Below are 72,089 nucleotides of genomic sequence, written 5' to 3'. Positions count from 1 at the left end.
CATAAACATATGTACTGTAAACCAAAAGTATATTCTTTAGAATACAGTAAATAACACAATTGTGTGTGGGGGGGGGGGGTGGGGGGGTCCCGGGGGGGGGGTCCCAGGAATCCATTGTTCAAAACAGATCATCTGACCTTTGACCTATTTAGGCCTATACTACAGTAAGGCAGTGATTGGTTAGTGATCAGTTAAGCAATTAGTGTTTTCACATATGAGGAGTGTGTGTGTGTGACCTGGTGAATAAGTTTAGCATTTTGATTGGTTGTGTTTGGAAAAGGAAAGCAAGTCACTTCCTGATAGATATTTGTGTTTTAGGTAGAGAATTGTGTGTAGTGTTTTGCAAAAAGAGTTTTATGCAATTGAAAACTGAGTCAAAGGCTGAGAAATAGCTTATGGTTTTGAAGATTTGGCATGTAGTTTTGCACTTTGAGTGAGAGGTTTCAAAAATCGTGTGACATGAAAAGATTTTGTGTGTAAGCAGTTGGTAAAAACTGTAATGCAGGTTTGCACATTTTTCTGTTTTATGATGCTCTGTAATCTGTTTTAACAATCTAAGCGCATGGTCTAAAGCGCACAGCACAAGCGCACTCAGGGCGTGTCCAAATTCACTTTTGCTAGTTTAACGAGGGGAAAAAGGGTCGGCGCTCCCGGCTCATGGTCTAAAAGCGTTGTCTCTATTCTCTTAATGAGTAATGGGTGTGTTTTGGGCTTAACGTGCAATAGACCAATCAGATCTCCCATTCCCTTTAAATGCCAGTATCGCTCGCGCCATGGCGGATTGCTATTTATGACGGAATTGGCAAGCGGAAAAACTGAACACGTCTCCAGAGAGCATCTGGTCTGCTCGTGCACGAGGTTAAAGCGTGCAAACAAACCATCTACGGGACAAGCCGGATTCCACCATATTTTTATGCAAACAATAATAAACTTTTGTATTATAACCCTTTTATTTTTAATATTTGGCATGTTTGTGTGCTGCTTGTGCACAGTGTTGGCGCTGTATTGGGCCATGTAAATGATAGGGCCCAAGGTCATTTGTTATTATAGTTTATTAGTTCACGAGTTCACACTTACATACAATTAGAGGGGGTAAAGTTTAATGCGTATTTGGCGTGCTGTCCAGGGGGAGGGCTCCGAGCTCGGCCCGAACCCAGAGTACTCCCCCCGTATGTACGTGTTTAGGACTAGAAGCGTGGAGAAGGGGTGGTGGGGGGATGCTGCAAAACTGTCAATGGATTGAGGTGAGACTGCTGAGTGTATATATACCTCTTACCATTGATTGCTGAGTTCTTTCCACTTGTGTTAAACTTTGTTAATAAAATCTCATTTAATGTCATTCTTTTATTGCAGACATAAAATCATGGACGTTGTACATGCTGTGAGGATGATAATACTGGTTTGGACCTTCACCTCTGCCTGAGAAGTCAATAATTGCAAGAAAATTATTTTTGGAAATTTTTCATTTCTATAATGTCTGGGAATGTTCGTAAGGAGGGTCAGTTTGATGTGCTGTAGTGTGTGTCCTAAAAAGCATCTGGAGTCATGGATAAACAGCATGTAAGATTTAATCAAAGCCACTTTGTTCTTATTTCTTCTGGCGTTTTATTTTTGAGCACAATGTTGTTCTGAGTCCTCCATGGACAGTAATTTTATTTCCACTTTCAAGGCCCTGTGATATTTTGAAGCTTGCATAGGCAGAAATCAAGTCAGGGTTAGGACCTGTCTACGGTGGCTGAGAGAGCTCAACACAATGCAACTGAAAAAAATACATGCAAATAGAAAAACACCTGCAAAGTCATGGAAAAACAGCCTGTAGTATTTAATCAAAGCCACTTTGTTCTTAAGTTCTCATTTCTTCAGGTGTTTCATTTAGGAGCACAAATTTTTAATTTGTTCAGATGCTGTATTAAATAGATAAAGTGTTATATTTCAGAGTTGTGTGGGCCTGCTTTCGTTATAAGCTGTGCTGATGTGACTGGAACTGCGCATGAAGAGTTAACTCTCGCTTGCAGCTTCTTATGAAACTCTGCATTAAAAAAGATGATCAATGCTGCATTAAACTGAACACGTTTAAGGATGCTGAGGATGAAAATGCCACAACAGTCTATAAAAACGAGTTCCACGTGTGTTTACAAGCCTGACAGTAACATTTATATTCTTTTTCCAAGGATGTTGGGGAATAAAACAACAAAAATCACTGTCACATTAACAGGTACAGTTTTATTTATTATGCATCAAAGGATTTCAATAAATATTAAACACAGTTTTGGATGAAAATAATATACATTGTGTGCCTACTTTATGAATGACCTCATGAAGTTTTAAAATCTGTTTACAGAGAACTTCAATATAAAGTGAATATATGAATCTGATCATGGTTTTCAACTATGTCATAACAGAGTTTGAATTCACTTATAAAGATAACAGACTTTTTTTGTTGTTGTTGTTGTTGTCAAAAAGACTGAATCTGAAATCACTGTCATTGTTGGTGGCGTAATCTGCTTCACCATCATAATGTTAATCATTTAAAAGAAATACAATTGCACACACCCTCGTGGATTATAAATGGGTAATAAAACAGCTGATTCAGACAAGGATAATGATGACAACAGTAAATAGTCAGAAAGAGCCTCTCAACAACATGACGATTGTGGCAATTGTGTTTCACATCCAGTGAATCTCATGCAGGATCAGGAGCATTTTGTCTCAGCAGTGAAAAATAAACCCAATGTGAAAGCTTGTACAGAGAAAACTTATGCAACCATATACAGGGGCTATACTAATACTATAGTTCTAAGCTTTATGTTCTCGTTCATATTGATTTCTGATAAATAGCAATGTTAAGGGATAATGTACATCCAACCAGCTGTTATCTCAGAATAAACCCTGACAGGGTGATCAGGTCTTGCATCAGGGGTTTATTCTGAGATAACAACCGGCTGGGTGTACATTATCCTGTTTATTACCCGGCTACTTGCCACATTAGTAAATAATTAGACATGAAATATTGATCTGAGTAGGAATATTTTATTAGCTCTTTAAATGCAAAGCTTCCGCGGAGAAAGCAGTTGCAGTGCGGCAAGTTCAAACTAGACGGACATTTAAGAGATACGGGATACAGTCATATCACTTTTTACATGGCATCTCACCTCATAAATAATTATAGGGGTAAGATATTTGATTTGAGATGAAACTGTTTTAAAATTGTTCCCGTTTATCTTTTTTACTGTAATCCATTGCTGTAATACAAAACAATCGTCTCAAAATGGCAGCAGCTGCATTTGTATGAAAAAAGAGAAAGTGAGTCTGCGATACCGGATGACATAATTAAATAACTATAAACAGAATATTGATTTGAGTTTCAATATTTTATAAGCTAACCAAACGCAAAACTTCCACGATGTAAAACCATTCCTACTAGCAAGCGTAAATCGCCGACGTCAGTTACTCTGTGTTATCAGTTTTTTACCGGGGAATAACATGAATGGTGCGATTGACCAATCAGAATCAAGTTTTCCACAGAGCAGTGTAAAAATGAATGTTATGGTATAGTAAATAATAGTAAACTACTTTATAATCATTGTAAGGAGTGATTTTCCTGCTAAAACAAAACTCACCCTGCATAAAGCCATAAAATGCACCCAAACTTATCTCCTTGTCTCCTTGTTTGACTTCAACTCGTCCCCCCTCTCCCTCCTCAAGTCACTGAAAGTTCATTAAGAATGTCTATATATCACATATGATGTATCTTGTGACTCTATTGTTTTTCCTTTTCATGCTTGGTATCATTTTAAGTGTCTCAGTGCGATTGGTAAAATGGTCTTAATTTCATTGCAGTCATTGGTTTAATGAGAAAGATTGAGAACTTAGGAGAATCCTGTTCACCTCTCTGGGTGATGTCTCTTCAAGATATTTCCCGAAACCAGATGTTTCCCCCTGGGGTACGTGAATTGACCCAAAACAACTCTAAACAATATTTGTATAACTCTTTTGTTCTGGTCTGGGTATTTAAGGGTAGGTGACAGAGCAGTCTTTGGGAACCTTTACCAGGAACGACCCCCATACAAGTGTTGTTTCAGTGTTTTCCTGTGTGTCTCTGTCAGGAATGCATTGCTTACTTTAAGAGTCATCTTTGAGTAAATTATGTCATGTATTTATTATTTCTGAATTGGCTTTTAATCACTTGTGTAATTGGCATGATACATTTTACCTGACAAATAAATGTTACATCTTGATTCATTCTGCAACTTTCAGAAATCATTATTTCCAGTAGATTAAAGTGCAGTCTGGTGTTTCCGCAAATCTCTGTCTAGGATAGATCAAACCGAAGGCACTATGAATGGAGCATGGGGCACATCTAGGAAGACCTTCCGATTTCTGACTATCCCTGACTTAGCATGTTGTACACTGCAACTATTACAAGAAATTACACCTACGGGTCAGCAGTGAGCAGCCGCTTAGGGTAAAATAGTTGCACTGTACCCTTTGACTATTTCAGGACTGGCTATAGTTTGTGATCGTGAGCGCACAATCGCGATGTGACGTCTCAAAGCGACACTGGGTCCTTAATGAACAAATATTTGAAATTATGAGATGCTCCAAATAATCAAAGATCTAAATTAATTCATAATCAATATTTATGATTATTTTCTAATCAGAAACACAATCTAAATTTGATTAGCATTTGAAATTGGAGTCAGATTAAGCGTAGAGCTAAAGTAATATTGAAACTAAATTCCAATAAATTAAGTGAACTTCACTGGAGCGCTGAAAAGACATACACGCAGTATCCCTTCGCCCACCGTTGGACTCCGTCGTTGGGCCAATGGGTGGTCCTTACATCATCTTTTTTATTCTGTATCTTCAAACTATTATTATAGCATACACATAGGTTTTCATTCTGTTTTATAGTCTTTTGGTTTAGTTTTTCATTGATTCCCTGCATTTCTGTTCCTGTGCCTTTTGTTTCCTATGTTACCACACTGTAAAACTTTTCACTGTAAATTTACAGTAAAATACTGGCAGCTGGGTTGCCAGCCACATACTGTATTTTTACAGAACTAGTACTGTAAACAGCATTTACAGTATTGTACTGTAAAACGTTGTACTGTAAATTTACAGTAAAATACTGGCAGCTGGGTTTCCAGCCACATACTGTATTTTTACAGAACTAGTACTGTAGACAGCATTTACAGTATTGTACTGTAAAACATTGTACTGTAAATTTACAGTAAAATACTGGCAGCTGGGTTGCCAGCCACATACTGTATTTTTACAGCACTAGTACAGTAAACAGCATTTACAGTACTCCACTGTAATTACCAAATACACCACATACTTTTACAATATTAAACTTGTCTACAGCAATAAATTGTATAGTAGTCACACTAGGAAAAAGAAAACAACATTTTCTGGGTTTTAAAACATTTATTTTGGTTAAAAGCAAAGATCAGAAAATTGCCTTCTGTGAACATGTTGGCTGAATTTTTTTTAAACATAAAATGCAATTTTAACACTTCGGTAACACTTAGCACTTAATTAAAGGGATAGTTCACCCAAAAAATTAAATTAGCTCAAATTTACTCACCCTCAAGTCATCCTAGGTCTATATGACATTCTTCTTTCAGACGAATACAATCGGAGATATATTAAAAAATGTCCTGGCTCTTCCAAGCTTTATAATGGCAGTGAATTGCTGTTTCTGTTTTGAAGTCCATACAAGTGCAAACGAAATCCCATTCAAAGTCTTCAAGTTTTCGCAGAAGTGAGGACACCTGTAGGCTTACAGTGTTCTTTTTTTGCACAACTTGGCCAGTTTTGTTTGAAGTTACTTGTCCTTTCTTTGTTTTTGATCCACGTTCAGGATTGATGTCAGGAAATCGTCTAAAAGGCAGAAAAGAAAGGAAAAAAAACAATGAAATATTATGGACTGAGTTTATATATTTTGACAGAGAGAGACAGCACAAAAGATGTGTAAATAAAAAACAGATATCGGTTTTAACGACTAATCTGTTTGGATAAAATTGAACAACATAAAAAAAAATGCAATGTTGGATGTTGTGATCAATAACTGATATTTTTTCTGCCCTGGTTAAAATACATCAACTCAATGTGTCTGTTTACATGCGCACTGTCAACTAACTAAACTTTTGGAAGTGGGGTTGCCAGATTTAAAGTTTTATTCTACAACTTTTAATATCATCCCCTCATCAGGTCCCATCAGAGTATCAGTGGAAAGACAGCCATAGACTCTGTTTATATAGAGCACACATTGCCAGAATCCAGCCCAAACCTTTGTGACAGAAATAATTTAACTTTAATTGCAAGCCTTGCAATGTTTATTGCATACATGACTACATGATAATGTTAAACATGACATTTACCAGACTAAAATGCATGTTTGCACCCAAAAATGAAAATTCTGTCATTATTGCTCACCCTTAAGACTTTCGTTCGTCTTTGGAACACAAATTAAGATATTTTTGATGAAATCTGGGAGGTTTCTGTCCCTCCATTGACATCAATGTCATTGCAACTCTCAAAGCCCAGAAAGGTGGTAAAAACATTGGTAAATAGAACATATAACTACAGTGGTTCAACCTTAATATTATGAAGTGACGAGAATACTTTTTGTGCGCAAAATAACCCCAAAATAACCTCTTCTCTTACATGTCATTCTCCTACACTGTTTTGTGAGGATGAGTAGGCCGGAGTGTATTAAAGGGTAACTCTCGCCAAAATGCAACCTAGGGTCTTTTTGTTAATCTACCAGAGGCAAACTTTCATTTAAAAGCATAATTAGGATGGAAACGCCACTTAAGTTTGACCGTATTTTCGTTTTCGGTCTAATTGCCTTTTGAATGGGAGTGCTTGGACTATGATAGCATTAAAAATCGCTATTTTTTAAAACACTAAGGAGGCTCGACACAACATGAAACTGTGCTCTAAGTATCACCAGGGGCTCTACACATGAACTCCAGAGCATTGAGAACATTGTTTGTGTACACAGAGTTTACCAAAAATAAAGATTTTGAACAACTCACGGAAGCTGTGTCCGCCTGCATTTTGACAGTCAAAAATAGTCGATCTAATAACTTTATTCTAGAGCTGCTGTAAAGCCAAAACAATCTATGTTACTGTAATTTCCTATTATCACTGTTAAGCTGCTTTGAAACAATCTATATTGTTAAAAGCGCTATATAAATGAAGGTGACTTGACACTGTTTACACTACGTCAACAGCGTAGGAGAATGACGTGAAAGAGTAGAGATTGTTGAATAATGTCGTTATTTTTTTTTTTTTTTTTGTGCACAAAACAGGTTGCACCACTGTAGTTGCATGGATTATTTAAACAATGTTTTTACTACCTTTCTGGGCCTTGAAAATTGCAAAGACATTTCTGTCTATGGCTGGTTCAGAAACCTCTCAGATTTCATCAAAAATATCTTCATTTGTGTTCTGAAGATTAACAAAGGTCTTACAGGTTTGGAACAACATGAGGGTGAGTAATTAATGATAGAATTTACACTAATCCTTCAACTGAAAACAACTTGCACAGACATATCTTAAATATGTGACTGCCACTGTTTTGTCTCAAGATGCACACCAGTAATGTTTTTTTTTTTTATTAGACATTTTTATAAAAGCTGCTTAAATACCCTAATTTTATTAAGGCCTAGACCTGTCTTAAAGGGTTAGTTCACCCAAAAATGAAAATGATGTCATTAATGACTCACCCTCATGTCACTCCAAACCCGTAAGACCTCTGAACTCTTCTGAAGACATCTTAAGATATTTTAGATTTATTCCGAGAGCTTTCTGTCCCTCTATTGTAAGTCAATGGACGTGTCACTGTTCACGTCCATAAAGGTAATAAAGACATCATCAAAGTAGTCCATGTGACATCAGTGGGTTATTTAGAATGTTTTGAAGCATCGAATATACATTTTGGTCCAAAATGAACAAAAACTACGACTTTATTCAACATTGTATTCTCTTCCGGTCTGTTTTCCATCCGCATTCACGAGTCCATATAGAGAGCCTAAGTCCCACCCCTTCCGGTCGACCACCATGGGACCTTATTTCGGAAAAATATTGTATGGTAGTCAATGGCGAGAGACAACAAATATTTTGATCTCGTTTGAATTGTGCCCTGATTTACACATATGATGTTTGTCAATTTAAAAGATACATTTTAAAGTCAAGAAAGTCGCAGCTTGATGTAAAACTGCTGAGGTATAAGACTGTGAAAATACGTAATTACAAAGACTACAAACCCAGAAGGCGCACATGCGACGTCATACCTTTTTTCTCAATGAATGAAGCTAACTTTACTGAAGCTAACGTCTGTCATGTTTTCTATAGTCTTACATTATAATCGTAACGTTACGCCGTCATGCCTGAGTGTTTTGAGCCAGAATACACACATACGAGCAACGGATCTTGTGACGTACATAGTGCGAGACGAGAGATGTAGTTCATTGAGCGATTTTCACATAAAACTAAACGTTACTCTTCTGTTTTATGACAAACTGCGACTTTCTTGACTTTCATAATTACCTTTTAAATTGACAAACATCATATGTGTAGTTCAGGGCACAGTTCAGACGGAATAAAAAGATAAGTTATCTCTCGCCATTGACTTCCATACATATTTTTTCCGAAATAAGGTCCCATGAGCCGGAAGCGGAGGGGCGGGACTTAGGCTCTCTATAGGGCTTGGCAACCGACGTCACTGCGCAGTGCATTCTGGGACGTAAACAATAGGGCGGCGCCATTTTGTGAGGCCACATCGGGCGAGACGTTTATATACTGTCTATGCTTAAAACAACCACTTACTACACGAAAACAATGTTGAAAAGTCGATTAAAAGAACGAAATGTACTATACAGAGACAAACTTCTACCTGACGCAAGAAAACGGTACATGGAAAAGATGTCACTGATCGGAAATATGGATCCGTAGGTGCCTGCAAGAGAATATAACGTTACTCGAGACCTCGACGATTTAAGTTACCTCCTCTGACATTTCCAGATATTTTTGTATATTTAGTCTGTGGTGTGAATGCATATTTCGAGGCTCAGTTTTGTAATTATAAATCTATGGAAGCCCACGTTCAGTTCACAAATGGCTGGGTTCATGACTTGGAAGCCTACAAACCGCTGAGTTGTGAAAACCCTCGTTCGTACAAAGGTGCGTATCCCTGAATGATGAAAGCATAGATGCCAGTGACCTGTCTGCTGTCCTGCGACAAGCACATGAATGCTGTAAGTGTGTCTGACGAGCAGGCAGCAGCTGTAGAAGAGTACACCAGGCAACAACATCTGTCATCTGCGTGGTATGATTACAGAAGCGGAAGAATTACAGCGTCAAAATCCCAAAATGCATGCTGTATATAAAATTTGTTACATGAAATTCAATGTTTTAAAGTAGTTCAACACAAGATGCACAAGAAACTTGAATTTTTTTATTAAAAAAGTTTTTAATTATCAAATTGTCATCTATTTTCATTTGAAGTATTTAATGTACAAATAGTATACCATGTTCATGCTAAGGAAGGTACACACACACAAAACAAACATGTTCAATCTCAGGAAGGTACCACATTTCACACACCAAATAAAAACCAAAAATGTATTTTTACCATTCAACATGCACACTTTTGTTTCATCTGGCCGTACAACACTTGTATACGTGTTAACTAGAAAACAGCAAACATTGACTATCTTATCAAGAAGGGTAAATTCTTCATCTTTACAGGGAAGCAACAAACTAAATGGTATTGTGTTATGTAATAGTGTGTACTTATTGTGCAAGCTAGCTATTACCCTTTCAACATGTATCCTAAGGTGTGCTATAACGTGTCTTCCACATTTAACACTAAATCGCCAGGAAATTATTTGTTAAGAAGCATAACAGTAGTAATCATTGACAACAAAATTGCAAAACATGGAAGTCCTGTTTAATATTGAATCTTCTCTGTATTTTCTTTGAAAAACTCTTCATCCATATTCAACTTGTTTAACTCAGACTTAAACTACATATTTTCCTGCAAAAGACGGGTTAGTTCTGCACTGCTTTGCTCACAGAACTGAGCAAAGAAACAGTTTGTTCATTTTGGCCTCCTCCCTCAGATTCACTTAAATTATGTCTACGTTGTATGCGGCCATGCCGATCTGACACTGTGGCTGTTGACTTCAAAGTGACCGATGTGGAGGGTTGGAGCCCAGTCTGGATGAGACTCATCCATCTCATATGCTGGTTTACCTTTGGGGAGACAAAAGTATCCATATTAAAACAAATTATTGCAAGCAACAATGGGAATACTATACACTCATATACTATAATACTAGGGAACACTATACAATAACACGTACACACACACACACACATACAAGAGTTCAGATGCATAAGCCTCTAAGTGCCATATGAAATTTTCTTCTAAAATTATCATTTTTATCAAGCTCGTATATTTAAGTTCAGTAATTTCACGTAAATGACAATAGGTCATTTTCATTGCCATTTAAGTGAAATTACTGAACTTAAATATACAAGCTTGATAAAAAAATCATTTTAGAAGAAAATTTCAGATGGCACTTAGAGGCTTTTGCATCTGAACTCTTCATATATATATATATATATATATATATATATATATATATATATATATATATATATATATATATGTGTGTGTGTGTGTGTGTGTGTTTGTTATTGTATAGTATTCCCTAGTATTATAGTATGAGTGTATAGTACACGTGTGTGTGCATATATATATATATATATATATATATAGTATATAAATGTATAATGCACGTGTGTGTATATATATATATATACTTTACACTTCAGTTCCAGTTGAACTCATGTGGCAAACATACTTACAAGTGTTATAAAGAGAATTTCTCGTGCTTCAGTCACAGTGATAAAAAATAACTCTCTAGTTCAGGCTGGGTTACTCCTCGGAATATCTGAGTGGCTCAGCGGAGTGCTTTGTTTTGATCACATGATTCATTCAGCGCACTTTATTAGCTTAAATTAGCTTGCTCACTGCCGCAAAGTCGACAGAATAGTGCTAAGTTAGAAAATGCAGATGAACCTATGTCTACCACTCTCGGGAAAAAAACACATAATCATTTGCTAAGTGAAATTTATACACTTACCCGAATGAAAATGCCTGGAACACACTTTCAATGATCTTGGGATGTTTGCGAATGTATGTCCGTGCGTCTTATGGCGGATATCCAGGCCATCCATCTCCGCTTGGTCACATCGGACACATGACTCATTCATTCTGTTTTCAGGCCGGGAAACAATAAAAAAGTCCGCTGTCTAATTTTATGCCCCGTCGATCGTGTGACTGTGAACGAACATTACATCCAAAAACAACTAAAACTTCCTCGGCGCCTCGACGCGCGAGTGGCCTCACAAAATGGCGATTTTTCCCATCAGCCACCGCGGCGCTAGAGCCGTGACGTCACGTCGCCAAGCCCTATTGACGCACCAGATAACACGTCAGCAGCGTCAATGTGGACTCGTGAACGCGGATGGAAAACAGACCGGAAGAGAATACAATGTTGAATAAAGTCGTAGTTTTTGTTCATTTTGGACCAAAATGTATATATTCACTTACAATGGAGGGACAGAAATCCTCTCGGAATAAATTTAAAATATCTTAAGATGTCTTCAGAAGAGAAACGGAGGTCTTACGGGTTTGGAGTGACATGAGGGTGAGTCATTAATGACATAATTTTCATTTTTGGGTGAACTAATTAAGCTAAGCCCAGTATGGAAACCAGGGCCATATTGTTCATACCAGTAGTCAGTCAGCTTAATAAATACTGTCAAGACAAGTCACAATTCAGTCTAATATTTATATGAATGGCAAATATGCTAATGACTAACCTCTGAACAAACTCAAGGTGCTGCCTCTTCCTGTACTGCAAGCTGAAGTTATAGGAGGAGGCAAACAGCGCTGCCAGGCCAGCGATGAAGTTAGGCTGTGATCCTTTCCACACACACCTTGACCTTCCAAACGTAATGTCCAGCACTGGTTGCTTAGAGATTGACCTGTAATTGAAAAAAAATAAAAATAAAATGAATTAATAAATAATATTAATAATTAAAATAACTATTGTGGGTTCCACTGTGGTTCGATGTAGTTGTCTATCTATTCATAGTTCTATAAATTAAAATTTTCACCTAAAAATTAAAATTGATTAGGGTTAGAAGAACACTAAAACGCACTGCCATATTATTTTGCTTGTTTTAAGCATAAACTCACTAAATTTTTACTTATTCTTTCAGAAAACAAGACACTTTTTACTTGTCAATTAAATGCTTCTTCATGTAAGAATTTTAGATATCTGGACTGGAAACAAGAAAAAAACACTAATTAAGAAAAACATATTTTGCAGTGGAGTGAGTAAATGATGGCTTTTCATTTTAGGTTTAAACTTAAACCTTTAATGTTTACATACCAGGAAATAAGGCGTGGACTCTCTGGCAAATGTAGATTGCTGGACATCAGCGTTGCAAATTCCTGAAACAATTTTTAAAAAGGACAGCACAACCATGATCAACAGAACCAAAACATAAAACATATATTACAGATTAATGAGATTTGTTGAATATCATCTACTTATCTGCTTGAAGGATAACACCGTCTAACTTCTCTTTGAATTGTTAGGCAATTTGTAGGAACATATGGCATGGCAATCAGGAATACTACATTTGAAAACAGCATTAACATGGATTTTTTTATGCTAGCAAAATTGAAAATTCTGACAACGATTCAAAAGCACGATCACAGAACTGACAGCATTTGATAGCATTTTTTATTTTATTTTACCACATAGACTATAACTGTAACACTACTTAAAAGCACTTACATTAGCACTGGACCGTCATCAGATTACAAAGCCTGAAACGAAAAATATATATCAAAAGCAGGTCATGCAAATAACATGGTATATGTTGCCTATTATGTGAAATATCGAAGTTAACGTTAACTTACTTGGTAAACAGGTGGAACAGAGTGAATTGTTTGCGCGGCCGCGGTAGAAAACCGCGATCGCAAAATCAAACCAAATAAGCATTTGTGAAAACAATGTAGAAATGCGAACGCAAAAAAACAAAATATATTGGCTTACCGTATCACTCAGTTGAACAATTTTCCATCTTCTCAAACTCTAAATCCCACTAATCGTCACAGGCGCAGGTTATTCAGATGACAAATTCTTCCATCCGTCTTCATGTAACATTAATGTCGCCCATTTTCTGCTGCGTCACAGACAACTAATGTTTCAAACACGAACCGAAGCTCACAAAAGCTTAAAAATTGCTCACAGATTCGCAGACACTGTTTATCTTGTTAACAGGAATGATTATTCTGTTCAGTTGAATCCCGCTGACAAATCAAGTTTGCCTGTAGTAGCTACATGTCGGCTCGCGTCACATTTGAACTGAATTGAGCGCGAAAGAAATCAATCCCACAATGCAGTGCTTTTACAGTATGATACTGTATTACGAATTTATCGGGTTGAAAACAGAAATGTGCTGTATATTTACAGCTGTTCTGTAAAATATACAGCCTAATACTGTATTATGGAAATACAGTACAATTCTGTAGGAAATTCGCTGTAAATTTACAGTAAAGTTTTACAGTGCACTTCTCATTTGTTTACGGATTTGGTTTCCCTCGTTATTGATAATTTCACAGGTGTAGTTTCCTATTGTCCTTTGTTGGCTAGGTCTGGTTTAAGTCCTCAGTTTCAGTTCATTTTTCTGTATGGTCTATGGCTGTTGCTTAGTTGTTATGTCAGTTTGTCCCTGTAATTCGCATACGTTTCTGGTTTTGGCTGCAGTTTGGATCCGCCTCTCCATCTCCTCTTTCTTGCCTGTCCTTCATGTGACAGAAAACAGGACCTAGAGAAGATAATGGATCTGCCAGCAGACTTTGCATTCCCATACCAGGCAGTGAACTGATTTCCCTATTTTGTACTGGCTTAAATGAACGAGTGAAACAACTAGATCCCCTGTCCCCTTATGCTATCCTCGAGGGAAATTTTAAGCATTTGCCCAGCTAGTACTCTCAAGGAGTGGTTCCTGATTTACTGTGTGTGAGGCGGAGGTGGGCTTTGACCTGAGGGAAATGCAACTGGTGCGTCCGCTTCCATGTCTCCAGGTTCTGTGGGAGTAGTTTGTTTGATTAACTTTTTTACCCTTTTTTTTTCTGTTCCTGTGCCCATTGTTCCATATGTTTCCGATTCTCATTTGTGGTCACGTTTTCCCTCTTTATTGATTCCTTTCACCAGTGTCCCATCTAGTTTTCTTTCTTAACTCTGTATTTAAGCCCTCAGTAAGTGTTTTTTATTTAAGCCCAAGCTGTGCATTGTAAATAATATAATGATATATACTTAAAATTATTGTTTAAGTAGTAAAACAATACAAACACAAAAAAAAAAAAAGTTTAGAAACATTTTGAGTCCCCCCTCCCTTTCCTCACTTGCCTGCTTTCTTCCATTACGTCACTTACACACACAAGTCCGGTGGGAGAGAATAAAGTTCTTCAGTTGTGCAACTACAGTAAGTAGGCTGTCAAGACTTTTTCCATGAGTTCGTTATGTTAGCAATAAATGCTTTACCTAATTTTTTTTTACCGTAGCTTGTTGGATAGTAAATCACACTACAACTAACAAGGCGATAAAAACTTCAAAAATATTGCAATAAATAAATGGTTTTGAAGAAGAATATTATGGTACATTTTGTCAGCTTTTTCACTGAACCAGAGAGAAACGTTGAGAAGAAGGATAATGGCACGGTGTCCATGCTACACTAATAATAGTAGTAAGGCTTTCCTGTGTGTAAACATATCCTAACAAGTACAATTTTGGCTTTTATTATTTGTGTCCCTTCAAAAATTGATCTTGAGAAATGTTATGTTTATTGACGCCCATGTGTGTTGCATTTAACTTATCAGAATGACAAGTCTTTGTGTCATTACAAACAAGACATTCAAAATACTATTAATATAACAGTATTTCCCAGGGGCATAGCACAAGATCCCGGGCCCTATGCATAGGCAGTCCTGATGGGCCCCCATGTTCCTCAACCCCCCTGGAAATCACTCCGCCCAAGTAGCAGTGCTTCGCCTTCTGAGAATATAGTTCCCAGTATGTATACGGTTAGAAGATGGCTGTGTCTCATGTGACCTTGTAATTTGTACACGCTGTGACTATACACATCACAACATGTAAATAGGAAAATGTTGGCGTTATTTTGTCACTTATTGGGAGAAGTATGCTAGCTGGAGCCATTTACCTCCAGTCTTTGTGCTAAGCTAGGCTAGCGGTGGGACAGAGTTAGAGCACACACAGATATGAGAAGGGTATGTATGGGCTTATCTAACTCTGGGGGATACGGTGAATAAGCTAAAGTCCCAAAAAGTCAGCGTGTTCCTTTAAGGCTTGTCATCCTGATTTGAGAATTCGGCCAACTCTCAGAATTACTCCCTGGTGGAGGAGATTGATGAAGGCTGCGGCTAAATCCATCAATAGGGGTCCGGTAATCATTTACAGACTGGTTTAACTCAAGCCCACTATGAAGGAGAATGTAAACAAAGAACTCTTTAATAATTGCACAAAAAAGGACACCTATGAAATAACTTGGAGAATAAAAACACTATCTCAGCCAGACATGGAAGAGACAGGAACATTGAGGACTTTAATAGGAGGTAACTGATGGCAAATAGTTGAACAGAAACACTGGGTAGTGTAGGAAACTGGTCATAACTGGTCTAGACAGGCAGAGAACAGAACTAATTAACATCCTTGGACACTAACAGTGGAACTCAGGAAGGATCAGAACAGGAGAAAATGGCAAAAACAGCCTCTGAACGGGACAAATGCAGGTCTGCACATTTTTGCTGTTTTGTGATGCTCTGTAATAATTCATGTAAGACTTCAATTCTATTCAGTGCAGTTCTTTTTAATTGTAATTTAGTTGTTTAAGAGTTAATGTCATTCTTTTACCGCAGACGCAAAACCATGGATGTTGTAAATGCTGTGAAGATGATAATAATGATTTGGATCTTCAACTCTGCCTGAGAAGTCAATGATTGCAAGAAAATTATTCTTGGAAATGTTTCAGTTCTCTAGTGTCTGGGAATGTTTGTAAGGAAGGTCAGTTTGATGTGCTGCAGTGTGTGTCCTAAAAAAGCATCTGGAGTCATGGATAAACAGCATGTAAGATTTAATCAAAGCCACTTTGTTCTTATTTCTTCTGGCGTTTTATTTTTGAGCACAATGTTGTTCTGAGTCCTCCATGGACAGTAATTTTATTTCCACTTTCAAGGCCCTGTGATATTTTGAAGCTTGCATAGGCAGAAATTAAGTCGGGGTCAGGACCTGTCTATGGTGGCTGAGAGAGCTCAACACAATGCAACTGAAGAAAACATGCAAATAGAAAAACACCTGCAAATTAAGAAAACATCATCAGTTTCACAACACGTCACAACACAACACAAAACAGCCGGTTCGTCTCTTATTGGGGTCCCCTGGAAACATTTCTGTTGTGGTCTGTGCTGTTTGCAGTGCATTTCTGTATTTGGTTGTGTTGTGAGTATCTGGAGCCCACGTGTGTTGTGAAGCTGATGATGTGTTCTTAATTTGCGGGTGTTTTTTCTATTTGCATGTTTTCTTCAGTTGCAGCTCTCTCTGCCACCTTTGTACTCTGTGTAAACATCCTTATAAGTACAATTCTGTATTATTTGTGTCCCCTTCAAAAAAATTCTCTTACATTTTTTAAATGTTTCATGTCCCCAGAGGCGTCGCAATAGGACGGGGCCTCGGAGGGCTGATCATTTCAACAATCAGGAATGTTAATGTCTATCTGTGGTGAAAATCAAGTTTGGAATGTTGTGATATTTTTAATATGCTTTAACCCTCATATGGTACAGTGTTTCCTCCAGGCAACATAGTCTATTTGAATTGATTTTAAATAAAATTGGACACCCACTTATAGGTCAAACCTATCTCAGGGGAGAAGAACTAAATACTAATCAATGAAAGTGCAAAAAAGAGGTCACATGACCCACAGGGGTCCATTTTGTGTCTTGTTTCATCACGTGCACAGGTCACATGGCTCCATATTTTCCCCAATGAAAAGAAAATCACTAATTTGCGTCTGGTTAATCCCCCACAAAAAAATATAAGTCACCTTCACTGGTAAGTAAAGAAGTACTTTCAAGAACTTTACATTATATACCATCAAATGTTTTAGAAGACATAACAAAAAAACGTGTGTTGCCTCAAGACAACATTGTACCACAAAGGAATCGCATGAAGCCATACCAGGCATACTAGTTTGGAATACAAATATACAATATTTGTAAGGAAATGAGTTAGAATTAACTAAATATATTTGTATTTTTGCATAATTTTGTAATGCACTAATAAGAATAGTATTTCACAGTATATCTACACATTATGATCTGCACATTTTCTATAAAACACAACTGTCAGTTGATGAAGGTGAGGATGAGGTGTCACACTGTGATGAGGAAGATGAAGTCATAGTGACATAGTGAATCCTGCAGGGAGAGAGCGAAGATGGAGATGAGGATGAAGATGGATATGATAACTTTATGATATGATGGTTTGGTAATACTTGAGTTCCACTATGTTGTCTGAGAGCAACTGCTGGACATGAAATGTTACTTTTTATTGAATATGAAATTTGTAATACATTAAAAACTGGATAAATGTGTTCAAGTGTCTGGTTAAAGAAATTGATGTTTCCAATAAATATATTTATTTTTTCTTGGTGAAAATGTCAAATGTTTCCATTTGTCTGTTGTGGTACAATATTGCCTTGAGGCAACAAACTTTTACAAATTAAATAAAATAATGAAAATGTTTATTGATATTGTTATAGTGTCCAATTTTAAGCAGGACAAACACCACAAATATTTTTTTCCTCATTGATATCATATTGCGTAGAGGACAAACCATGTGCAAATTCATAAGTCGACACCATTCCTGAGTATTTTCTCCTTAAAACTGCAGTGAACCAAAGACAGTCTCAAAAACACGGTTTAAAATCGCTGGTGTTTCTGACGTCACAAACTACCTTGTAACCAATCACGTCAATGTGCCGATATGAAAAATCGGGTAGATTTGTATATTTCGATGTTATGATGAACTATATGTCTTTCTCCACTGACGTTCTGAGTTGTTCAAAGCATTACTGATGATTGTTAGATTGTTGTCTGACTCTGAGACGGCGAACAGGAACGTGGTTTGTGTAACATTAGTAACACATTATTAGCTGTTTGAGAACATAGTCAAGCAAAAGGCTAATCATATTAATTACCGTTATGTATCCTACATGGTAATATTATTATTATGCAGCGTTCACTTTAATAAGTTGGCCGAGTGAATCTCAGAGCTGGTGTGAGTGAGTGGAGGCGGGGCTAATTAGCATCTGCGTATACTAAATGAAGCATGGGTGTAGAGTTGCATTCAAGCTATTTTAAGGCATGACAAAAAAATATTTCACAGGAAAAAACATTTAAATGTCATTTTGGTGATCAAAGATGACTTTTAAGTGATACAATTGTTGACTACAGGGGGACGTTACGCCGGTTATGCCGCTTCATCACGGTACTGTATGCATGATTTGATTGGTTAAACATGAAGAGGAATTATCCGTCTAGCATGCCCACTTGCTCTAACATTAAATAAATGCACTATTAATAGGCACATGCCGAAGTGTTTGTGTGGAGTTTGGAAACTAGAGCGCTTACTGCATGACATGGAGATGCCAGGGTGATCAAACGCAAAACGTTTTTGGGTTCAAACCTTCATCAGTGCCATGTGAAATGTGAAGGGTTGAACCCGAAAACGTTTTGCACATCTTTCACTTTTTTTTTGCAGGTTTGCACTTTATTTGTGGCCTCTGGACAATAAAATTTTGTGAGCTTTTTGGCCAGTTTTCAGTGATTCTTTTTTTTTTTTTTTTTTTTTTTTCGGATCTACGCAATGCAAGTTTTTTTCATTTAACATAAAGAATTAACTCTCGTTTGCAGCTTCTCATGGAACTGCATTAAAAAAACTGATCAATGCTCCATTAAACTGAACACGTTTAAGGATGCAGAGGATGAAAATGATACAACAGTCTATAAAGACTTGGCTGGCCCTGTAAACGAGAAACCAACACCACATGTGTTTACAAGCCAAGTACAAACAAGACAGTAACATTTATATTCTTTTTCCAAGCAAGTTGTGGAATGAAACAACAAAATTCACTCTCACCATAACAGGTACAGTTTCATTTATTATGCATCAAAGGATTGTAATAAATATCAGACACAGTTTTGGATGAAAATATAAATTGTGTGCCTTCTTTATGTATGACCTTGTGAAGTTTTAAAATCTGTTTACAGAGAACAGCCTATATTCTATCATTTCACTTTAGTTTATTGTTCCAGATTACTTGCATAAACAAAGGAATCTGCTCTTAACCTTTTGACAGAATATGTGTAATATCATGATTAGTAAATGTTTTCAGGAGTCAAAGTCCATAGATCATAGACATATTCTATCTAATCATTAGCAGAACTTCAGTATAAAGTGAATATATGAATCTGATCATGGTTTCAACTATGTCATAACAGTTTGAATTCACTTATAAAGATTACAGACTTTTTTATTTTTTTATTTTGTTGTCAAAAATATAAAAGCAAAGCTGACTGAATCTGAAACCACTGTCATTGTTTCTGGCATAATCTGCTTCACCATCATAAAGTTAGTCATTTAAAATAAATGCAATTGCACAAACCCTTAAATGGGTTATAATAAAACAGCTGATTCAGACAAGGATAGTGATGACAACAGTAAATAGAAGAGAAAGAGCCTCTCAACAACATGACGATTGTGGCAATTGTGTTTCACATCCAGTGAATCTCATGCAGGATCAGGAGCATTTTGTCTCAGCAGTGAAAAATAAACCCAATGTGAAAGCTTGTACAGAGAAAACTTATGCAACCATATACAGGGGCTACTAATACTATAGTTCTAAGCTTTATGTTCTCGTTCATATTGATTTCTGATAAATAACAATGTTAAGGGATAATGTACATCCAGCCGGTTGTTATCTCAGAATAAACCCCTGATGCAAGACCTGATCACCCTGTCAGGGTTTATTCTGAGATAACAACCGGCTGGATGTACATTATCCTGTTTATTACCCAGCTACACATTAGTAAATAATTAGACATGAAATATTGATCTGAGTAGGAATATTTTATTAGCTCTTTAAACGCAAAGCTTCCGCGGAGAAAGCAGTTGCAGTGCGGCAAGTCGGACATTTAAGAGATACGGGATACAGTCATATCACTTTTTACATGGCATCTCACCTCATAAATAATTATAGGGGTAAGATATTTGATTTGAGATGAAACTGTTTTAAAATTGTTCCCGTTTATCTTTTTTACTGTAATACAAAACAATCGTCTCAAAATGGCAGCAGCTGCATTGGTATGAAACAAGAGAAAGTGAGTCTGCGATACCGGATGACATAATTAAATAACTATAAACAGAATATTGATTTGAGCAAAACCAAACGCAAAACTTCCACGATGGAAAACCATTCCTGAAAAGCAAGCGTAAATCGCCGACTTCAGTTACCCGGATGAGCCTGTGTTACCAGTTTTTACCGGGGAATAACATGGATGGTGCGATTGACTAATCAGAATCAAGTATTCCACAGAGCAGTGTAATAATGAATGTTATGGTATAGTAAATATAGTAATTTTCCTGTATCTTCAAACTATTATTATAACATACACAAAGGTTTTCATTCTGCTTTATAGTCTTTTGGTTTCGTTTTTCATTGTTTCCCTGCGTTTCTGTTCCTGTGCCTTTTGTTCCCTATATTACTGCTTCTCATTTGTTTACGGATTTGGTTTCCCTCGTTATTGATAATTTCACAGGTGTAGTTTCCTATTGTCCTTTGTTGGCTAGGTCTGGTTTAAGTCCTCAGTTTCAGTTCATTTTTCTGTATGGTCTATGCTGTTGCTTAGTTGTTATGTCAGTTTGTCCCTGTAATTCGCATACGTTTCTGGTTTTGGCTGCAGTTTGGATCCGCCTCTCCATCTCCTCTTTCTTGCCTGTCCTGCATGTGACAGAAAACAGGACCTAGAGAAGATAATGGATCTGCCAGCAGACTTTGCATACCCATACCAGGCAGTGAACTGATTTCCCTAATTTGTACTGGCTTAAATGAACGAGTGAAACAACTAGATCCCCTGTTCCCTTATGCAATCCTCGAGGGAAATTTTAAGCATTTGCCCAGCTAGTACTCTCAATGAGTGGTTCCTGATTTACTGTGTGTGAGGCGGAGGTGGGCTTTGACCTGAGGGAAATGCAACTGTTGCTCCAATTTCATCAGTCATCAGGGGGAGTAATGTTAGGTTTTCATTCGGTTTTATGGAATTGTCTATGCTGTCGCTTAGCTGTTGAGTTATTTCCCCCCTGTGATTTCTCCTACGTTTCCGATTTTGGACTATTTTTGTTTGTTTGATGAATCATTTGGGCCTGCACATAACAGGATGCTATTCTTTGAGTCTTTTTTTTTTTTAAATACAATGAAATGATTAAAGCCTTTTGATTCTCAGACTCTTTATCAAACGATTTTATTGTATTGTGCATCATCACAATAGATGCCCAGAGCTGCATATCTGCATATTTTGGAACATTAGAGATCTGGATACACGTTCATCCGGATTCCTACAACACTTCGAGTCTCGCACCGGCCGGGCATACGACCTCATAATCACAAACTCGTCAGTCTTGGTCAATAACAGATGCGATTGACTACTACTTTTTAGTAGTCAATCTACTACCATGCATGTTCATTTCTAAAAGTATATTATGTAGTCCCCATACACACTTAACTAGGTTAAAACTATATCTAACCAGGGGTCACGACCATTAACATTGAAAAATCATGCCATGGTTTCCCACGTACACTTTAGAGTAATATTACAATAATCAGATGTTGAGGCTTACCCTATTTAGATTGGTCTAACAACACACTGTTGCTCTTAACGGAGTCTAAATACTAAAAATAAAATAATAAAATACTTGAGTTAATAATTTCAGAGTAAGTCAGAATAAATCCAAATGTAACAATTTATTATGTATCATGTCAATTACATAATCAATTCAAAATCAATACAATAACATCAAATGCTCAGAGATAATGAGTGAAAGATGCATACCAGCATACTGAGACCAAGACATAAACCTCTTTCATATGGAAACATGAGCTCGCATTGGGAATTTGCATTACTGAAGTCTCCAGACCTGGGGTGCGTTTCCCAAAAGCATCGTTAGTCAACTATGGTCGCAAGTTCCATTGAACTCTATTGGTAATGACAGAACTTGCGACCATAGTTGGCTTTGGGAATCGCACGCCTGGGTAGGTTGCACCTTTTAAGGACAGAAGACAATTTGCATGAAAGACGGATCCACCCTCCACAGAAAGCAAAATCTCTAAACTCATAGGCCCCATCCACACTACTGCGTTTTCGTTTAGAAACGGAGACCTTTTGCTACGTTTGCACCTCCCGTCCAGACTAAAACGGCAAAAACTAAGACGTAAAACGGTGGAGTTTAGAAACGCTGCCGACCCGTTTTGCATTTTTGAATCTCCGGAGGGCGTTTTAATGAAGACGGGTCAAAACGGAGGACTTTAGAAGCGATGACGCAGAGGCTCACGCTCGGCTCTATGATTGGGTGTCATCAGTCATGGAGTATACACAGGTAATATTCAGTCCCGGTAAACTCCACCCGCTGGAACAGTTTCTTACAGTAAAGCCTGTTTTATACTTCTGCGTCGAACTGCCGCCGTAGCTACGTCGTAGGCTGTGTGTAGCGCGCGTACCCTACGGCGTACCCTGACGTGCACCTCTCCAAAAATGTAACAACGCGTCAATTCTACGCGGACACAAGCGCGGTGATTGGTCTGCCAGAACCCCTCCCTCGGGGTTTCACATGCTCCCTAGGTGCGCGTCAACGCGGACAACGACACAGAAGTATAAATTAAAACCAACACGTTGCCTACGGCGTATATGCTCCGGCGTAGGTCCGACGCAGAAGTATAATGAGGCCTTAAGAAACTGCCGCGTCTCAGGCGCTGAAAACGCGTGCATACTAGAAATAGAACCGACGCCAGGCAAAATAGAATAGGAAAATATGTTTTATGTCATTTTGACACAAATACATATTAATAAATGACATTTTGATGTTTGAAAGCATTTTTTTTACAATCTATGTCTGAAAGTTTCTAGGTTTACACCGGCACGCACATGCCCAGTGTTGGTGAATGGTCACGTGATCCGCGTTTTCAGTCGTTTTAATGTGGACTGAGATCAATTCTAATACACAGCTAAAACGCTGGTGTCGACGGAGATCGTATTCGTTTTAATTCTCCGTTTCTAAACTAAAACGCAGTAGTGTGGATGGGGCCTTAAAAGTCGAGATTTAAAAGTCAAAATTATGACTTGCTCATTGATCTGACAAGACACTACACGGTTGAATTGTGAACACATTCATGAGTATTTTAAACGTGGTTAATTCTTGTCTTATAAGTGGAAAGGCATACAAAGGGTTTTAAGCAAGAACAAGCTTGCTGCAGCAGGGGAGACCGGGGACAGTTGCAACATGTCATTTTTCATCGGAAACAAGCTAGAGTGATGACACTCATACTGAACATGCACAGTTCCCCCCACCACCAAAAAGACAGTAGACATATTCAACATCTGCTGCTGCATTTATTGAACAAAACTTGTTTAGGAGGTATGAAAGTAAATTTTTTCATGAGATATATTTTTGTCATACTTTCCAGACATTTTGTATGAATTAATCAAAACTTACTTAGTTTGAATTATTGTTTTGTTGACTTCTAAGTGACATGGTTAGCATGTGTCAAAGTCAGTGTGTCTAGCCGGCACATGATGTTCTGTCGTGGCTGAAAGGGTTGGGGACGGTTGCAACAAGTTATAAATTGCATGTTTAATAAAAGTTTGTTGCATTACAAATTGTTCAATTCTTCCTGTCTGACACTGAAATATGGAGAGATTGAATAGCATCTGTAACACCTGCACACTGAATCTATGAAGGCATATATGTTCTACACATGAACAAACAAAACTCAATAACTGTTGTTTGATAAATATGACTAAATAAATAAATAAATAATAGGCTACAATAATATTATTGAAATAAATAATACTAAAATATTATAGTAGGCCTAAAACAGTTAATATGCTCATTGAGACAAAAAGCTTAAGTTAATTAATGAGATTTAAGGTATTTTTAACATGTTGCAACCGTCCCTGGGTTGGGGTCAGTTGCAACATTCGGCTTCTTCCATTCAAATAAATACTGTGAACGATATGTCATATATAATCATCTTTAAATGGTGTGGGTAATTAGCAGACAGATGCAAGTTTAATATATACAAATTTGGTTGGTCTAGTCCAAATAGTCTCTGAGTAACTGAGAGAAATGCAAAAGTGTTGCAACTGTCCCCGGTCTCCCCCAAGTCATAATTTCGACTTAGTTATGTCATAATTTCGACTTTTAAATTCATAATTTAAATGTTTTAATCTCATAATTTCGGCATAGTAGGCTATGTCATAATTTCGATTTGGTATGTGAAAATTTGATTTTAATGCTCTTTTTTTTTTGTGGCGGAAATGGGCTTCTTATATCTAGGCTATGGAAAATATATATATATATCGAAAGGCGCCACGCATTAATTTGTCACAAACCTGGTTTAGTTGAACGGTCTGAGTCATCTGTATGACAAATAAAAATAATATTATTTCTTGCATTCTCATTTTCTGCGGTGTTTTAACAAAATATCTAATTTGCTGTTCACTGTGTTTCTGCTACTGTGGTTAAAATAACCGCGTCATCTGCAGCTCTTCATGTGGCTCTTTACATCTTTAGCAGAGAAGCAACGCGCTGTTGTGGAACCAGACCGCGGTCCACCATTGAAACATCACTGGCCTAGTGAATAAGAAAACATCCTCATCTGGCTCATGTTTATGAGGGCATGTTGGTCTCTGTTTGTTTCGGCTATCAACTATCACGTGACCGAGGAATTTGCTTTCAGAATTTCCTTAAGCAAGATGCAGTTAAACAAATCATTATCCATTTAAAGTCTGAAAGTGAGCAGTTATAGTTAAGTCCACTTCAAAAGACAAACAACAGTGAACAAATAATAAATCATGTTAAAGGTGCAGCAGAGGCACAGTCTGTGACCCCTGAACAGGCGTAAACGTGAGAAGGAAAAAATGACTAATTTGGAAAGTGAAATTGTTTCATTTAGCCTAGAGCATTTGTAAATATTACTGCATCCTGGATACTTGCATACTGTAACCACAAATTAACACTTTCTCGCATGTGTTCAAGTTCATGTTTGTAGTGCGCTAAGTAAAATGCACAGTGCTGCTCTATTTATGTGCGTTATTCATTCGAGATAATTTGATAGCTCTTAAATGCACATGGCCAGTAAACTGGAAACGATAAAATCTTGATACAGACGCCAGCCTGTCACATGTGTTCATTTAGATTACTTTTGTTTTATTGACAGTTTAACAAGTCATGAAGGTTTTGCCTCACTTTCCAAAAGAAGTCAAAGAATAAGAGTGATGTGTTTCTTCTTTAAATAAGGCACTTCTTCAGCTGTTTGTTAGTAGGATGCTTAATTTGTTTCTGAAATGTAATCCTAAAATAACCTAACACTGAAATGCATGTTCCTTGAAATCTCATCTTCATGTTTGAACATGTAAGAGGAAGTTGTTCACATTCTTAGTATTGTAAGAAAGCACCGATAGCCTATTCTTTCACTCAAGTTTCACTCAAGTTTTGTTTCTAACTTCATTATCCAGCCATGCGTGTTTGTCAACAGCTTCAGTCCAGTGCACTCAACCCAAGGAATGCATCATTTGTTCTGCGATATTTAGTGGTTCCTAAACTAATCAATAAAAGTTGCTATTTATTTGGTGTGTGTGTTCACTTCTGTCACTTCCTTTCGTGATTGCATGTAAAAACCACCCACTGAGTTGAGGATATTTAACTTCAGTTATTTCAAACCTATTCGTTGCCGCATCAAAAAAAAAAAAAAAAAAAAAAACCCTCATCTGGAGGTGTTGCTGTCTTTCTTATCGGCTATGATCTTTATTTGACATCTTGTCGTGTCTCTATGTGCAAAAAATAAACACAAGGACACCTGTGGACGCATTCAAGGTGACTTGCTGAATAATTCACGGTTGAGTTTCTCTTTCAAGGAAAATCGCCCATAGCTAAAAAAACGAAACTGTCACAGGTATAAGCTACAAGAGGCCGTGAATGCACTGAATATGGATGATGTTTGGCACAACACAAAGTGGAGTGCATAATCGACACAGCATGGCATTGAGTGCATTTTTGATTTTATAAAATGTATGAAATGACAATATTACATAGCCAATGACATACATTTTTATTGTTTCATTAACAGCAACTCAAACTTAATGAGTCCCAGTCCCCTAACATTGGTGCAACAGACTCTCCTCTTCACAGCAGACTTTTCCCTGTTTTTAAAATAAGTCTAGGTTTAATTCCAACTCCATCCAACTAAATAAGAACATAGACTTCTCAACCCCAGACTGTAATCCGAACCATCAAAGAATAATTGTATATATATATATATAAAAAAATAACCCTTGCATCACAAATAAGTGTTTTTTGATTGTTTTGTGATTGTCAAAACATTTGGTAACAATATGTTACTATGTTTACAATGGTTGGTACTGTTTTTATTATTGCTTGACACAAATTTCATGATTTCAATTAAATTCTTGTGATTTGATTCGGATCTTGATTCAATATCAATTAGTTTGGATAAATATTAGGTACAGTAGATAGGCTACATGTTCATTTTTCTCAATAAATAAATAAATAAATAAATAAATCACTGTAAACAGTCTACAGGGAGCCCTGTAAGCTGGTAGGCTATTATTACTAGCCTAAAGGTTAAAAAATAACAACTCAAATAATGCCTAATAAATAAAATATTATAGCCTAATATAATTTTATTAGGCTATAATAACAATGTTATAATATTTTAATGATATACAATAGGCCTATGTAATATAGTGCACATATTTAGCACTACTCTATACGATTTTATGAGGAATATACATTTCGGTAAGTCTACTGTATCTTTCAACATACCTATTGCTCATTCGTGTTTATTTAGCCTACTATTATAGTAGCCTAGTAACGAGTCAGAGATTGGTTCACGTGCCGCTTGATCTGTCACATCACATTTACAAGCGCCAAAACGATATTGTTTGAATTTCGTAATAAAATCTGAGAGTGGATAATTTGTTTCATAATGAAAGTAACCTGCGTTCACTTGTCTGTCGCTGTTAGTGTCCTCTTTGCTTTGGGGTTTTTCTCTGCGTGTGAGAGAGCGTGTGAAATGTGTCAATAATGTGAGCTGAATGCATGAGAGTTGGCAGCCCTGCTCGAAAGCTGTCAATCATCCAAAATTTCATAATGAGAAGGAAAAACATGAACAAGAACTTCTGCTTTTGTGGTCCACGGAAGAAAGTCATGCAGTTTGGAATGACAATGATGTTGGGAAAATTATGCAATTTATTTTCGCTTACTACTCTTCAAAGAAATTAATCCTTATCACTCAAAATATACACATCAAAATAAATGTCCTTGTTGAGCAATAACTGTGTTATTTCCATTCACTGCACCTTTTCTTGTTCTTTTTTACAAAGCAAATGTCTGGCACATGCAGTAACTTAAGGACATAAACCGAGAAGGATTGTATTGAGCAGACATGACTACACACACACACACGTCTGGTCTTTGTGGGGACTCTCCATAGACTTAATGGTTTTTATACTGTACAAACTGTATATTCTATCTCATTACACTAACCCTACCCCTAAACCTACCCATCACAGAAAACTTTCTGCATTTTTACATTTTCAAAAAAATATAATTTAGTATGTTTATTAACCAATTTCCCTCGTGGGGACCGCTGGCTGGTCCCCACAATGGAGGTGATCTCAGGTTTTACTATCCTTGTGGGGACATTTGGTTTTCACAATGTAATATAAACCAAACGCACACACACACACACACACACACACACACGATCAATGGCCTTGATGACGGCCTCTGCGAGAGAGAGACCTTCAGTCAAGGCTGAACTGATAACCTAAAATCACTTAGATGAATAGTGAAAGCACAAACTACGAGGAATAAAGAGCAGTTATAGTCCTACATGAGTTGGGGGAATCGGGATCAACAAAAGACAGAGGAAAGTGGCACATTTATAAAGGAGGAACGTTTAATCGGAGCATTTGTTCGTCACGGTGAACTTTAAGTGATGCACACTTTGAAGAGAAGTAAGATTTCCTTTTAAATGCGCTATTTTTTAATTGTCACGTTTTCATGCAGTATTTATTACTAATTAATCGACTGATGTTGTCGTATGCAACGTATTTGACGTACCTGAATTGACTGCGTGTTATTGGTTTATATGGCCAGCTCTGCTGTGATAGTCGGCATGTCCACATCTAAATATTTTCACCTTTCGCCTTTATTTTTGCACTCAACGTCTCAAAAGCCTACACTTTTATTTTACTCTTAATATACCGAATGCAAAATATTTAGTGCAGTCGGAAGCAGAGTCAAGTTATGGATCATGCAAATCTTCAATACAGATCTATTTCAGTTTTATTTCATGAAGTTTCAGAAATGAATACATAAACACAACTCCACGGATTGTGACCCAAGAGCACGCGCTGAGGGATCAAAGCTCCATAAGCCGCTTTTGGGTTCATAACAGAGTCATTGTTGGACTTCGACTGCTGTTTTTAGCCGCATTCCGTCTGATGAAGAGGATGACAATGATAAACCTCATGAAAGGGTCTGTAAAGAAGATCCACAGCCTGTCGCGCGCATATCGGTATCTGCCAGCAGAAGGCGGTGAGTTTATAATGTGACACTCTTGTTTCTAATGATGACGTCATGACTCTTGAGGGAATCTGTATTTTTGTATATTTAAAGTGTGTGGGTCATGACTGCTGCAATACTTCTAAGTTACCTGTCATCATTATCATATGCATGTTAATATATTGGATACAGTATTAAACTTGGCATGTTTTAGGATTAACGTTTGATAAAGAGAAAGTTTGCCAAGATTAACTGTTGGCTTGACAGCCATGTGTGAAGTTTAGAAAAGTGAAAAAATGTCTGTAGTTTGAATGTTATAGAGGGCTCACAGACAGGTGGTTGATAGATAGATAGATACATAGATAGATAGATAGATAGACAGACTCGTCTGATAAAAATCTGATTGCTCTATACATAGCCTACTTTGTTGCATAATGTCAGATTATTAAGGACAAGTGTTTCTGTCATCTGTCAGGTGTGCGTGGGTTTTCCTCTGCATCCGGTCCAAGAGTGTGTATTGTAGGAGGAGGTCCTGCTGGATTTTACACAGCACAACAGCTCTTGAAGGTTTGTGTTATTCATTCTCAGGGTCCACATAACGACTGTCTGACCAGGAAAGATATCATCTTACAGGAGCAGTTTTAGGTCGACTAACTTTACTGAAAACAGCTAATACATTTTCCCACAAGATGTCCTGTGGCTTTGTGTGACAGTGTGCTCCGTGTGCAGTGCGTATGCGGTGCAGGAGCAGTACCTTTCACATGTGCTGCGTTTGCAGTGCGCAACTGATCCACGGCTGTACCACAAACACACACTCACTATTTTTATTTCAAATCCAGAAGTTATCAGCAACTTTTATTTAAAAAAAATTTGTCAGCATTGTGATTCTCTTTGTGCACATATACACTATTTAATAGATAAACACAATTTAAACAATGTAATATTCAATGCTACTTCTATATAGATTTATTTAAGTTGCTCAAGCAAGTGGTAAAATATTTAACCATGTAGCCTACTTATAATAAAATCAGAAAAATTTAAATTAAAACTTAAAATTGACAAAAACAGCCGACTCTCATGGAGAACTACAATTTACCTCAACAAGGCGACATAATAAACAACACTCGTCTCATTCATGGAGGTGGAAAAACAAGTTATTTGTGACATGCAAGATTTATTGTATTACAATTTAAATGCAAAAGAAAAGGCACGAGAGTCGGCTGTTTTTGTCAATTTTAAGTTTTAATTTAAAATGTTTGCGATTTTATTATAAGTAGGCTACATGGTTAAATATTTTACCACTTGCTTGAGCAACTTAATATCTAAATCTATATAGAAGTAGCACTGAATAATACGTTGTTTAAATTGTGTTTAAACGTCTATTAAAGAGTGTAAATGTGCACAAAGAGAATCACAATGCTGACAAAACTTTTTTTAAATAAAAGTTGTTGATAACTTCTGGATTTGAAATAAAAATATTGAGTGTGGTACAGCCGTGGATCAGTTGCGCACTGCAAACGCAACATATCGTTAGCCTCATAGCATAATTGCCTAAGAAATAATTAATTAAAAAATGACTTAGGCAATTATGCTATGAGGCTAACGATATGTGAAAGCACTATAGCGCGTGTACCATACGCACTGCAACACGGAGTGAAACGGTAAACGGGCGTGAGCTTTAGTTATTGTTGGACGGCATCCAGCAGGGCTTGATATTTTACAACAGCTCTCTTGAGGTCTACCTTTACCCTACATCGGCAGATCTTATCTCTGTTTTCCACAGAATATAATAATGCTGCAACATTACAGGTTTTGACATAAACACAGAACACACTGTTCTGGCACTTGGATGAAGACTTACAATCCATCCACAGAAATATAAAAAAAGAGGAATTACAGTTGAATCACAAGTGCTTTGGAGAAAAGTGCCTTCAGAGGGTTTTAAATGCTGATGTTTAGTTCTGTGTTCTGTGTGATAGTCAAATTCATCACTTTCAGTGTCTTCCATTGTTTATCACAAACCACAATTGCAGTTGTTTGTCACTTTCAGGCTCGGCAAGATGCAGTTGTAGATATCTATGAGCGGCTGCCGGTGCCGTTTGGACTGGTGCGGTTTGGGGTCGCGCCTGATCACCCTGAGGTCAAGGTCAGGCCTTTCTTTAGTCACCATGAAGTCAATATGAAATAATGAACATATTGAATGATCATCAGTACAAGTATCACTTATTTTTCAACCCATCCCTTTCAATGCCTGTCATACAGAGATGATTTTATTAATTAATTCCCCAAAAACTAAATAAATATCCTGTTTTACTTAATAACATTTCAGATTATGGAAGTAAAAAAGGTTTGCAAATAGTGCTGAGCTGTATATTTAATACTTACAAATTCTACTTGATGATTTTGTTTGTGATATGATAATTAAAGCACCATTGTGATCCCCCCCCCCCCCCCCCCCCCCCCACACACACACCATTATCTTCATTGATTTTAGAAAACGACAAAAAAAAGGACAAATACACATTAAAAAGCACCATTTATCCAAACATACATGCATACTGTATGTAGAAATGTTGGTGCATTATTAATCATAACTTGTAAAGGGTTTTAAGCCAGATTACACAGAAATAGGCAGCTTAAATCATATTGTAAAAAAACAAAACAAGTTTTTCCATTAACAATACATCAATATTTTCTCACCACAGCTAGTTAAAGTGTACATTTATTTCAACTACAGTTTCAAAAGTCTATTATTGTTATTATTTTAGTGCACTTTATGATCGGGCATTCGATTTCTTGCCTAGTTTCATGATCCTTTTTGTCTTGTGACACGTGATTATGAAAGTGAATCTCTGATCTAAACCTTAAAGCAAAAATGATTCATCTCAATCAGTCAGTTTAAAACTCTGATTTAACTTTTTGGTTGCAATGTCATGGCAATTTTCACGTCTTATATTACATCTTGCATGAGGTTAATTATATTGCTTTTTATTACTATACATTGTTATCTGGTGCATGTTAATTACAAAAGCGTCACCTTCCTAAAATAATTGCCTAAGTTGCTTTTGTCAAAATAATTGACTTGGGCAATTATTTTAGGAAGGCGACTAAATGCTGTTTCATGTTGACTTAAGTTGATTCGATGTTATAATACTTTATCACCTTTATGTGTAATATATGTGACCCTGGATCACAAAACCAGTCACATGTCGCACGGGTATATTTGTGGCAATAGCCAACAATACATTGTATGGGTCAAAATTATTGCTTTTTCTTTTATGCCAAAAATCATTAGGATATTAAGTAAAGATCATGTTCCATGAAGATATTTTGTAAATTTCCTACCGTAAATATATAAAACATTTATTTTTGTGAGTGAATGCAGCACAATCGCCAACATAAATGGACAACTTTAAAGGAGATTTTCTCAATGTTTAAATTTTTTTGCACCCTCAGATTCCAGATCTTCAAATAGTTGTATCTCGGCCAAATAGTGTCATATCCTAACAAACCATACATCAATTGAAAGCTTATGTATTCAGCTTTCATATGATGCATACATCTCAATTTAAAAAAAAATGTCCCATGTGACTGGTTTTGTGGTCCAGGGTCACATATAGCCTCTCATTATTATGATAAGATCTGTTTGACTAACAGCAGGGCTTGAAAAAATATTTGAAAATGAAAATGAAAATACACAGATATGACTTTACCTTTAAAAAACAATTAGGTCAAATGAAAGCATGGACAGACTTCCTCTGTTTGTGTAGCATATGTGGGTAAACAGTAACTATCTGATGTGGGAAACAGAAGATGAAACATCAAAGTATTCATGTCATCTCTCTGATTGTTGCAAATATGTTATGAATGTTTGTTTATGTTATGAAGTTTATTGTGACAATGTTGCTATGGGTACTTAAGACTTTACCAAATGCCATCTGTCTGTGAACCTGCAGACACGCGAGTTCCATGATAAAAATCATGAGCGATTCAGACAGCAGACCTGTTCATATAATTATAACCCAAACAAGCTCTTCTGCTGCTGAACAAAGAATTTCCTCAAGCTGAAGAATGTTTGTGTATTAGCTTTATTTTTCATGATTAGCTTTATTTTTGTATTAGTCTTCTGCCTTCAGCTTATATTTGCTTTTGCAGCGAGCTAAACAAAGGCTTAGTAAGAGTCGTAAACAGTTGTCAGGGTCAAACTTTCTTTACTGAAGCCCAATTTGTGAAACTGTAACACAAATGAACAATGATATTTAATAAAATATCTCTTAAATGTTACATTCAGTTCACATAAATCAAAACATTATTTAAGATGCACATAAATCACTAAGAAGAACAATCAAGCATTACAATTATGTGCTTCAGGCTACATTTAACATGTCACATGCAAATCGTCCTCAAACATATGTATATATATCAGAATACATGTAATCATATGTTACCGCTTAGATTAGTCTTTTAAACTTACAGATTGTGCCGTTTCAAGAGCAAAACAAGAAGGATGGACGTGGATGCACCTCTATACTCTGTACCATGAGCTCTAAAATCCAAAATGGCTGATATATTATTAAAGGTGACGTACTACTTAAAGTGACCACAAGGTGTCAGTATTGACAAAGTAAACTATAACTAAGGCCAGGATACTCCCCGCCTGACATCAACAGATGTCACATCAGACTTGAGGAACAGTAACAAAGGCGTCAACATCCAGATCGTTAAGCCACCTTAATTTGTGTCCTTTGAAACCAGAAGAACAACCTCATTGACTGGTCTCACGAAAAATCTTTGTTCACCTTTCTTTATGATTTTTACTTCAATCTTTCTGACTTTGCCATCCTCACTTGGGTAAGTTTTAGTTATGATCCCAACTGGCCAGTCATTTCTTTTCTCCTGGGCATCTTTCAGAAGCACAACGTCTCCATTTTGTAGGTTTGGCTTAGCCGTGCGCCACTTGCGACGTCCTTGAAGTCCACTCAAATATTCATTCTTCCATCTTCCCCAGAAGACATTGGCTAAATACTGAACGCGACGCCACTGAGCTCTGCATAGATCGTGGTTTTCAAATTGGCCAGGTGGCACTGGTGGGGCTCCAACTTTCTGCGTGAGGAGCATTGCTGGTGTTAGTATCATAGGTAGTTCTGGATCAGTAGAGACTGTGGTTAAGGGACGAGCATTCACAATTGCACTCACTTCTGCCATGAACGTTATTAAAACTTCATGTGTAAGTCTTGCAGGGCTGTGCTGAAGGAGCATTGCATCAAGGATACGTCGGCTAACTCCAATCATGCGCTCCCAGGACCCAGCCATATGTGAAGCATGAGGAGGATTGAACTGCCAGCAGCATTGGTTATCAGATAGGTAAGCTTGGATGTTTGTGTTGTGGCAACCTTGCTTGTCAATTTGTAGCTCTTTGCAGGCTCTCACAAAGTTGGTTCCACAATCAGACCTCAAGATCTTAGCAGGGCCTCTGATTGCAAAGAAACGCCGCAGGGAGTTGATAAAGCTTGAGGCACTCATAGACTCGATCACTTCTAGGTGAATCGCCCGTGTAGTCATGCAAGTAAATATGACCGCCCATCTTTTAGCTTCTGCCGGACATCCTCGTGTTTTCCTGACCGCGACTGGCCATGGACCGAAAACATCCAGCCCTACAAATGTGAATGGCGGGTCTATGTGTAATCTATCAGCTGGTAAATCTGCCATTATCTGCTCCTCTTGTTTGCCTCTCAATTTGCGACAGGTAACACAGTTGTAGATGGAGCTGCTGACCGATCTCTTACCTCCAACAATCCAGTAACCACCTGCCCTGATGGCACCTTCCGTGAGATGTCGGCCTTGGTGACATACCTTCTCATGAAAGTGTCGAATCAAAAGCTGAGTAACATGATGTTTACCAGGTATGAGAGCTGGATACAGTTCTTCAGATGGTAGTTGAGCTCTCCCCAGCCGACCTCCTACTCTGAGAAACCCTTCTGGATCAATGAATGGACAGAGTTTGCTGAGAGGACTTGACTTTTGGACAGGCTGACCTTGTTCTAGGCGTTTAAAGTCATCTCTGTAGACTTCTCTCTGAACAGTTTGAATGATTGTAGCTTTAGCCTTCTTCAGCTGCTCTTCCTCCTTATGCTTGTTGCAAATGTGCCATCCGCAACAGATGTCTCCTGATCCAGGCTTGACACACTTGGCTATGTGTTGCAATCGTGCTATGGCCTTTAGCAGGGAGCTCCAACTAGAGAATCGTTGGAACCTTTCACTCCCAAGGTTTCTTTGTGACAGGCTAGTCACACAAGTAACACACTCTGGACGAAGCTCTGCATCTGTTTCAGGACTGACGAGGGTGTAAGACCTTTTATCAAGTTGGTCTTGTCTTGTGTGTAGGAGGAATGGAGGCCCTGTTAGCCAATATGATGAAGTCAGTTGCTCTGAGGGGAGTCCTCTGCTTGCAGCATCGGCTGGATTAAGATGAGTGGGCACAAAGTTCCACTGATGCGGTCCCGTAGAGTGTCTAATGCGCTGTACTCGATTATGAACATAGACGTGAAAACGCCTGGTCTCATTGAAGATGTATCCTAGCACTACTTTAGAGTCAGTGTAGAATCTCACATCATCCAGTGTTGTATCCATCTGTTCTTGAAGCATCTCTGCTACTTCCACTGCTAGTACAGCCGCACATAACTCAAGTCGAGGGACAGTGACATCCGGCTTTGGAGCAAGCTTTGCCCTACCGAAGAGGAAACCAACTTCACTGAGACCATCTGTGTTAGTAACTTTCAGGTAAGCTACTGTACCGACAGCTTTAGTGGAAGCATCACAAAACACAATGATCTCTTTCTTGTGTGCACTAGACAATGAGATGGAGGTATACATTCTTGAGATTTTTAGTCCTTGCAGATGTTTGAGGGAATCTTTCCATTTTTGCCATTTCTCTTGTTTCTCTTTGGGCAGAATAACATCCCAATCATCTGCATCTCCAGAGATGTCTCTCAGGATGGAGCGACCCTCAATGCTTACTGGTACTACAAATCCTAGAGGATCATATAGACTGTTGATGGTAGAAAGCACTCCTCGCTTAGTGTAAGGTTTGTCACTGATGGATACTTGAAATACAAATGCATCTATTGACAAGTTCCAACACAATCCTAAGCTTCGTTGGATGGATAGTGAGTTTACACCAAGATCGAGGCCCTGCAGCGTAGTTGCCAGATCCTCATTCGGGAAGGATCTCATGATGATGGGGCTGTTGGATGAGATTTTGTGTAGGCGGAGGTTGGATCGTGCTAGCATCTGTTGAGCTTTGTGCAGTACATCAATAGCTTCAGCTTCGGAACTGAATGATTTTAGCCCATCGTCCACATAGAAATGGCGCTCAATGAAGAGCCTTGCATCACTTCCAAACTCCGACTCTCCCTCTACGGCTGTTCTCTTGAGCCCGTATACAGCTACTGATGGGGAGGGGCAATTGCCAAAAACGTGGACTCTCATGCGGTACTCCACGATATCTCCATCAAGGTCGTGATCCTTAAACCACAAGAAGCGCAGGTAATCTCGATGTTCCTCTTTGACCAGAAAACTGTGAAACATCTGCTCAATGTCTGCCATCACAGCATAGGAATCAGATCTGAAGCGGATGATCACACCTATCAGGCTGTTGTTCAGGTCTGGGCCTTTAAGGAGAACTTGATTTAAGGATATGTTGTTGTATTGAGCACTTGAATCAAACACTATCCTGATCTTCCCTGGCTTTTGTGGGTGATAAATGCCAAAACTTGGGAGGTACCAACATTCCTTGTTGTCTTCAAGAGGGGGAGCAATCTCAGCATGTCCTTTTTTTAACATTGTCTCCAAGAAATCCACGTAATGGTCTTTCATGTCCGTCTTCTTTTTCAGAGAACGACGAAGTGATAATAGACGACTGACAGCCTGGTCTCTATTATTGGGCAAACGCTCTCTGGGACAGCGAAACGGGAGTGGAGCCACCCAACTATTTGCTTTGTCTTTGGTGAATTCGTTGTCCATAATATCCAGGAAAGCCTCATCTTCTCCAGATAGTGCAATCATGTTGTCTTCTTTGGTTTGTTTGAAGATATGCTTCCCAATGTCATGAGATCGTTTTGTGCTCCTTATGAGTCTGTGCTCTTCACTTGTGAACCTTTCTTTAGAACAGATGCTGTTTTTGCAAGGTGTGAGAAAGCTGGGCCTGCCGTTCTTAAGCACACTAGTTTTGAAAGTGCTCACTGTGGGTTTGTGAGCTCCACCAAGGCACACATCTCCTACAATCACCCATCCCAGGTCGAGGAGTTGGGCATATGGAGCATTGTGAGGACCATTGCGCTGTCTGCGGACCTTGTGCGCACGGATAAGATCTCTCCCTATGAGAATGAGAATGTCAGCTGCAGGATCCAGTGGAGGTATCTGAGAGGCAATGGCTTGAAGATGAGGGTGGTAAGCAGCGGCTTCAGGAGTGGGAATCTCCAGTCTGTTATCAGGGATCGAATTACACTCTATGAGTGTTGGAAGCATCATTGATACTTTCCCATCCAAGGATTCAACCACAAAGTCATTTGCTCTCCTCCCACTAGTATCAACTGTGCCTGAGCATGTTCTCATTGTGTAAGGGAAGACTTCACCTTGAACATTGAACGTGCGAAAGAAGGCTGACCTCGCTAAAGAGAGGTTACTCTGATCATCCAACATTACATACATACGCTTCTTTTCCTCAGAACAACCATCAGGGTAAACATTGACTAAACAAATTTTTGAGCATGACTTTCCTTGTAACCCTGTTCCACATATTTCTGTACAGACAGATGTGGTCACTGTGGAGGTTGATTCGTCTTGCTCCCCACCTTGAGCCTCTGTTGGTGTGGCGGGTCCCTTTTCGAGCCATGGAGCTGGACCATCATGAAGAACAGAGACATGGTCATGGCTATTGCATTCTGAACAATGGATAGTCACCCTGCAGTCTTTGGCCCTGTGGTCTGAAGAAACACAGCACTTGTAGCAGATAGAGTTCTCCTTAAGAAACCTCTTCCTTTCAGCTAAAGACTTCATTCTGAAACCTCTGCACTTCAATAGTGAATGGTTCCTTTTATGGAGGGGACATTGTCTTGTCAGGTCAACTGAACTGGTGTTGGAACTTACAGACAAGTTCGATGCGACCTCTGTTTTGCTGGCAAAGATAGAAGGTCTGAATCTTGACTGCTTCATTTGGACTGTTTCAAATTTAAAAGGCGATGTATTACATGTATTAGAAGATTGAAAAGAGAAGCTGGGATCTGTTCTCATTTCAGCATTTTCATTGACAAACTCGACAAAGTATGAAAAAGGTGGATAATGAAGTAGATATTCTTTCTTGTATTTTGTTCCCTTAACTATCCATGCTTCCTGAAGACTGTGAGGCAGTTTTTCGACGATAGAGTTTATTCCCTTTGATGTGTCAAGGAATCCAAGACCAGGTAGATTGCCTTCCTCTTTCATTGCTTGCACTTCCAGGAGCAGATCTGCGAGTGCTTGCAACTGATTGAAGTCTTTGTGAGAAATCTTAGCGAAACTCTCTAAACGTTTGAATAAAGATGCTTCAATTACCTCTGGAGAACCATATTTTTTGTCCAAACGTTGCCATAAATGTCTGAGACCAGCTTCAGGATCATGTGCATGGGCAGCTCTTATTCTCAGAGCATGTCGTAGGGACTCACCTTCGAGCCACTTGGTAAGCAAATCAATCTCTTCATTGTCTTTTAGATTTAGACCATTAATGGCATTCATAAACGCTGTTTTCCAGGGTATGTAATTCTCTGGCTTATTGTCAAATACTTTGAAACTACAAGTGAGAAGATCACGGCGTGCAAGAAACACTGCAAGATCAGACACCTCTCTGGATCGAGGTACTGGTTCGCTTGGTGAGCAGGGGTTTCTCACATGAGAGGGAAAGCTATTTGGCTGTCTTGTATGCTGATACCCCAATTGGTCATGTCTGCTTATTGCATTTACAGCGTTAGGAGTAGACTGGCTGATTCCAGGAATGTCTTTTTCTTTCTTCATACTCTGGTTCTGAGAAAAGTGTGTTCTAATGAATTCTTCTGTGCGTTCAGCGGCCAAAGAACTACCTCTTTCAATTTCGTCATTTGAACAAATTGCGGCAGATTCCAACACCCTTGCTGCTGCGAGAGCAGCTTCAGCTTCACCCTCCTCTTTCAGAGCATTCAGCGTTGCTTCAATCCTAGCCTTTTCGATCTCCATATCTATCTGTCGCTTTGCAAACTCAGCTCTTGTGCGTGCGGCCTCTGCCTTTGCGCGTGCTTCAGCTGCAGCTTGGCTTGCGTTAGATTTATGAGAGCGACGTGTGGATGAAGTGTTGCTGGCTGAAGATCTAGCCTCTGACCTGGTTTCCAGCTTGGAAGCTTGGCTGCATTTCGATGAGTGCGACATTCTGGTTCTAGATTGTAGATAGAGCGCATGTAGTCCAGTGTTAAGCTCTCAATGTGAAGTCAATCTTTTCACTCTTCTGCCTTCAGCTTATATTTGCTTTTGCAGCGAGCTAAACAAAGGCTTAGTAAGAGTCGTAAACAGTTGTCAGGGTCAAACTTTCTTTACTGAAGCCCAATTTGTGAAACTGTAACACAAATGAACAATGATATTTAATAAAATATCTCTTAAATGTTACATTCAGTTCACATAAATCAAAACATTATTTAAGATGCACATAAATCACTAAGAAGAACAATCAAGCATTACAATTATGTGCTTCAGGCTACATTTAACATGTCACATGCAAATCGTCCTCAAACATATGTATATATATCAGAATACATGTAATCATATGTTACCGCTTAGATTAGTCTTTTAAACTTACAGATTGTGCCGTTTCAAGAGCAAAACAAGAAGGATGGACGTGGATGCACCTCTATACTCTGTACCATGAGCTCTAAAATCCAAAATGGCTGATATATTATTAAAGGTGACGTACTACTTAAAGTGACCACAAGGTGTCAGTATTGACAAAGTAAACTATAACTAAGGCCAGGATAATTAGCTTAATTTTTCCAATGCATGAGTCACTGCTATAAATGCATACTACTAAATTAATGTATGTTTTTTTATTCCTCATTTTAATGTTCCAGAATGTCATTAACACTTTCACCCAGACGGCCCAGCATGAACGATGCAGTTTCTATGGTAATGTGAATGTGGGCAAAGATGTGACGATTGAGGAGTTAAGACAAGCGTACCACGCCGTAGTGCTGGTGAGGAAGCCACTCGCAACACCGTAACAGTTGGGTCATTACGGGTCAACTCAGCCAGAGGTCCCCTGCTAAAAATGTGATTTTGATAGTTTTTATTTTTTATTTTTAAAGAAAAACATAAATGAAGAAGAAAGCCAAAATATGAAATGTCATGAATGTATAATATATCGACTGAGTAATCCATTATTGGATTGACAATTTTCACCTGAGATTTGGAGTCAAATTACAGGGGTGTAAAAATGACTTTAGAAAGATGTCACCATCATATTAGTTAAATCTGTTGACTTTAGCAATCTTTGTTGCATTATATGCCAACAGTGACAGTTAAAAAATGGGGAAAAGGCACTTGTGTTTTTTGACCCAAGTTTGCATGCCTTTACATTAAGAAGTATTAAAGAAACCTTAATATCCTTTTAGATTCTGGTTCTTATCAAACATTTCTATTGGTATCTTCATTTTAAAGGCCCGCTATAATTCAGTCCCAGAGATATGGAGATCTTAATGTGGTTCCATGAGTAACTTGGTCAATTTACATATTTTTAGTGGTCAAATAAAATGTGGGTCTCCTTGCATACAATTGATACTTTTTTCTTTTAAAGAGGAATGTCTGAACAACAAATAATGTTGAAACTAGAAATGTATCTCGTTTTATATATATATATATATATATGCCTGTCTGAGAGCCATAAATATTATTTTTCCAAACTTTGGATGCCTGTAACTCTAAAAGTATTAAACATATCTTTATAGATTCTCATTCTTAATAAACGTTTTTTTCGGAATCTTCATTTTTTTAAGGCCTTATATATTTCAATCCCAGAGATATTGGGATGTCAGTGTGGTTACATGTAGTTACGATACTGTGCATTTAAACTCTTGCTAGCTTCAGAAGCAAAGAACAAAATCTTTTCTTCCAAATATCCCTGATATTGATTCAAATATACAGGTGCTGGTCATATAATTAGAATATCATCAAAAAGTTGATTTATTTCAGTAATTCCTTTAAAAAAGTGAAACTAATATATTATATAGACTCATTACATGCAAAGTGAGATATCTCAAGCCTTTATTTGTTATAATTTTGATGATTATGGCTTACAGCTTGTGAAAACCACAAAATCAAAATCTCAGAAAATTAGAATATTACATGAAATCACACAGTAATTACACAGTGATACCATGGTCATTGAACCAGGTTTTGGTTATTTTGGCAGTGTGGGCCGGTGCAAATCCTGCTGGAAAATGAAGTCAGCATCTCCATAAAGCTTGTCTGCTGAAGGAAGCATGAAGTGCTCTGGAAATGTCCTGGTAGACGGCTGCGTTGAGTGGACAGCACAGTGGACCAACACCAGCCGATGACATGGCTCCCCAAACCAACACAGACTGTAGAAACTTCACACTGGACTTCAAGCATCTTGGATTGTGTGCCTCTCCATTCTTCCTCCAGACTCTGGGACCTTGGTTTCCAAATGAGATGCAAAATTTGCTCTCATCAGAAAAGAGGACTTTGGTCCACTGTGCTTTATTAAATCCAGAGTCGACGCAGCCGTCTACCAGGACATTTCCAGAGCACTTCATGCTTCCTTCATTTCCCAGCAGGATTTGCACCTGCCCACACTGCCAAAAGAACCAAAACCTGCTTCAATGACCATGGTATCACTGTGTAATTACTGTGTGATTTCATGTAATATTCTAATTTTCTGAGATTTTGATTTTGTGGTTTTCATAAGCTGTAAGCCATAATCATCAAAATTATAACAAATAAAGGCTTGAGATATCTCACTTTGCATGTAATGAGTCTATATAATATACAAGTTTCACTTTTTTAACGAAATTACTGAAATAAATCAACTTTTTGATGATATTCTAATTTTATGACCAGCACCTGTAGATTCTTATGAATACACGTTTAACATCAAATTTTGGAAAGTTGTTGTTATACCCTGTGTCAGCAAAGTCAGAAAGTAAACTAGCATTTTTGGGGGAAACTAAATTGTCTCTGGGTCAAAATGACTCGTGATGAACCCAATGTAATATAACAGTTATCTCCTCTGCATCTGTTTTCCCAGAGTTACGGAGCAGAGGGAAACCGCTCCATGAGAATTCCGGGGGAAGATTTATCCGGTGTTTTTTCAGCTAAAGACTTTGTTGGATGGTACAACGGACTTCCCAGCAATAAGGAGGTGCAGTTTGATTGAAACTATTTCACTTTTATCTGGGTTTGAAGTGAAAAGCCCATAAACAGCTCTGTAATGTAAGAAACTCTCTTTCTGCTTCACAGCTGTGTCCTGATCTCAACTGTGAGACCGCTGTGATTCTTGGACAGGGAAATGTGGCTCTGGATGTTGCCCGAATACTTCTCTCCCCTGTGGATATGCTGAAGGTCATTTATTCCATTGGTCATTTTTTCCCCCCGAGCTTGTTACAATTGTGGTGTTTCCAGTCAAAAATGACTGGCCTACACAAAATGTATTACAAGTCTCTCACCGTGCAATGTTCTAACTGAATCACAAGTTGTTACTTCCGTCACGTTCAACTCTGAAATAAACCGAGAATCGTTACAGTGTTATGCTTCAAGATTCTCTTAAGCTCACATTTATTTAGTGAACAATATGCTTTGCTTTCAGAGAAGAGATTTGTAATTACAGATCATCTTTAAACATCCCTGCTGAACAGAGCTACATTTTTAAACCACCCTTTCCTGTTTTGATTCTCTGATGTGGATGCAATTGCTATTCTCTCTGACTTTTGCTTACAGGAATCAGATATTATCCAGAATTGCACTGCATTTACTTTCATGAAGATCTGAGAGATATCCACCTTATTTTTACCATAGTAGTGGGCGAGGCCATTTGTAATTTAAATGTGCGAGGCAGTATGAATGATATAATCCAACTCCCATGCATCTGTGACATTCAGAATGGAAGATATCCCTGTTTGGATTTTGGTTGCTAGGGTACTCTATTTGGTTGATAGGGAGTGGCTTGGCAGCTGCCAATAATGAAACTCCAAAGGCTGCTTGTCAGTATGAATGATATAATCCAACTCCCATGCCTCTGTGACATTCAGAATGGAAGATATCCCTCTTTTGATTTTGGTTGCTAGGGTACTCTGTTTGGTTGCTATGGAGTTGCTTGGCAGCTGCCAATGATGAAACTGCAAAGGCTTCTTGTCTTTTTGGTTGCTAAGGTGCTTGACAATGGTTGCTAGGGAGGGGCTAGGAAGTGTTGAGGTGATTCATGATTGGCTGTTTGCTGCCCCGAGTCAAATGAGACTACCCTCATGTTTCTATGACAATTCAGTCCGGAGATATCCCTTTGATCTCTTTCAATGGAACTCTATGGAACTTGTTGCTAAGGTGCTCTAAATGGTTGCTAGGGCGTGGCTTGATAGCTTCACAATGATCCTGAGAGACTGATTGTTCGTCTGAGTAAAATGAGCCCGCCCCTTGTCTCTATGACACTGTGATCCAGAGCTACGTTCAATACAATATCCCTATGCAATTTACCATAGTAGGAAAAACGCATGCATTTCATGGGCCGTCCTACTCCATAGTAAGTCAATGGGAAATTTTGGCCAGCTCCTGCCCCTCAGGGGTGCAACTTTTACCCCATTGTGAGGTATGTTCTTACAGAGCCTGCCAGCCTCTTCAAATGTGGCAAATCACAAGTTTCTGTGAAATCCTCGCTTGGAGCTATGAAGACTCGTCAAATTTTGTCGCAATGTTAAGTCGATGGGATTTTTCAGCCGCTTTTTCGTCCCTGGGGCGAACACCGTACCCCCGATCGCTTATAAAAGTCATAGCAAACCTCTCCTCAATAATCCGCACGATTTGACGCCTCATTCGTGGGTCTGTGACAAAAGCTGCGGGAGGAGTTATCGATACAGGAAAGGATGGATTAAAAATGTGGCTCTGTTCAGCAGGGATGTTTAAAGATTATTAGTGTAATAATAATAAGTATGGAGAGTAACAATAGTGAGTGCCTTGCCTTTGACAAGCACCCGATAATAATCTTTGAATATCCCTGCTGAACAGAGCTACATTTTTAATCCACCTTTATGTTTTGATTCTCTAATGTGAATCCAATTGCTATTCTCTCTGACAGATATTATCCAGAATTGCACTGCATTTACTTTCATGAAGATCTGAGAGATATCCACCTTATTTTTTACTGTAATAGTGGGCGAGGCCATTTGTAATTTAAATGTGCGAGGCTTCTGGTGTCATTCGCCTCTAGTTATTTTAGCTCTACAAAAGCAGTCCGTTATGCTGCTTGATTCGTAAAAGGCTGGTTTGTAGTGCAGATAGTTTTAGTGTTAACTGCACTTTATTCTTTTAGTTATTTACCTATAGTGACTAATGAATCGGAAGTCTCGCACATTCACAGAAAGTAGGTTTCATGTTGCAAAACAAGGTGGATATGCGAAAAATACGTGGTTGCTGCTAATCGATTTGTAGTAGTTTAGGGAATAGAGTTATTTTATTTAAAAAACAAAAACATTCATTTCACTTTCGTTAATAGAGCTTCTTGTATATCATCTTCAGTGGATGCGGTTGGATCACTGTAACAAAAACACTCTGCATTGCTTGTGAATCTCTCTGGCAAAAGAGATGTTTTATAAAATATCAATGGTGAGTTTGTAGTTAGAATTGAATGTGATGATGGAAAAAGACTGTGTGCTGGGAAATAATACAACCAGTCTAGTGCCATTTATGACATTAATCTCAAATCCATCAAACGTTAATGGCTTGAATCAGTCAAATGACTCACTCTCTATATGTGACCCTGGATCACAAAACCAGTCACATGTCGCACGGGTATATTTGTGGCAATAGCCAACATTGTATGGGTCAAAATTATTGCTTTTTCTTTTTATGCCAAAAATCATTAGGATATTAGATCATGTTCCATGAAGATATTTTGTAAATTTCCTACCGTAAATATATAAAACATTTATTTTTGTGAGTGAATGCAGCACAATCGCCAACATAAACGGTCAACTTTAAAGGCGATTTTCTCAATGTTTAAATTTTTTTGCACCCTCAGATTCCAGATCTTCAATAGTTGTATCTCTGCCAAATATTGTCCTATCCTAACAAACCATACATCAATGGAAAGCTTATTTACATTCAGCTTTCATATGATGTATACATCTTAATTTAAAAAAAAATGTCCCATGTGACTGGTTTTGTGGTCCAGGGTCACATATGTCAAAATATATGTGCATTAAACAATGTGAATGCAGACTAGAGTAATAGAAAAATATTAGAATTTTCGTATTAAAATATGCCATTAAGAAAAGCTGAGAAAAGTGCATTTTTTACTTTAAACCACACTTTCCTGATTTAATTACACAATCAGTTTACCTAATGTATGTGCAGTAATGTGAACCCAACTGCTATCCTCTCTGGCTTTCTCTTACAGGAGACAGATATTACCCAGAATTCACTGGCAGTGTTGGCGGGCAGTAATGTGAGAAGGGTTTTGATCGTAGGCCGGCGAGGGCCTCTTCAAATCGCGTGTACCATCAAGGTATGATTCCTCCTGTTTTACACCCTCGGAGTGAATTAATTCATTTGGCAGGTGATAAGCAGAAGATTAAGAAGATTAAGCAGAGGAACCTGTTCTAAACAATGTCTTGCATAATGGAAAAACACTCATGAAATATGATACATGATTGTATTGTTTATTGACTTTGCAAGTGAAAGGGTTCGTAAAGACTGTATAAGGCCGCAGGCAATAGGACTGTTTATTTGGTCTTCAGGAACTCCGAGAGATGGTGAATCTGCCCAACACCAGAGCCGACATGCTGCCCAATGACTTTGAGGGCATCGCAGAAGCTTTGAAAGGTAAAAAGCATCACAACTGAAGGGTTTGTTCACCTAAAAATAAAAATCTGCCATCATTTACTCGCCCTCTTGTCAATCCAAACCTGTATGACTTACTTTCTTCTGTGAAACCCAAAAGAAGATGTAATACATAATGATCAAGGACAGGGAATTATGTTGTTGGGCTCCACAAATTAAAACATAAAACTGCCATAAATGCATTTAACATAATAGTTAATGATATAATTTAATAATGCACACTGACTGCTTTTATAGTAGTTTTTGTAGTATGGACAAATTTCAGTGTGAAACACTGATGTGGCAATGAACTTAAATACTATCAGTAATCTTTCCCAGCTTTGGCTCTGTCCTTTTAGAAACTACGCATGACAAAAACACAAACACAAGTTAGCTGTTGTTTATAAGCAAGGAGTCTTGGGACTTTTTGTTGTGAAACAGATGTCGTGCAGATACAGGAGACCGGAAGATATTTAAATCGTTTCTGTGTATTCTGTCCTCCAAACTTTCGATATGATGCTGTTTTTGTAATAGTTGTTCGGTCACAGATAAGAATAACTTTAACTTCTAATAACTTTTTTTACATAAACTGCCATTTTAAAAGCTTGGAGTCAATGGGATTTTTTATTAATGAAATGGCAGTAAAGACATTTATAATGTTTTAAAAGATTTCTATATAAAAAAATCTTTTAATTAAAAAAATGTATCACGATTTCCTCAAAAATATGAAGCATCACAATCGTTTTCAACATTGATGATAATATTAAATGTTTCTTGAGCAGCAAATCATCATGTTAGGATCATGTGACATTGAAGACTGGAGTAATGATGCTGAACATTCAGCTTTCATCACAGGAATACATTACACATTACTATATATTCAAATCGAAAACAGTGATTTTAAATTGCAATAATATTTCACAACATTACTGATTTACTGCATTTTTGATCAAATAAATGCAGCCTGGATGAGCAGAAGAGACCGACATCAAACTTTTGAACAGTAGTGTATGTCCAACTTGGTGCAGTTGTGAAGACATAAACGTATATCTTAATGTTCTTTTATAGTCTTTTGATTTTACTTCAGACAGTTTTATTTTTTAATTTTTAATCTTAGTGTTCCTTTCAAAAACATCAGCCAACCGTAACGATTTGCTCTATACAGTGAGTGACTTTCCAAAATAAAACAAAAAATAACTTTTTCATTTTTTGGGGACTTTATCTAAGTTCACATCTTTGTAAACCTGATATTCTGGGGGAAAAGCTGCTTTAATCTTGTGGATCTAGATCTACTGCATTCCGGTACTTTAGGTACTTTTACTCCTCTTTGCATTCCTCTAAATAAACATTTCCAGATTGGAAAGTACATTTGATGGATGAGATGTAGTGATCTAGGGCATAAAGACTTCAAAGTCTGTGTGTTTGTGTCTGTGTCTGTGTTTGTGTCTGTGTTTGTGTTTGTGTCTGTGTCTGTGTCTGTGTCTGTGTCTGTGTCTGTGTATGTGTGTTTGTGTCTGTGTCTGTGTCTGTGTTTGTGTCTCTGTGTGTTTGTGTGTGTGTGTGTGTGTGTGTGTGTGTGTGTGTGTGTGTGTGTGTGTGTGTGTGTGTGTGTGTGTGTGTGTGTGTGTGTGTGTGTGTGTGTGTGTGTGTGAGTGTGTGTGTGAGTGTGAGTGTGAGTGGTCCTGGTAAACCCTATGTTATGGGGACGTCTCCACAAGAATAGTAATACCAGAAATTTTGTGGGTACATTTGTTTGGTCCCCACAAGGAAAACAGCTTATAAATCATACTAAATTGTTTTGATTTTTTTGTATATATATATATATTTTTTTTTTTTTTTTTTTTTTTTTTTATGTACAAATGCAGAAAGTTTTCTGTGATGGGTAGGTTTAGGGGATAGAATAAACAGTTTGTACAGAATAAATATCATTATGTCTCTAGAAAGTCCCCATAGGACATGGAAACTCAATGTTGTGTGTGTGTGCGTGCGTGTGTGTTTTCATTAGACCTTCCCAGACCGAGAAAAAGACTGACGGAGTTAATGATGAAGGCTGTAAAGGAAGGAAGAGATGATAAAGTTGAGAAGTGCTGGGGTTTCCGCTTCTTTCGCAGTCCCGTGGAGGTTCTCGCCGGGGCTGATGGGAAAAGAGCTACAGGAATCCGATTGGCTCTTAATAAGCTTGAGGTAAACGTGCAAGACCGAATAACATCTCTAATATCCGATTATATGTGCTCTGTCAACATACGTTAAGAACAGATGTTGAGAAGTCAAGAGTCTCAAAATCAAAATTGACAGAATTTAACACGCCGACTTTTGGGGACTTCACTCCGCAGAAGTAGCAGTGCTTCGTCTTCTGAGAATATAGTTCCCAGTATGTATACGGTTAGAAGATATCTGTGTCTCATGTGACCTTGTTATTTGTACACACTGTGACTATACACATCACAACATGTAAATAGGGAAATGTTGATGTTATTTTGTCACTCATTGGGAGCAGTATGCTAGCTGGAGCCGTTTACCTCCAGTCTTTGTGCTAAGCTAGGCTAGCGGTGGGTGCGTCACACAGAGTTACGGCACGCACGGAGATGAGAAGGGTATGAATGGACTTATCTAACTCTGGGGGATACGGTGAATAATCAAAAGTCCCAAAAAGTCGGCGGGTTCCTTTAATACATGTTTGTGGTCTTAATGTGAGCAATTCATCAACGTTTGTTATTTTCAGTGTCTCAGAGTTCACAATCTAATCTTCTCATCTTTAATTAAACAAGTTTGAAAGGACTATGCTTCTTATGATTTCCTGTAGCTCAAACACCAAGGTTATGGGTTCGATTCCCAGGGAAAGCAAGAACTGATAAGAATGCAAATGTGTAGCTTGAAATGCAATGTAAGTCGCTTTGGATAAAAGCGTCTGCCAAAAGTGTAAATGTAAATATAAATGATTTTTAGTGTTTATAATCAATCACTCCCCCTGACCAGAATGCAGATTGTAAACAAATCTCTAGTCATTAATTATTCTATTGGTCTGTTTATATATGATAATATTACTGAAATTAATATTTCATTATCATATTAATGAAAATGAAAGGAATTTGATCTCCCAGACGTAGCTTTTAGTAATTTAAACCAAAATGTTTTTTGAGTTCTTCATGGTTTATGGAGATGACTGCACAAGTCAAGACTCAAAGTATTTTTTACTCCACCTGAAATCTGGAAAGTCCTGATGTGCTTGAGAGAGAAGAAAGACGTCAACCAATCGTGCGTCATAATGATTTCTATTCTGTCAGATTGGAATTTATGCAGTTGAAGAGTGTTTTGTTAAGTTAACTGTACGGAAACAGTTCATTGGATTTAAATGTGAAGTTTACTTTTTCATGCAATGAAACTAAAATTGACAATGATTAATCTTTATCTTAATAGTTTTTATCCTTTTCACAATATGCACTACCATTCATAAGTTTGGGGGCAGTGTTTTTTTAAAAGAAATGTATACTTTTAAAGGGGCTATATGTAGTTTTTCTACTAAAATGAATCCTTTTTTATTGCCTGTGTGCGAAGGGGTTGTAATCTCACATTAAAATGATCCACTTGGTGGGTTTTGCTATTACCTCTGAAAGCAAGTAGGCTATTCCTATTTCTATGTGAAGGCTCCGGGTCGGATTTACCGCGAAATCCAGTGACGTGATTGAGACCTGCATGCGCGCTCCCGAGCCTCTCGCCTCGTCTACTGACTTTGCACTCGACAGCGACGACACTGCAACGTATGACATGGAGTCTGCTAACACTAAGAAACGACCTGCTCCCAGCACAACACAGACTCCAACACAAACTCCACATAATGATAAAAAACAAAAAAAAATCTGCTGAAGCCAAACGGGAATTGGATCAACTTCCAGGGGGCCAATGTTTCGGAAAACACTAAAGCTTCCCCAGGGCGCCATTGATTAGCAGACCATCACCTGCTGTTAGCATTCCATTGACTCCCATTCATTTTGGCGTCACTTTGACAGTGAATAACTTTACATCTGAGGCGTTTAAAGACTCCATTTGTCCATTATTTATTTCTAAAGAAACACGAAAATGTATAAAAGGCTCCATTACCTTGTATCTTACGTTATGGCCCCGTAGAAGCAGTTTTTGTAAAAATAGGCTAATGATTGTGTCATAACCACGCGACTCTGTCGCACAGTAGAGAGATTACCGTATGGACAGGGGGAGAAGCTCGCGGGCAATCGGGGGGACGTGGAGGCAAAATGACAAAATAATGAATCAGAATACTTAGCAAACGTTGCTCCTGCTCCTAGCTCATGGACACCTCCTACTCACACTCTCCGTCTCTGCAAGATTCGGAAGGGAATGATTCAGATTTCTCTTGCACAGCTAGAAGACAGACGGGTTGCTCACGTCACATCTACGTCGTCAAGCTCAGTTTGAGTCTGCGCAGTACGCTCAGAGTCAGCCATCAGGAAGTAAGAGCTTCTAATTGACTTCACTTTTCTCCGTTGAATCCAATGGGGTCGCTGTGTCCATTTCTTTTACTGTCTATGTCAACTTCGGACGAAAACACGGATCAACATCGGCAGGGCTTTTGAATCATGGAGAAACCTCCGCTTTGTATTGTTTGCAATCTGAAACATCACCGCTAGAGGCCGCTGAAAACTACATATAGCTCCTTTAAAGACATTTATGAAGTTACACAGTATTTCTATTTTAAATCATATTAGAATGATTTCTGAAGGATCATGTGACACTGAAGACTGGAGTAATGATGCTGAACATTCAGCTTTGATCACAGGAATAAATTACAGTTTACAATATATTCAAATAGAAAACAGTTCTTTTAAATTGTAATAATATTTCACAATATTGTTGTTTTTTACTGCATTTCTGATCAAATAAACAGCCTTAGTGAGCAAAATAGACTTCTTTCAAAAATATATAAAAAAATTAAATAAAAGAGACCAAAAACTTCTGAATGGTAGCGTGTTTGCTAAAGTCAATTTGCTTTTTAAAAAACAAAATCTAATTAAATACATGATGTGCCGATTTTTTCTTTTTTTTAATTAATCACAAATTAGTTTTGGCTGAGAAATTAACCAAAGGATAATTTAAAGAAATTGTGTTAGATGAGAAACATGTTAAATAGACATTACAAAACATTACAAATAAAATGTAGTCTATTCAAAACACTTACAAAAGTGTTGAATAGACTACATTTTATTTGATTTAAGTTTATTACACATGAACTTTTAGGCCACAATGTGTCGATAACATTTTTTCTTTATTGTTCAACATAAGAAGTTTAAGCATTGTAACAAAAAAAATGACAGGCTCTGAATATTTTCTGAATCCAAATTTAGATTTAGATTAGAGTGTTTTGTAAACTGGTGCCACCTATTCTTTGAAATGAACCAACTCTGAACAATGGCTTGTTGTCATCTCATACTTAAGAATGGCAAAACAAAAAGAAGCAACGGAAATGGTAATCTAAATACCATTTCCGCTTCCCTTTTTTATTTTGCCGTTTTTGTCTGAAAACTTCAGTGTGAAACACTTAATATCTGGTTTCCAGACCAAACTATCAGACAGATTTTAACAAAGTTTCTTTCTTTGGTCTTTTACAGCATCTGTCTTTAATGGATTTTGAAGTTGACATGCTGCCAGTAATCCTTTCAAAGCCTTCCTGTCATGAATCAAGCATTGGCTCTATGTTTATAGATAAAGAGAACAAGAAAAACATCTAGTTTAAAATCGTTTCTGTGTATTCTGTCCTCCAAACTTGAATTTTGATATGATGCTGTTTGTGTAATAGTTGTTTGGTCACAGATTAGAATAACTTTACAATGAAGGAACATTTTAAATGAAAGTTAAATGAAGTTTAAAGTTCAAGTTTGGGGTAAAAAAAATGTAGCATACACGACCACATACAAGCTTGGAGTCGATGAGATTTTTTATTGAAGAAATTAATGCGTTTAATCAGCAAGGATGCATTAATTTGATGGAGAGTGGCTTTTATAATGTCATAAAATGTTAATGCTGTTTTTTCTATTCATTCAAAAACGTATTAAGATTTCCACAAAAATATGAAGCAGCACAACTGTTTTTCAACATTGATAATAATCAGAAATATTACTTGAGCAGCAAATCATCATATTATACTGACTGAAGGATCATGTGACACTGAAGACTGGAGTAATGATGCTGAACATTCAGGAATACATTACATATTAACATATTCAGTTTTGAATATATATTCATGAATATTTCACGAATGTTGTCCAGCTCCAGAAATATTAGAATATCTTCTAACATCTCTTGTATATTCCTTATACTGTATATCAAGCAATATTTCCTGGTTCTACCATTTTGTTAGGGGTTAACAGTCTAGGACCCAAGGACCAGATGTTTGAAAGAAGACCCGGAGTCAGAATCATAAAAAACTGAAGAAATGTTTTACTAAAGATAGTTTGCAGTTTCCACACAGCTTTTCCAAGTTGGATTTGGCCAGGCTCTAATTATAAACAGGAGAGTCCGTCGTCTCAAAACATCAAGATAATGCGTTCTTTCTCTTTAGGAGAACTACACTTTAGTCTAAATGGAAAATATAGGCTTTAACTGAGAAATGATCCCTTAAACTATTGGCTTCAATGACCCCTGGATGTTTTAACACGTTGAAGACCTTTCTCAAGCGCAAAACAAGTCCATATTTCATTTCTGGCAGCCGGGATAAATGAGCGAGCACTGTTACTGCAGTCAGATATCAAATACAGACATTAGAGAATACATGAAAAGAACATTTCAGTAATCACACCGGTTACTTCTATAACAGAGTAAAATCTCCAGAGAAGTCATTCAACTCATTTGATATTTAGAAGGAAAAATATTGATTAATACCTTGATTATAATCACTCATTACATATACATTGAAGCGTGTGTGTGTGTGTTCTCTGTGTTGTTTGTCAGGGGTCGGGTGAGCACACGCGTGCGGTTCCCACCGGTCAGCTGGAGGATCTGGAGTGTGGTCTGATCATCAGCAGTATCGGCTACAAGAGCTTTCCCATCGACCCCACGGTGCCCTTTGACCCCCGAAAAGCCATCGTGCCCAATGCCATGGGAAGAGTGCAGGACACAACAGGTGAGAGGAGTGTGTTTGTCCACTGGCCAGAAGCCATGAGGGACGTTTTTTACAAGAATGTTATTCTTTTTTCTTTTTTGCACTTTCCTTCAAAGCCAGAAGGCTTTTTCAGAAAAGATGCGGCAAAGGGCATCAGATTAGGTGACATTTATTCTTTATGTCAAGGGTATTATGTCAGGGTCTCTATATTTCCTTCCCAGCTAAGGTCTGGACAATACTTTTCTGGACCGGTTATACATTTCCAACAGGGCAGCCGTAGTACTTTGTAAAAGAAAATATCCTAAACACTCAAATTTCATCAAAGATGAGAATCTTGGGTACTGAGAGACCAATATTATTATTTTAACCAATATTTACCAAAATAAGTACATATTTCTGCTAACTGGATATGGATATCAAAAGGTAAGATCAGGCTATTATTTATTTATTTATTTATTTTTACGTTTAGAGACCTACGTGTATGACACATAGAAGGGGACTGAGAAAAGTATGGACCATTTTTATATTTTGCTCAAAGTAATAAACTACTTAAAACAAGCAACGTACATAATCTAATAAGCAAAACTCTCATCATGAGCCCAAAATAGCGTTAACTAGTAATTTCAAAGGTTTTTGTCTTCCCTTGCAATCTCTAAATAATTTTCCAATTTATAATATTGTATATATACTGTATGTATATATAGCATATATATATATATATACACACACTACCGGTCAAAAGATTTAGATTTAGTTTTTAAAAGAAGTCTCTTCTGCTCACCAAGGCTGCATTTATTTGATTAAAAATAGAAACAAAAACAGTAATATTGTGAAATATTATTACAATGTAAATCAGCTGTTTTCTATGTGAATATATTGTAAACTGTAATTTATTCCTGTGATGAAAGCTGAATGTTCTGCATCATTACTCCAGTCTTCAGTGTCACATGATCCTTCAGAAATCATCCTAATATGATGATTTGATGCTCAAGAAACATTTCTGAATATTATCAATGTTGAAAACAGTTTTTTACATTTTTATTTCATGATGCTATGATGAATAGAAAGTTCAAAAGAACAGCATTTATCTGAAATCTAAAGCTTTTGTAACATTAAACACTACCCTTCAAAAGTTTGGGGTCAGTAAGAATTTTCATTTTATTTTTGGGGGAAAGAAATAAAATAAATCAATGCTTTTATTCATCAAGGATGAGTTAAACTGATCAAAAGTGACAGTAAAAGACAGGAAAATATTCTATTTTAAATAAATGCTGTTCTTTTGAACTTTTTATTCATCAAAGAATTTTGAAAAAGAATTGTACACAACTGTTTTCAACATTGAAAATAACAATGAATATTTTTTGAGCATCAAATCATCATATTAGAATGATATCAGCTCTTCCTCAGGATGGGACTGAGGTCTGCCATTATGGATTTTATGAGACTTGTGGAATGTAATTTTCTCCCTCAAGCCTCTCCCCTTAATTATACTAGTTGGAAACCACAATTTGTCTGTCGAAGAACAGTAAATATTTTTTTTGCGGCCATATTTATGTGGCAATTCTGAGAAATATTTGTGAGTTATAAAGTCCAAGTTGTGGGATATAAACTTTTGGGAATTAGGAGTTTATATCTCACAAAGCGCTGCAGATAAATTTAGCTTGAGTTGACAAGATTGTATGCTAAAATAACTTCTGACATCTATCCTGGTGGGAAAGGGGTGTTTGTGTTTGTGTATTGATAGTCATGACTCATGGAGTGTGTAATTGTAACTGTGTGTGTTTATTTTGGGCAGGCCTGTACTGCAGTGGCTGGGTGAAGCGAGGTCCCACCGGTGTGATCGCCACCACGATGAACGACAGTTTCGATACGGCACGTGTCTTAATTCAGGATATGGAGGCTGGCGAGGTGGATCTGTCGGTCAACAAAGCGGGCGCTCAAGCGATCACTGCTCTTCTGCAAACACGAGGTCATGTTCACACAGACACGCTCGATACTAAAACCTAGTGAGCTGCAGCATCCTAATCATGTGACTGATTACGAGCGCTCTACTTGTGTGTCACACAAGTGCTACTCTTTACATTCATTGTTACCAGGGGCGGCGCTAGGGCTGGGCTAAGGGGCTTAAGCCCTGAATGTTTTTAGTAAAGCCCCGAATATTTTGTTACCTTATCTTTCTCATAAAGCAAAACAATTAATCAGAAAAACAAATGCGAATAAGATTACAGCAGCCGCGATTACCTAATCATGAAAAGTGCATATTACAGTTTTATTTAAATTTTTCCCTTTGCATTAAAAGTACTTACGACGTGCTTTTGCAGCGTTGAGCATTGTAGCCAATCACAGACATGTCTGTTGAATGCATCGGCCAATCAGAGGCATTTAAATGAGTCGCTGTGATGAAGATGTGTTTTGCGCGAGCTCACCGAGTTCTACACTTTCGCATACCTGTCATTATTATTGGCAATAAACTTAAGATGCAAATAAGAGATTCACTGCAATGTATCTGATATTCTTGATGCTGCTCTGATGCACTTCATTACGCACCGCTCTGTTTGTTAGGATGACTAAAAGTTCAGCGGTCTAGCTCATCAATGTCAAAATGATTAAAGAAGTGAACGAATGCCTGGTAAATAAGTAGATAAACATTTAATATTTGACTGTTTTACAATAGAAATGTTCAACTACCGACAGTATCCGGTGACGCAAATTACTCAACTTTTTTTTATTTATTAAATGTTGACTTTTTGAATTGAAAATATGCTATAATTTCCTTGATTCATTTAGAGAGAATGCATGCATAATTAAAAATAAAATAATATTTGCAAATAGTTCAAATTATTTCACTAATACAATAAGCCTTTTTCTTTTCTTTATTCCCTTAACTCACTTTTATAATTAATTAATTCCTTCAAATAAAAATACCCAATTTTAGTTTGGGCTAAAGCCCCGAATATCCACTGACCTTAGAACCGCCCCTGATTGTTACCAATAGTATTTGCCATTAGCATGCTGCTAAACTAGAAATGACAATATGCATAAAAACATACTTTTTAATTATGATTATTTAAAAAAATTTTTTACTATTTATTGTGTAAAATAGTCATATTTATTATAAATTCCTAAGTATTAAATATCAAAAAAGAGCAAGTACATTTAAGCAGTATCACACGAGTATGATGGTATTTTAGTGCCATGGTACGATTATAAAAACAAAGTTTGTAACATTATGTGAATAAATCAATGTTTTGAGAATAATTAGGAGATTAAAGGCAAAGTATTGTGTGAGCAAAGTCTGAGAAATACCACAATATTACGACTTATAAGCGAAGACATTCATTTTTATTTTTATTTAAATAAAAATTTTAACCTGGCAATAAAATGCTGAGATAAGGGATTTATGCATAAAAATAAAATAAACACATTCATGATTTGTTACACATTGTAGTTTATTTTTTAATGTTTATATTACTTTTAACCTGGCACTAAATGCTGAGAGAAGGCATTTTTTACATTAAAATAAAAGTAATACATTGTTGCATTAATACAAATAGATTTTTAATATTATTTTGATTTTAATGTATTTGTTAATGCCTTTATACATTTAATTAAAATAAAATAAAATTAAAATGTTTTTATTTTAACGTGGCACTAAAATGCTGTGCAAAGGCATTTATACATTTAAAAATAATACAAATTTAATTTGAGTTTTTTTCATATTTTAATTTTAATATTTGTATTATTTTAACATGCCACTAAAATGCTTTCGTACTGTTATTCTAAATATCAGCATGGCCATGATTCGGCTATAGATATGAATTATAATCATAGATCTCATCATATAATCAAGGTCTGAGGCAAAATCGTTTTCAATTTTGTGGTGTATCTTTTTCTCAGTGCTCACCGTAATGCATTCTTAGATTGCCTAATGTGGTTCTGTCTTAGAGCGCGTTAGCTGGCGCTTGTTTTAATTCTGTTGGCACATATTCAGCTGGCGTTTGTCAGGCTGTGAAGCGTCTGAGATGCGACCTACTTTGGTCTGTCGGTGCAGTGGGAATTTTCTTTGAACAAATCTTTTGGAACAAATTTAACATTGGGAATGGATTAGGCTGGGGGTTAGGCTTCCTCATGGGATTAGGCTTCCTCATGACGCAGCTCACTGCTTCACACACATTTATCTGCTGTTGCGTTATTTTTATGGCTCTGGGTGTGGTGGTTTTGTCATGGAAAGTTTTTGTTCCAAGATTTTAGATTCCCTGTTCTCTTTCAGTTTACTGCACAGTCAAAAATGATCATCATTAAAATGAGTTCATCATTGGGTCATGCGTGTCAACAGGTGTGAGAACGGTGCTTTTTCCACAATGGGAGAAGATTAATGCGGAGGAGGAGAAGAGAGGCAAATCCCTGGGAAAACCCAGGGAGAAACTTCTGGATGTGGACGAGATGCTGAAGATCGCCTGGTCCTGAGATCTGACCCGATGGAGTCTGCAGAGCTGTGATAAACCTGTAGGACTTTCTTCTGTGGAACACAAAAGATGACGTTTGGCAGAATGTGCACGCTGCTCTTCTCCATTCAATGAAAAATTACAAATAATGATTGAAAATTTGGGGTTCTTACACAAAAGAACACTGAATAGCACACATGATATTTATGGTACTTTTCTTGTGCATTGTTGCACTTGTTTTGAGCTCAACAGCCTCCCTTTCACTAATAAGAGCATCTGAGGAATTCTTCTTAACAATTTTTATATTCCACAGAAACAAAGTGGAACGATATGGCGGTGGATAAATGATGACACACGTTTCCTATCATTTATGAGTTGTTCTTTTAACTGAAGGTTGTGCTGGATTTTATGGTTCATGCCTTTGATGTTTAACATGTTCATGCTGTATTATGAAGGAATCAAGTCTTAAGCAACTTTGGGTTACTTGTTAATGAATTGTTTAGCTATCATGTCAGGACATGGGCATGGACAATAATCACTACTATTTCCCTTTACTACTGATGCCAGCATGTCTGACAATGAAGTTGGCCCAGTCTGTGTGAAAGTAGGTTATGGCTTTCTGATCGTTTATTCTTGCCAGAATAAACAAACTGAACATATTTTTACATAATAAATAATATACAAACATTATTGTTATGACTGCTGTTGTTGTACCTATTAACCAGGATTGGCAACTTCTGAGTTAAGCTTGGAGTGAGAATTATGGAAGAATATGCTTGAATAATTTCACGAGCTCGTCTGCTGCTCCGCGTTTGTGATTATGTGAGTTGAGCTCTTCCCAAAAACTAAAATCATAAACATTAAATAACGAACGGACATGTTCTCTGCTGCAGATGGAGATGAAAGACTGTTGCTCTATTGTTGAACTGGATGCAATAGATATTAGTTTACTTAAAAGTGCCCTATTAATCTATTTTAAAGGCTACTAATGTTGTTTTGTCTCCTACAACAGGTTCACATGCATCCAAGGTCAAATCAGCTCTTTTCTCTCAGTGTCTGAAACGCTTCGATAAAGATTCAGTCTCTCTAGTCTAGTGGAGTGGTTAAACATGGGATATAATTCGTCTTGTGTAGGCTATATCTAACGGGCGATCTTTGATCTCATTAATCTATAATTTGTTCCCCTGGCAAATCGTTTTATGGCCTCTTATACCTTTTAGGCTACTTATACTTTCATAATGGCCATCTAAGCTAACTAAAAAACACACTAACAACGAGAAATGTTTAATTTCACAATCTATAGCTTCGGCTAAATACTAGTATATGAAACGTATAAGTTAAAATACATGCTAACTGTTGCAGTGCCACTGCCCACAAACATTGATGCTAAATAGTGCTAACTACGTGAAATAGTAGTGGAATGTCACTTACCGGAAAAACTGGAGCGAAGTCCTCCTACAGTGTCGGTAAGTGCAGTTTATAGCAGAGCAACCCATTTTATCTACGATATTTCAATACAAATGTTCAGAAAGGATACAGAGGTGGTATGATGTGTTGTGTCAGATCATGGCCGAGACGTCAAATTTCAGGAATTCCACTCGGCGCTCGTTATCAGCTGTCAATCAAGCTGACAATCAAGCTGACAATCAAAGTTAACCATGCCCTTATTTGTCATACATTTTATATCTAAATATGATCTAAACTAACGAGTTAGAAAAAAATTCACCCCCCTCACAGTTGTCAGGCACTCGGAACCTATCGAAAAATACAATAAAAGTCCATGGGACCAACCTGTAAAAACATGAATTTCTGCTGTGAAAATGGACATTTTAACATGGGGTCTATGGACATTTGCTCCCTTTTGGGACCTGCCCCTAGCGGATTTTCGATGTATTGCAGTTATTCGCACTTCCGGGTAGGCTTCATTTTTCAGATTAGAATGTTGCCCCTTGGTTTTACCGTATTAATCTCAGAAAACAGCGTTTTCTCCACATGATCAACACGAACCAAACTCTTTCAGTCTCAGATAAACTACAGTGTTTGAGGGCGGGGCAAAGAAACGCTGTTCAGCCAATCAAGACCACAGGCTGGCATTATGCTAATTAGTTACAAACCTATGTAGGAAGTGAGTCTGAATTACTGACAACTCGTTTCAGTTCAGAATCGATTCTTTCTTTTAGGAGAGAAAAACCACATTCATCTGCATCTTTTACATTCACAAACAGCTTTATTACACACTGCATGAAAAAAGCAAAATAGGGGCACTTTAACTTTACTTATTCTACACAATTTCTCATCGCATGATTTTACTGTTGTGTGTATAGTATAGTACAACAGTAGACAAAGTTTCCATAGCTTAAGTTTAATTTTTCACATAACATTCAAGCATTTGCATCCATTTGATCAGTTCATGTACTCTCTGGGAGTCGAATCCACAACCTAGGGCTGAACGATATGGCCGGAATTCATATCACAATATATATTTCTTAATTTCGATACGATACGATATAATTCTGATATCGATATGAACAATATAAAAGCCTAAAAAAAAAAAACTGCCACGAACGCCCACAACGGATGTTGAGACCTACAAACGTCTGAAAGATGAATTTGCCAAGTCATGAAACCTCCTCCTATAAAACCATATAATATTTTAGAAATAAAAATGTTACAAATAAATTAATGTTCATCTTTTATTTGAATTTAGCCTTCATACAAACAAGAAATGTGAAATCACCGTCAAATAAACAAGCATCTCCACTTTATTAATATTAATATCTTTAACTCTAAACAATAACATAGGCTGATTATATTATTGTTATAGATTGAAACAAAAGTGCTTCAGTCAGGATAAAGAATATTAAAAAAGCTGGCAAAAATAGAAAAAAAGAGACAAGGAGACATGACTCTCCTGTGCGATGACAGCTCAAGTTACGGGATGTTTGCAGGAAAGACGGCGACACACACTTCCTGATCTTTCAGAAGCATGAGCTCAAATGCACAAATATATATTTTAGTGCATGAATTATTGTGCAACTTTTCGGAAACTCCCGCAAACATACAAGACTTTCGCTCATGTTTCAGGACATTTTACTAAATTTTCACTTGCGCGCTGTGAACTGATCAGTGCACAGAATAATAAACGCCTCAGGAGTCAGCTGTCAAAAATGGGCCTAAACCAGCACAAAAACACACACAAACCAGCACAAAAACACACTCAGCAATCGCCAAAACCACAGAAAATAGATATTATTTTTTGTCAACATCGCACAACCCTACTTTCAAACTTGTTTAAACCGGCAGCAGTGCAACTCATATGAAGGTTCTGCACTATTTCCCACAGATTAAACTTTGACCCCGAGCCCCTTTGGCAAAAACAGCACAGAGGTCACAGAGGTCGGCCCCTCACACCCAAACACTGCTACCCATAGATATACATAATTAAGGCCGTATACATACATTGCATACTGCTACTTACTTATGCTGCTATACAGTATATGCACTGTCCAATCCTGCTGCTGGAGGGCAACTGTCCTGTAGAGTTTAGCTCTAACCCCAGTTAAACACACTTGAACCAGCCAATCAAGGTCTTACTAGACATACTAAAAACTTCCAGGCAGGTGTGTGGACTCACATTGGATATATACTCTGCAGGACAGTGGCCCTCCAGGAGTGACTTTGGACACCCCTGCACTAATAAAAGTGGTTCATGTAGGTTGGTTGATGGACCCTATTGACTTCCATAGTATATTTTTTTTCCTACTATGGAAGTCAGTGGGGTCCATCAACTGTTTGGTTACAGACATTTTTCAAAATATATTATTTTGTGTTCAGCAGAAAAAAGAAATGTATACAGGTTTGAAACAACTTGAGGGTGAGTAAATGATGACAGAATTTTCATTTTTGGGTAAACTATCCCTTTAATATTATAACTATTATTATGTAGTAGGTGTGTAATGTAAATAGACACTGTAACTAAAAGAGGTTAGAATTTTTCTTTGTTTAATTTGCACACTGAATATGGGTTGGAACTTTTAATTTTGAACTCTCAAAAGCACCAGAATTGATGAATTTAACATTAATATGCACAAAATTTGCCCCCAAACCCCGCTAGAAGACCCGAGGTCCACCCACCACAGATTTAACACACATCCTGTGGGAAACACTGGTATTGCTATGCCAACGCAGCTTATAGCTTGTTTTAGGATTCATCAGGAGTGTAGTTCAACTGTATTAATAAATGTCAAATTTTTACTTATTTCATCTGTTAACTCTCACTCGCTCCTATACTCACTTATTACATGGCATTAGTGGTTTTAAGGAATAGGAGTTGGTATGCATATATTTAAGGGCGTGCAAAGATGGGTGGTGCTATGATCATATAGTGGGCCAGTCTGGGCCAAAATGCCAGGGCCGATTTTTTGTCCCAGTCCAGCCCTGTCCCTGAAGTGTCAGCAGAGATTGTGAAGGCACTGTGACACTGTTATACAAGAACTGAACTGAGCTGGACGATGACATCACGCTTTACTCCAGAGCGGCTATATATATATAAATTAACTAAATTAATAACTTTTTTAAAACAAAAATGAAACATCACTGAACTTACTTAAGCTGGACTGTGACACTATTTTCTTCTGGAAACAAACTTTTTTGAGTAATGAGAAATAATAATCGAGCTGTGTCTATGGGATGTCACCTGAAAATGACCACTCCTTTTAAAAAGCTGAACCCTTAAGTGTTTTAATATCACTGTGGTGTTATTGTTGTTGCTATATAATAATAGATTATGAAATGATGAAACATATCCAGAGAAAGTAAACTGGAGCTCTGTGGTGATTCAGAGAAGTGAAAGAAAAGCTCAAATATTACACAAAGCTGTGTGTGTTTCAGGCATGTTTACAAACTAAATAGAGTGAATCATTATTTTATTACAATGCTGAGTAATGCTTATATATTATAATTCTTATAATAAATAGCACACTGTGTGTTTTTTGCGACTTGGAGTTTCGACGAATCCGGCGAAACTACCGGAAGTACGCGGGCGCCATTACTGAGCTGTTGCTGGGTAGCGTTGCGCCATTGCCTCCTATTGTTTTAGTTGCAACTTGCGTCCACTGGAATAAACAGCCCGCGATTTACGACTGTCACTAACGTTACAACTTTACAACTTATATAATGTCGAGTGGGAAAACATGTTCAGTTATAAATTGTTTCAATGGCGGCAGTAAAATTTCAATTTGGAATAGGCATTTTGTTGATCATCGGATGCCAGGCGAAGGAGAAAATACTCTTGAATACCTTTAAAACAACAGAAGGGGCGCATTGGGGCAGTAACGTTAGTAACATTACTGTTATGTCTGTTGTTAATGTTTGATTTGCTTGACTGTGACAGATTTTCTGTCTGTGATTTCCTGACTGTGACAGGAGAGAGGGGAGAGGGGGGTTGTCAAAACATTTGGTAACTAAATAGAGTTTTATGAAGTTTAGTGACAACATGTTACAATGTTTACATTGTACAATGACTGGTAGGATACAGTTTTTATTATTGCTTGACAAAGATTTCAATTCCATTCTTGTGATTTGATTCCGATTTTGATTCAATATTGACTAATTTGGATACATGTTTATTTTAAATTGTATTTAAAAAAATAACCTCACCTAATGCTGTAAACAGAGGGCCCAATCTGCTGGTATTATTAAAGGTTTAAAATAACAAATTAAATTAAATATAATGCAGTTTTTGTTATAATAACAATTATTTAATGACATAAGTAAAACATAATAAATATGTAATATAGTGCTCAGCAAAATCTCCTCTCTAGCTATTTTTTCTATTCAATTAACATGCTATGGTCATTAAATGGCTTTCCTGAGCTAAATGTAACGTTATGTGACATAATTGTTCTCCTGCTGTTATATTGACCTCTTTCCATGGTTTAAAAACACTAATTGGTCGATATTATGTATACTTTCTAGCTGTACCTTACCCTTGCCTTTTGCAATGTGAAAATGAGATAAATAATGGACACAAATGAAAAACATGAATTTGTTTATTTGATGTCATTCATTTATTTATTGTTGCCAAATGGACAGATCTTTTTATAGTTTCCTCGTTAGCTAACGTTAGCCCAGCTAGCATAGTTATTGCCAAGCTATTTTCATAAATAATCTGTAAGATCGTTTGTACCTTCATCTGTGACTGGAGGCCACTGTCTAACATCATCAACCCAACAAGTCATTCTGCCTGGCTGTAGCTGTCATCGAGGGTGCGTTAGTGCGAGCCCTCCCGAGTCCCGGAAGTTGGGACTCTTCTATGACTGTAATGCATTCTCTATGGGTTCCGGGCATAGGTTCCGGGTCGGAACCCATAGAGAATGCATTGCAGTCATAGACAGTAAAAACGTCAGTAAACTGCAGTCTCATCACTGAAGCAGGGTGATTTCCAAAGTTATTTTCAGCATTAGCAGAAATGTATATCATCTCTCTGTCATGTTCATCTATTGTCTGAAGCAACAGACTTTCCGAAAGCTGGACTCCATAGGAAACATCTGTGCCCGGTTGCATAAAGCACCTTAAGTTTTTCCCTTAAGTATGATACTTAAAGGGGCAATTTCCCCTTACCTAAGAGAATAACTTAAGGGTGTTGCATATTTACTTAGGTAAGGGAAACATTTAAGTGTTTCACGACAGCGATCCTGCATTCTCGTTATAAAAGTCTGTTGTTGCCATAGATACGCAAAACACTAACACTAGCAATTTCGCAGTTTCGTAAAATAAAGTAGGCTAGGACATCGGAATGGATAAAGAAAACAAAAAAGAAAGCCTAATTGGACAAAGGAGGAGAAATGCATTCTTTTTAGAAAAACAATTTTGACAAACTAAATCCCACTGTAACTGCGGGAACTTGACCGTTGCGTTTAAATGACGGGAAAGAGCCCCCGCAACCCGGTGAACCATGCTGACAGACGATTCATGCACGTGGAAAACATCTCCTATAGACGAATCCGACGAGCGTTCTGTGTAGGCTGCCATCTTGTGGCGACGCCATTACTGAGCTGTTACCGGTATGAAAACAAACCTCCGTGATAACGTGCTTTCCTCATCATATATTAACTTCACTTGTGCAGCGATTGGTGGAAACAAATATACCTCTATTAATAATCTTTAAGCTGAAGTAACATTAAAAAGGCGAAGCACTGCTACTTGAGCAGAGATATCAGATATCTTGGGCACAGCGATAGTGGATTTCAGGTGTTATCTCTGCGCCCAAGTAGAAGTGCTTCGCCCCAGGTCCCAAGTCAAATCGGCTAGTCATTATCTGCATTTTGTTATTTGTACTCGTGAATACGCAAGCTACAAGAATAATTTTTTTTTTTTAAATCACTTTTACTGCTATCCGGCAACAAAGGATTCCATAAGCTAGCTCGGCGGCGCTGCCAGACCAAGGCCTCGTTTACACTGTTAGTGAACTGTGAACCAAGTCAAGTCAAGTCATCTTATATAGCGCTTTTAACAATGTAGGTTGTTTCAAAGCAGCTTTACAGGGATAAACGTACAGAGATTGTTTTGGCTTTACAGCGGTTCTTTAATAAAGTTATTTTACAGCTAAAGTTAGTTTGATTGATTCGCTTCCATCGCAACGATAGTTTGTTATTAAATTAGGGGCCGCCAAGACGACACCATTCTCTCTACACAGACTTTAAACGCGAACCTGTGAGAAACGCTGATGGCGTTCACATGTGCATTAAGAATTGGTTCTATAGTTATGTGCGTTTGAATATATGTGCGCAGGTTTGGAATTCCCTACAAACCAAGCCTAAACAAACTGGTCTTTCCTTATAAATTTTGATACAGAATTTATTTTATTTGTCACTTCGGGGTAGGTATACGCGAATTGAATTTTCCCGACGACGCTTCATCTGTAGAGTGGTAAAGGGATCCTCCATAGGGAGAAACTAGTTGGCACTTCAGCACTGCGTTGTCATTGGGTCCAGGCCATTTTTTACAGTCTATGGTCCAGGCGAACGTCCTTCGTCAGATCTGGATAGGTTACGGCCGGATCCGGCAGGCTGCGGGAAAACCTTGGGATAAACAAAGACACTAAAATAAGCGTAGATGCCATTCTTCTTATGATGTAACGACTCCGAGTAGCCTACATCAGGATTTATGGGAAGTGTTCCCGGTAACCAGGGAACTACTACACCCTGGCCTGGAACCAATTAGATTTTTTGCTCATATGTGACACAGATCGGATGTGTCCTGAAGTGTAAACAGGAAAAAAAACCATGCATTCAGGGAAAAAAAATTTTTTATCAGTTTTGATTCATGGTGACTTTACAGGAAGATCACAACACAATGGATGACATATTTAGTTTATTACAAACGAAAAAACCCTGCTGTATCAGTTGAACAGTGAACATGATCCATGCATATGCGTTTAATAAATCCCATAAGTGTGCTGTGCTCCATCTCTGTAGCGGTCCAGGTATCTGAGAGGCTGTCCGTGAGGGTATTTCTTCTGGGGTGGGTGATACACTGGAGGTCTATTGTACTCAAACACCGGCTCTCTCATATCTGGAAATAAATCAAGCACAACATGAGATAATCTGTTGTTACAAGCCAACACTCATGACCCTGTTTTCATGATATATTTAGGAACGGATGTTATCACTGGATCACAAACCACATGTGGGGGCAGTTGCGTGAACTTAGCTACTATGTTAAAGTCTCCCTGTGGTGAAAATCAAGTTCAAGTTTCAAGTTTGGTCTATTTATATAGCACCATAAAAACAGCAGCAGCTGACCCATGTGCTTTACAACATCTGGTAAAATAATATGCAGCAAAAGTTTAAGCACATTTTGCTTCAATCTAAGCAAAAGCAGTAAAAAAAAAAAAAATAAAAAAAATAAAACTAATTTCACAAATAAAATCGTAGTTAGATTTTTTTTTGGCAGCAGTAAGATCCAACATCACCAATATTACACGATCACCCTGGTCAGTTACCATATAGATATCGTTTAAAACCTTTAATAAAGCAGACTCAGTATTGTGAAATGTTCTGTGAACAAATCAAGTTTTTAATGTTGTTTATGTGTCTATGTGGTGTTTTTAATGCTTTAAGACAAACCATGTGCAAATTCATAAGTCGACACCATTGCTGAGTATTTCCTCTTTAAAACTGCACTGAACCAAAGACAGTCTCAAAAACACGTCTCTGACGTCACAAACTACCTTGTAACCAATCAGATCAACGTGTGATCGTCAACCAGTGGATCTCTGAGCTGAGTGAGTGGAGGCGGGGCTCATTTGCATATTCATAGAACCATGTATACTAAATGAGGCAAGAGTGTAGAGTTATATTCAAGATATTTTAAGGCATGAAGAATTTTTTTTTAAGAAAAACAAAAAAATGCTTAAATGTGTAATTTTGACGATCAAAGATGAGTTTTAAGGGATACAATTAAGATGGTGTCTTAAGAACTATTTTGACCAACTAGCAGTAAAACTGAATAAAGTTTCTGAATAAAATTAGACTGGTTCTAACTTTTTAAAGTCTGTTACATAAAAAGGCAGATCAGTCTCTAAAAAGAAAATTAGATGACTGACTTTTAAAGGGTAACTCTCGCCAAAGGCTCTTTTTGTGAATCTACCCGAGTCAAACTTTAGTGTAAAAGCATAATTAGAATGGAAACACCACTTTTAAGATTTATCAGTTAGTGTTTCCGGTGGCTGGAATTTTGTCAGTCAAAAGTAGTCGATCTCCGAATGCAACGTAATGAACTGAGCTTTCCATCTTTACTCTCCTCATGTTACGTTGCATTCGGAGATCGACTACTTTTGACTGACAAAATTCCAGCCACTGGAAACACCAAATGATAAAGTGAGTCGTACAAAACCTTTCTTTTTAGTAAACTCTGTGTACACAAACAATGTTCTCAATGCTGGAGTTCATGTGTAGAGCCCCTGGTGATACTTCCAGCACAGTTTCATGTTTTGTCGAGCCTTCTTAACATCAAAATCGCTATTTTTAAAACACTATCATAGAAGTGCCCCATAAGCACTCCCATTCAAAAGGCATTTTGACCAAAAACGAAATTATAGTCAATCTAAAAAGTGGCGTTTCCATTCTAATTATGCTTTTACACGAATGTTTGACTCGGGTAGATTAACAAAATAGCTAGGTTGCAATTTGGCAAAGTTTCTTACGGTTGCATCCAAAACACCTTAAAGCAACACCATGTAAGTTTTGCTCTCGGGGTCCCCCTACAGTTGGGAAACAGTATTGTCTTCTACTACTGTCGTAAAATCTGTCATGGTTACACCAGGGGATACACGTGCATTTGTTGACAAGCCGATACCCCTGAACTCTGCAGAAGGAGTTCTCATGTCTTGGGCTGCGTGTGAAATGTCTTCATCCCAGGGACAGTGGCATATATTTCAGCATGTCATATGAATATAATTTCATGGGTATTATTTTTTTTTCAAACGCCAAAAGATCGAGTAGCTCACGTTTACAAGCCAGCGTCATTATAGTAGCCTATTGGCTACTGTTTTACAGAATGGATATGCTAATTAAATTCAATGTTTGTGTGGCAGGTAATAGCCATATATCGTCAATATTATAATATCAAGCTACCATAGATGAATCTGCAAAGTTGAAAAATCGATTTGCATTATAGCCAGGACACTTTCACCAGAAAAATAAATAAACAAACATGACTATCAGCCTGCAGTCATTAGGCTAGTTAGCCTAAAAGATGACTCTCCCTTTTTCTCTTCCTAGTCTCCTCTGACAAAACCTTTGCCTTCTTCGGTTTCGTTGCTGCTTCGGCCATGACAACAACATACACGCGCTATACCAGCCGGCAAACAAATGCTAGTTGGGCTCTCACGTCCAAATTTGAGGAAATAGGGGGTGGGGGAAGTGAGGTATGCCGTAAAGCAGTCGAATTTTGTAGTTCTTTTTGTGCTCGGGTTACTACCCGAACCCCGAAGTTACGTAGTGCCAGTAAAAGCGATACAGACCCCGTCAGGCTATGGCAGACATGTCATTCAACCTATTGTAAGTCGCTGTACCATCACAAGGGTCTTGGAAATATATTATGAAGGTTGAAAAACTCCATGGTGTTGCTTTAAAGATGCTGAATAAAATGACTCCAGATGTCAAAACAGACTTGGTACAAACCGACAGCAATTGGTTAATTGCTGTCGGTTTGTGGGTTCAGTAATGTAGTCTTTAAAGCACGCAGCCGGTTGCCTCTGACTCCACAGTGCTCATTCAAACAGACAGGACAGAGATTGCTGTGGCATTGACAGACCAAAAAAAAACATCATCACATTAAATAAACACACATCAGTCATTGAGTTTTGTCTTACAACTGTGGAACTCTGTACACGTGATAAACATTGTTTTGAGACATGGCAAAAATAGTAGACTAACTAGATTTTCCAGTAAACCTGCTCTTCAATGCAACAACAAAGGAAGTTTACTCACTTAAGAAATCATGAAAGATCTGAGTAACAGATTGATCCCATTGGCACTGGAAAAAGGCAAGACCAGCTGGCGTAATGAGATCCTGATGTTTCCTATAGAAGTCCAGCGTTCGGAAAGTCCGTTGCTTCAGACAGTAGCTAAAAAACATGACAGAGAGATGAATATATATTTCTGCAAATGCTGAAAATAACTTTGGAAATCACCCTGCTTTTTACTGAATATTTTTTATTTTAATGCAAGTTGAAGGGTCTTCCCGTGGGGTTTCTAAACAGTTAAAAAATAAATACAAAGAACATCTGTTTTATTTCAAAGGCTGCATTCATCACTGAGGATGTCTCATTTCAGAAAACTAGCCCTTATAAAGCTGACTGTTATTCATTATGAGCCATAATTACTTTAATTCATTCTCATTTTGAAATGTAATGATTGCTTTTCTGAAATGATGTATTTCACAAGACAAATACAAACTCCATAGGACAGTGCTTTCGAAACGAGATCAAATGAAATGCAACTACTAGTTTGTGGGAGGAAATTCGGGAAGTATTGGGTTTGGGTGAATCTCAAGAAACCTTTCAAGAACATGTCCAGGTCAAATTTCACCCCCAAAAATCACAAGAAATTAATAAAATGTTACTTAAAGTTACACATTTAAATTTTGTTAATGAACAAAAAAGTCAATACCTCATCAATCCTTCTTCCAAAACTTGTTTTTGTCTTTACCCTGATTCACTATGGTAAGCATTTATATTTTAGACCTGTCGGGATGGTTTTCCCGGGAAATTGAGTACATCTAATATATATTGTGAAGGCTCATCATTGCGGTTGTTGTAGCACAGTGCTGGAATTTATTTTCAGGGAAGTACCGTGTCTATTAGTAGGTAAATATACTTAACGTCTTCAGCCAATCAGCTTGAGATCATTTTTAACTAAACTGGTTATATCTCTTAAGCCTGATAGTGAATGTTTTGTTAGCAGTCGGATAATCACTCTCTCTTTTTCTTTTAGTTATAAGAAAGACACATATATTTATCAGACACGCAGAGCCAAAAAAACACAACCCACACAGGGCCGTACCCACCACTGAGGTCCGTGCATGAAATAAATATATTAGAAAACGTAATATTTTGCAGTTTGTTTAGTAGTTAAGGCAATTTCGTGATTTTAAACATCATAAAATAACCAGCCATTAGACTCCCGGATTTACGTGATTCACGTGGGTCATACTTTTAAGGTTGGAAAATATGGGAATCCGTAAAAAAACATCCCTGAAAATCCAGCAGAGCCGAAGCACAACTAAAAGAATGTGTATTTTTGTTATGAAAACACTGTAATAAGCAAAACGCTTTAATGGTCAATTTTCTTAATGCAAAATATAATTTTGTATTTTCTTTTAATAATAGGGTGAAAAATGACCCGGAATTGTTTTCATGAGACGTATAAATCAGTGTCTAGACTCTGAGAGTAACACTACCCACCACGGGGAGGGCCGGAGATCAGCGCTGAAATCAACCGGACCGTCTTGTTTTAACAGGATGAAGGCGTATCTGTGAAACCCAGTTCCTCTGGCAGGAAACGGGCTGATGTAATGACAGACCTCTTCTCCTGACGTCACAGCATTTCCCGGGATATTCCCACTATAATGTTTAACAGAAAAAAACTGACATAACCATATCCGTTGTCTCAAACAATTACGTCTTCAGTACTGGGCTTTCCAACCGGGGCCGGATGAGACTGAAGTCAGACAATGCGGTCATGAATTTTGGCATTTAACACAAGCGTACTCACACTAGCCAATGAAGATACTCCTGCTCAGCATCCAGGAGGTGTTCATCTGCACAAACACACACACTGCTTACTTCACTGTATCTCCATCTAGTGGAGGAACTTGAGAACTTAAAACTGCATTTTACGAACTGCTAACTAAAGTGACATTTCTGCAGGTCAACTGACCAAAAAAGCATTTAACATCTCCAAAAAAAGAATAATGATGACAATTTATGAATGAAAAACCCCTCCAAATATCATTAAAAACTATATAATGACAATTTATATATAATAATATGAATCAATAAATGATTAGTTTATTACATACATAATAAATGTCTTTACTGTAACTTTTGATCAGTTTAACTCATCCTTGATGAATAAAAGTATTGATTTATTTTATTTATTTCCCCCAAAAATAAAATTAAAATTCTCACTGACCCCAAACTTTTGAACGGTAGTGTTTAATGTTACAAAAGCTTTAGATTTCAGATAAATGCTGTTCTTTTGAACTTTCTATTCATTATAGCATCATAAAATAAAAATGTAAATAACTGTTTTCAACATTGATAATATTCATAAATGTTTCTTGAGCATCAAATCATCATATTAGAATGATTTCTGAAGGATCATGTGACACTGAAGACTGGAGTAATGATGCTGAACATTCAGCTTTGATCACAGGAATAAATTACACTTTACTGTATATTCACATAGAAAACAGCTGTTTTAAATTGGAATGATATTTCACAATATTACTGTTTTTGTTTGTATTTTTAATCAAATAAATGCAGCCTTGGTGAGCAGAAGAGACTTCTTTTAAAAACATAAAAAATCTTACTGACCCCAAACTTTTGAACGGTAGTGTATATATATATAGTATATTATAATATACTGTATATATTACAATATATATTAATTATTATATTAATTATATATATTCTAGTTCAAAAGTTTGGGGCCAGGAAGGTTTTTTTTTTGTTGTTTTTTTTTTTTTTATAAAGAAATATGTTTATTCAGCAATGCTGTTTCTATTCATCAATGAGTCCTGAAAAAAAAAATCATGGTTTTATGTTTTTTTTTGGAGCAGCAAATCATCATATTAGAGTGATTTCTGAAGGATCATGTGACACTGAAG

General features: G+C 37.5%; 2 protein-coding genes and 1 long non-coding RNA gene across 4 annotated transcripts in view; 1 reads left to right on the top strand and 2 right to left on the bottom strand.

The window, feature by feature from the left end:
- Positions 1-5,414: 5,414 nt before the first annotated feature.
- Positions 5,415-13,835, bottom strand: LOC307147148. The gene is made up of 5 exons (XR_013819232.1): positions 13,155-13,835; positions 12,894-12,925; positions 12,483-12,729; positions 11,908-12,072; positions 5,415-5,886 (listed from the first exon to the last, which is right to left on the bottom strand). It is a non-coding gene; the product is annotated as an uncharacterized lncRNA (long non-coding RNA).
- Positions 13,836-28,223: 14,388 nt separating this feature from the next.
- Positions 28,224-58,381, top strand: fdxr (ferredoxin reductase). 2 transcript variants are annotated; one of them, XM_079851133.1, is made up of 13 exons: positions 28,224-28,489; positions 28,834-29,072; positions 29,515-29,606; positions 31,090-31,185; positions 40,166-40,288; positions 42,358-42,471; positions 42,570-42,671; positions 45,715-45,822; positions 46,055-46,139; positions 48,142-48,320; positions 53,097-53,268; positions 55,043-55,216; positions 57,584-58,381. In XM_079851133.1, exons 2-13 carry the CDS (start codon positions 28,979-28,981, stop codon positions 57,712-57,714), a joined length of 1,470 nt encoding a protein of 489 aa, XP_079707259.1. In that variant the 5' UTR covers positions 28,224-28,489; positions 28,834-28,978; the 3' UTR covers positions 57,715-58,381. The 2 variants fall into 2 exon arrangements, with proteins under 2 accessions (XP_079707259.1, XP_079707258.1); XM_079851132.1 differs by having other exon boundaries at positions 28,255-28,489; positions 28,965-29,072.
- A 7,667-nt stretch (positions 58,382-66,048) lies between these two features.
- The window catches only part of mrpl38 (mitochondrial ribosomal protein L38), a 12,789-nt gene continuing 6,748 nt past the window's right edge, over positions 66,049-72,089 (bottom strand). Inside the window, exons 6-9 of the mRNA XM_079851134.1 lie at positions 70,973-71,018; positions 70,663-70,821; positions 69,188-69,324; positions 66,049-66,266 (exon numbers count right to left, since the gene is read on the bottom strand). Coding sequence (XP_079707260.1) covers positions 66,130-66,266; positions 69,188-69,324; positions 70,663-70,821; positions 70,973-71,018 — 479 coding nt within the window. The 3' untranslated portion in view covers positions 66,049-66,129. The remainder of the gene's footprint in view (positions 66,267-69,187; positions 69,325-70,662; positions 70,822-70,972; positions 71,019-72,089) is intronic.

Source organism: Squalius cephalus (genome assembly GCF_949319135.1).
Source record: "Squalius cephalus genome assembly, chromosome: 19".
NCBI classification, from domain to species: domain Eukaryota; kingdom Metazoa; phylum Chordata; class Actinopteri; order Cypriniformes; family Leuciscidae; genus Squalius; species Squalius cephalus.
This window is presented reverse-complemented; position numbering and strand designations above follow the sequence as displayed.

Excerpts from the sequence above, each read along its gene's own strand:
- fdxr (XM_079851132.1), top strand. Across the intron at positions 29,607-31,089 it reads CAGCACAACAGCTCTTGAAG|GCTCGGCAAGATGCAGTTGT; the intron begins GTTTGTGTTATT and ends TGTCACTTTCAG. Across the intron at positions 42,672-45,714 it reads CCCCTGTGGATATGCTGAAG|GAGACAGATATTACCCAGAA; the intron begins GTCATTTATTCC and ends TTTCTCTTACAG.